This window comes from Caretta caretta, chromosome 6 (genome assembly GCF_965140235.1).
Source record: "Caretta caretta isolate rCarCar2 chromosome 6, rCarCar1.hap1, whole genome shotgun sequence".
NCBI lineage: Eukaryota > Metazoa > Chordata > Testudines > Cheloniidae > Caretta > Caretta caretta.
In genome coordinates, this window is record NC_134211.1 from 12,981,048 (window position 1) to 13,045,650 (window position 64,603).

Genomic DNA, 64,603 nt, shown 5'->3' on the forward strand with positions numbered 1-64,603 from the left:
GCCGCGCTGGGGAACGCCCCTCTGGCTGGCCAGTCGCTGGGGGTCGGTGCCAAGAGGGCCGCGCCGGGGAACGCCCCTCTGGCTGGCCAGTCCCTGGGGTCAGTGCCGAGAGGGCCGCGCCGGGGAACGCCCCTCTGGCTGGCCAGTCCCTGGGGTCGGTGCCGAGAGGGCCGCGCCGGGGAACGCCCCTCTGGCTGGCCAGTCCCTGGGGGTCGCCGAGACGGCCGCGCTGGGGAACGCCCCTCTGGCTGGCCAGTCCCTGGGGTCGGTGCCGAGAGGGCCGCGCCGGGGAACGCCCCTCTGGCTGGCCAGTCGCTGGGGTCGGTGCCGAGATGGCCGCGCTGGGGAACGCCCCTCTGGCTGGCCAGTCCCTGGGGTCGGTGCCGAGACGACCGCTCCGGGGAACGCCCCTCTGGCTGGCCAGTCGCTGGGGTCGGTGCCGAGATGGCCGCGCTGGGGAACGCCCCTCTGGCTGGCCAGTCGCTGGGGGTCGGTGCCGAGACGGCCGCGCTGGGGAGCGCCCCTCTGGCTGGCCAGTCGCTGGGGGTCGGTGCCGAGATGGCCGCGCCCCTCTGGCTGGCCAGTCACTGGGGGTCGGTGCGGAGATGGCCGCGCTGGGGAACGCCCCTCTGGCTGGCCAGTCGCTGGGGGTCGGTGCCGAGATGGCCGCGCTGGGGAACGCCCCTCTGGCTGGCCAGTCGCTGGGGGTCGGTGCCGAGATGGCCGCGCTGGGGAGAGCCCCTCTGGCTGGCCAGTCGCTGGGGGTCGGTGCCGAGACGGCCGCGCTGGGGAACGCCCCTCTAGCTGGCCAGTCCCTGGGGGTCGGTGCCGAGACGGCCGCGCTGGGGAGCGCCCCTCTCGCTGGCCAGTCGCTGGGGGTCGGTGCCGAGATGGCCGCGCTGGGGAATGCCCCTCTGGCTGGCCAGTTGCTCGGAGGAGCCTTTCCAGGGGGAGTCTCCTGGTGGCTTATTTTTCCCCGTTTCTCCCTCTCTCTTCTGTTCTTCACCACTTGACCCCTTTTGAAGTGTAAGCTCGGGGATGATCGGGGTCAACACCCACCGGAGGCCCCTGCAGACTGAAGTGTTTTCTCAATAGGGAGGAATTTTTACTTCAGCTCCCAGCTCCTGTGAGGCTGCAGTTTTAGGTGTGGCAGGTACAGCACTTTTGTGAGGGTCTCCCAGGCACAGTGAGTGTCTGGCCATTACAGGAACTGACTCCTGGCAGGAGAGGCACCGCCTGGAGCAGAGAGAGCCAGGCAAGCCCCTGGGCAGGGGGTGTCATCCTCTAGCAGAGAGGAATATGCAGAAGAACATTGTCTTTACTATTTTTTTTCAAACTGAAAAAGAAAATAATTATGAGTCTTTTAGATGCCTGCGGCGGGGGGATGCCCCCAGACAAGAAAGGAAAGTGAAGTTCTTTTCCTTTCTCTCTTTTCTTTTTAAACCAAAGGAATAAAATAAAACTAAACACTAGCCTGAGTACTTTTAGGGAGAAGAAAGGTAACAAAACAAACACTACTTATGCTAATGACACAGGCCAAAGGCAGTAGAGAAGGAAGTGAGGGGGGTTCCCTGTGCAGTGCTAAAGACCCTCCAGGCAGACCACAAGGGAGGGAGAGCACATGCCCGGGCTCAAGGGGATACTGCTACCAAAAATCTCTGATTAGAGGTGCAGGGGCACACAGACGCCTAAAGTGGAGCACCCATAGGGACACTACTCGAAGAAGAACAGTTTTTCAACCAGGTTTTCAAATGAAATTTTCCAAAAAAAGGTTCTGCTTGTTCCCAGTGTCAGGCTTTGTGTCAAAATACTGAGGGCCTGAAAACCAAAGTGTCCTGGGTGCATAACCTAGTCTACAGGGTGGTGTCTGCAGCAAGTAAGGTCAGGGTCAAATATCTAGGGCTTCCTTTTGAAAAGTAACCAATAGCACCTGTCCTCTCTGCCTCCCCCCTCCCCCACCCGCAACTTTCTGGGATCACTAAATATCTTCCCTGGGGGGACTTTAAGACCAAACACTTCCTCACTCACAAGCGCTGAGTGTGTATGAAACAAGAAGAGCTTTTCTGGAGGGGATGGGGAAACCAGCACCCAACTGGGGAGAGCACAGCAATTACAACTCACCTATCTGTAGTTATGAATCGTAAGTAAACACCCAGTCCTGTCCCTTTGTGTCTCCAGCTGTGTTCTCTGATTCAGTTCCCCACCTACAACCACTGAACAGATGCCCCTTCAGCAGTGGTTTCCTCCTCTGCTACGCTCCACTCACTGTTTGGTGTCAGCTGTTGGCCTCGTCCTAGAGCCTGGTATCAGGCAGGCCTGTGCCCTATCCTTTGAGAAATGCCAGCTGGGCCAGCCCCCAGGCTCCACCACTTCACTCAGCTCTGGTGATTTCAGCCTCGTTTGCTGAAGGGAGTAAGGGAGGGATGCCCAGGGCTCCCTCAGCCCTGCTGCCACCCTCTGCCACTTTGGCAAAGGGCCACCTCGGTGCTGCCTCCCAATGAAGAGTTTTCTGACTTTGCAAAGTCTTTAGCAGAGTCACTCCGCGCTGCGGCAAACAGGCCCGACCCAGAGCACATCTCTGCTGAAAAAGACGAATTCCCTCTTCTATCTTCCATGCTCCACTACCCACTGGCTGCGGCTTTGCTTAGGGTGACCCCTCGTCCAGGGCACAATCAGTACAGTTCCCGTGCCCGCTGCCACACAATAAGCCTTGCAACGTTTCACTGCTCCAACAGCCAAAATGGGCATGAGCTTTAACCACAACAAGCCAACGTTGATGCTGAGATGGTGAGGCGCCCTGCGGCTTCCCTGCCCCCATCCAGAGCCCAGAGATCAGGTCAGTGTCTGCCCACACTACACAGCCCCTGTAGGGTGGGGGAAGGAGCCCCAGGGCAGCCTGAGGATCACTCAAGATATGGCCAGCTGTCTCTGTCCTTCACCCCATGCAAGGGCCCACGCACAGGGGTCTTTATGGCACCAGCAGAATCCCAGCGGGATTAGCACTTAGCCCTGCCTTCCTCAGGAAGAATAATCATGGGGTAGAGAGAATCATGGGGTGCAAGATCCCTGCTTCAGCACCTGCACAGAAGCCCCTCATCCTCAGCCAGGAAAAAGTGATTCAAATGGATTCAGTGCCACCAAAGGGGCACCACCCACAGCCCCTGGTGGACCGGGCACTCCTGCCGTCAGCCATGGGAGGCCTTGGGCAGGGAGTGGCCATATTCTCCCCATCCCTGCATCACGTCTCACCTGGCCCAGGATGGAGAGGAACCTTCCCTGTCTAGAGCCCAGGCAGAGCTAATGGGGACGTGGAGACTGGGCAGATGTGGGGGTAAGAACTTTAGCAGTGGGAGCCCAAATCACCTTAATACATTTTGGAGTTTTGGGAACCCTAGAAGTCTCACCCACACTTGTGGGGGCTGGGCAGCGGGGGATTCGACACTCCTCAGACAGACCAGAACACACAGTGTCATCTGCTTTGTAAAGAATTTCAAGATTTTGGGGCCTGACAGCCAACTGCTGACCACAGGGGCAGGGCCCTACTGCCTGAGGCTGGACCCAGCCAGGAGGCTCTTGTCCCTGGACATGCTGAACGAGATGTGGGCCGAGAGGCATAACGAGCAGAGTTAGTGGTTCCTCTCTGGCCTGATGCACCACTTTCTCTACTCCTTCCTCCTGGATGGCGCCGGCCCATCAGCTAGAACCTCATAGACCTATTCCTGTCCCAGGACAGGGGCCGAGGGAGAGGGTTCGGATAGTCCTGGGGTCAGCGTTGGGCCCAGCGGGATGCATAATATTTTCCAGTTCAATCTCCATGGGGCCCGCCCTGCCCCTAGCCCCATAACCGGCCTTATAGGGTCTGTCCTACTCTCCCAAAGAGTTCTGGGTGTGTAATCCCTTCTGCCAGGTGTTGTCTGCAGCAATGAGGGCAGGTTCAAATATCTAGCGCTTCCTTTAGAAAACTAGTGAATACCACAGGCTCGAGCCCCAATCCAAAATTTCTGGAGTCCCTAATTATCTTCCCTGGGAGCCCTTAAGAGGCAAATATTTCCCCACTCCCAAGCCCTGAATCTGTGTAGGGCTTCCATGGTGGGAAAGGGAACCCAGCATCATCTTGGGAAAGCATGCAACAATATGTATCCAAAGGGTTACCATATTTGAACATTCAAAAAAGAGGACACTCCACAAGGGGGAGGTATTTGCTCGCTCCCCCCCCACATCCCTGCCCCCATCCCAACTCCACCCCTTCCCCAAAGTCCCTGCCCCAACTCCGCCCCCTCCCTGCCCCATTGGACAGCTTCCCCAAATCCCCGCCCCGGCCCTGCCTCCTGCCCTGAGCCTGCCGCATTCCCCTCCCTCCCAGCCATGCGAAACAGCTGTTTCACGGCGCAAGCGCTGGGTGCTAGGGAGAAAAAGCAGGCACTCTCTCGAGGGATCAACATTCACTCTCCTTCTTGAATGATCAACTCTTCTTTGGGGATAAATAATAATGGCAAAATACCGGACATTTTAAAATATTTAAAAATTCCTCCTGGATGGCGATTTAGGAAACAAAAAGCCAGACATGTCCGGGAAAATACAGATGTATGGTAACCCTTGTATCCATGTTGTGAATAATAAGTAAGCACTGGCTCCTACCCCATGGTATCTTCAGCCGTGTCCTCCAACTCATTCCTCCCCCACTGTTGTGAATGACCAAATACAAGTGTCCCTTCAAAAGTTCCTTCCTCCCTCCCTCCTTGGCTATGCCCCACTCACATTTGGGGCAGCTGGTAGTGTTATCCCAGAGTCTTTGAGTGCACTCCATAGGTTCCACCTCCGAACCCATCTACGGTGATTCTCGCTGTTAGCGCTGGTATTAGGGCATCATTAGACTTCACTCCACCCTGGTTTTACTTCCCACAGCTCCAGCAGATGTTCACCACCTTGTCACTGCTTCACAGCAAGAAACTACCCCACTTCTTTGCAAAATCTTCCAGGAAAAAAGATCCACAGTACTTCACACCCTTGAGCGAAGTCCTTACCACTAAGCATGTGGCTATAACCCCCCCCCCCACACACACACACAAAAAGCACCGTTTTTTCTTTCTTTAGATTAAATGCCCTTGCCATACCCCCAACTCCAAAACCAGTAATGAATATTCGTGGTTGTGGTTAGGGTGACCCCCTCCCCCATGGTATACTCAATACAGCTCTGTTACCCAGCTATAACACAATAAGTAAAATAACAGTTTATTGAGCCAAAACCTAAAACTTAAAAGAATTTTAAACAAAATGACCCAAACGTTCATGCTGGGACAATGGGTAATAAAATGCAAATAAGCTTAGGCTCACTCTGTGTCTTCCCTCAGACACCAAAAGATGGCAGCAGAGAGCCCCATAGAGCTTCTGACCCTCTGGTGTTCTCAAGCAGCTCTGGGCTGCTCTTCCCCATGCTCACCAACAGGTGGCAGAGGTGAGCTCCCCCCAGCACAATCGGGCCACAGGCCAAACAGGTTGATTGGTCAAACACTGAAATAGATTGATTGAAAATGGCACCACAATGCATCATGGAAGTTGTAGTTGGGTTGCCTTATGCTCCCATTCTCTTCTATGGGCTCTCTGGCTAGACTACATTTTCCATGAAGCACCATGGCCAGGGATATTTATTATTGGTCGTTCACACCAGTGGGTGGCAAACTGAGTCAGAGCTGCCTATAGCATGAGATGGGGCAGTGGGTGTTTACTTAGCATGTGTATGGCTATATACAGTTGAGTTGTTATTGTCCTGCTTTCCTATGCTGATACCAGAATCCCCTTCCCTCTACAAAGCTCTTCTTGCTTCATACACAGACTCGGTGCTCATGAGGGGAGAAAGTATTTGCCTATTCAGTACGCCCAGGGGAGATGTTTAGTGATCCCAGAAAGTCTGGGTAGGGGGCTCGAGCCAGGAGTATATGTTACTTTTCAGAAGGAGTCTCTAGATATTTGAATTTCCACTAATTGCTGCAGCCAACACCCAGCAGCTGGGGTTATAAACTCTGGTTTTTCAGGGCTCCCATATTCTGATCAAATATCGACACAGACCCTTTGTGTGGCAAAATTTCATATGTAACCCCAATTTTCTTGCCAAAACTAGGGCATTTTTGAGCAGCTCTGATTGGATGGCTGCCATTCCCCTCGCCCATGTGGTCCCAGCCATGCCAGGAAGCGACGCCACAAAGGAAGAAAACTGGAAGGTGTCTTCAACAATCAGTTTAATCACAGATGGGATCACAAACCCCAAATGCTTCCAGCAATCAGCTGATGATGGTGGGCACCGTTAAGGGGATTTGGGTGCTTTAGCAACAAGTCTGGGTTGCTTTTGATTGTAACCTCAGCTTGGGATTCCCTGTGGCTCCCCCGGTGAAGAAAACTGAGTGAAAAGAGCTAATGAAGGCAGGCTGCAGTGAGGAAAGAAGTGCAAGTCCCAGGGCAGCAGCATGTATATGGGGGTGCTATCCTATCGGGGGAGCTGGGAACATGGCAATTGTGAAGGACTTGGACACAATACACTGAGTGGGCTATTCCAGAGGAAAGGGGCGGAGGAGGAGCAGAACAGAAGCAAGGGGCAGGTGTGCGTAGCTTTACTGGGTGGAAGATCATTGAACTGTTGCTGGGGTGACTGGAAGCCAGGGGCAGCGGAGGGGAGTTGGGATGGTGAATGTGCTACAAAACCAAGGGGTAGGGTCATAGAATCATAGAATATTAGGGTTGGAAGAGACCTCAGGAGGTCATCTAGTCCAATCCCCCACTCAAAGCAGGACCAGCACCAACTAAATCATCCCAGCCAAAGCTTTGTCAAGCCAGGCCTTAAAAACCTCTAAGGATGGAGATTCCACCACCTCCATAGGGAACCCATTTCAGTGCTTCACCACCTTCCTAGTGAAACAGTGTTTCCTAATATCCAACCTAGACATCCCCCACTGCAACTTGAGACCATTGCTCCTCGTTCTGTCATCTGCCACCTCTGAGAACAGCCGAGCTCCATCCTCTTTGAAACCTCCCTTCAGGTAGTTGAAGGCTGCTATCAAATCCCCCCTCACTCTTCTCTTCTGCAGACTAAATAACCCCAGGTGCCTCAGCCTCTCCTCGTAAGTCATACCCCAGCCCCTTAATCATTTTCGTTGCCCTCTGCTGGACTCTCTCCAATTTGTCTACATCCCTTCTGTAGTGGGGGGACCAAAACTGGACGCAATACTTCAGGTGCGGCCTCACCAGTGCCCAATAGAGGGGAATAATCACTTTCCTCTATCTGCTGGCAATGCTCCTACTAATACAGCCCAATATGCCATTGGCCTTCTTGGCAACTAGGGCACACTGCTGAGTCATATCCAGCTTCTACTCCACTTTAATCCCCAGATCCTTTTCTGCTTAGCCAGTTGGTCCCCAGCCTGTACTGATGCATGGGATTTTTCCGTCCTAAGTGCAGAAGTCTGCACTTGTCCTTGTTGAATCTCATCAGATTTCTTTTGGCACAATCCTCTGATTTGTCTAGGTCACTCTGGACCGTATTCATACCTTTCACCGTAACTACCTCTCCCCCCAGTTTAGTGTCATCTGCAAACTTGCTGAGGGTGCAATCCATCCCATCATCCAGATCATTAATAAAGATGTTGAACAGAACTGGCCCGAGGACCGACCCCTGGGGCACTCCACTTGATACAGGCTGCCAACTAGACATGGAGCCATTGATCACTGCCTGTTGAGCCCAACAATCTGGCCAACTTTCTATCCACCTTATAATCCATTCATCTAATCCATACTTTTTAAATTTGCTGGCAAGAATACTGTGGGAGACCGTATCAAAAGCTTTGCTAAAGTCAAGATATATCACATCCAGAGCTTTCCCCATATCCACAAAACCAGTTATCTCATCATAGAAGGCAATCAGGTTGGTCAGGCATGACTTGCCCTTGGTGAATCCATGTTGATTGATCCTGATCACATTCCTCTCCTCAAAAGTGCTTCAAAATGGATTCCTTGGGGACCTGCTCCATGATTTTGCTGGGGACAGAAGTGAGACTGACCGGCCTGTAGTACCCCGGGGTTCTCTTTTTTCCCTTTTTTAAATATGGGCACTATATTTGCCTTTTTCCAATTGTCCGGGACCTCCCCCGATCGCCACGAATTTTCCAAGATAATGGCCAATGGCTCTGCAATCACATCAACCAACTCCCTCAGCACCCGTGGATGCATTAGATCTGGACCCATGGACTTGTGTATGTCCAGCTTTTCTAAATAGTCCTTAACCTGTTCTTTCACCACTGAGGGCTGCTCACCTACTCCCCATGCTGTGTTGCTCAGTGCAGTCGTCTGGGAGCTGACCTTATCTGTGAAGACCCTTGGCAAAAAAAGCATTGAGTACTTTAGCTTTTTCCACATCATAGAATATCAGGATTGGAAGGGACCTCAGGAGGTCATCTAGTCCAACCCCCTGCTCAAAGCAGGACCAATCCCCAATTTTTGCCCCATCGTGTACACAGTGGTGATGATGGCAGGGCCCCTCTGCCCCACAGGGACTAGATGACATGCCCAGCTCTGAGGAGGACGGGGGATAGCAGCACTTGCACAAAACATTGGGGAATGGAAGAAGGGGTGTCCTGTATCCAAAAGATGATAAGCCCCCCTCTCCCCACAGCACAACACCCCGCACTGAGTCCCTGCCCTGCTTCCTGCAACACAGCGCCCCCTACTGAGCCCCCTGCCCCTCTCCCCACAGCAGTGTCCCCCACTGAGCCTTTCCAACCCACCCCCTGCAGAGTGTAGTGTGTGTGAGGTGGACGGTTTTCATCACCTCTTTACAGTGCCCCCTACTGACCTGGTGCTGCTTCTGCTTCTGCCCCAGAGGGCGCTCCTTGCATCCCACCCCTGCAGTGGGGCAGGGGCTCAGCTACGTACCCGAGACTGTAAAGTCAGGGCTGGAATGAAGGAGCAGCACAGGCCCCAATGCCCCTGGGCAGATGAGTGGGGGGAAGGGTCAGAGCAGGTGCTACTGGGTCGGGAGCACGTGGCAGGGCCTAGGGACAGCCCGGGAGTGTGCTGGGGAATCCCCTTCTCAGAGAGAATGGGGCACCGGCAGAGCTGTGGGTGGGGGGAGCCCAGGGCTGGGCTAGTGGGGGACAGAGGAAGAGGCTGCAGGGCAGGATTGGGGGTACTGGCAGAGCTGTAGGTGGGGGGAGCCCAGGGACTGGGCTAGTGGGGGACGGAGGAAGAGGCTGCAGGGCAGGATTGGGGGCACCGGCAGAGCTGTGGGTGGGGGGAGCCCAGGGCTGGGCTAGTGGGGGACGGAGGAAGAGGCTGCAGGGCAGGATTGGGGGCACTGGCAGAGCTGTGGGTGGGGGGAGCCCAGGGGCTGGGCTAGTGGAGGACAGAGGAAGAGGCTGCAGGGCAGGAAGAAGGTGCATCAGTAGAGCTTGGGGGGAGCCCAGGGCTGGGTTAGCGGGAGGCTGCAGGTCGGGGACACAGAGCTGGGGGTTTCCTGGGGCTATCTGTGCTGGCGAGGCGCGTTATCCCATCTGGCCACTGGGTGTCACTGTTACTTCCAGGATTCGTAGCTCTCTGGCTGGGAGGAAGCAGAGGGCTCAGAGTTAACCCCCTCTCCGCCGAGGGCCTTGGTGCCTCCTCCATACTGGGCCCGCCAGAGGTGAGGGCGGGGCGGGGCGCCAGTGGCTGATTAGCTGGGCTGGGTTCTGGGGCGCTGCTTTCTCTGGCTCCTTGTCTGCATGTCTCTCCAAGGCCTGCTGCAAATACATTTCCATACAAGAGTCCCTCACCCCCACAGCATAGAGGAAACTGAGGCACGGGGCTGGCAGTGATACCCCAGGACCACTGCCAGCCCATCTCAAACCCGGTCACCAATCATAGGTTTCTCCCTCTGGCCAATGTAGCCTTTCTCCCTCCCCCATATCGTCAGTGTTATCCTGGCTCCATACCCTACTCTTTCACAGCTCTAGACTTTGCTGCGTTGTTAACTCTGAAGCCTAGTGATTCCAGATTAAATGCCTGCATTGTTAACACTTTCATGGCTGATCATTTACAAATCTAGCTGATGTGCTCCACATCCTCCCCTCCAATGCAAAACTGCCCTCCGCCATGTTGGGTGCTGAGAGCCCCAACTGCCCCACACCCAAATCTCTGCAAAGTCATGTGCTCATTATAAAGCTCTTTTACATGGACAGTTTAGGGATTTCAATAGAAAGAAGATGACCTATTAGGGCAGTCCCCAGTCAGGATCAGGGCCCAGCACTGCACAAACACACACAGAGAGGCCCTGCCCTGAAGAACCAGATTTCACTGTTTGAAACCATCCCAGTTCTAATCTCTCTGCTGCTTCCCACCCAGTGGTGAGATGCAGGTCCCAGTGGGGAGAGGTGCAAGAACTGTTTATACAGGGATCTTTTGCCCACCACTAAGATGCAGCCATCTGTGGGATGTGTCACAGAGGCTGTTTATACAGTGATCCCTCACCCAGTGCTGAGATGCAGCTACCTCTGGGGAGGAGCCCAGCATCTGTTCTACACCTGCAAATTATTTTAGGACCCAAAGCGATGGTGAATGAGCACAGCCAACAGTAGGAGGCAGAATGGATGCACCAGAAGGGGTGGGAGAATGGGACCCAGGTTCTGATACCACAGAAACTCAGTGGGCTCCCTTCCTAGGGTTAACCAACCCCAAGCCTGCTTAGCTTCAGGGCTGTGCAGAGCTCATGGTCTGGGGATCAGAGAGTGACTCACTTGGGATCTTGGCCTTCCCCCCACCCCCATCCCTGACCCAGGGCAGCCTCGGCTTTGTCCCCTGCCAGGAACGGGGAGGGAATTGGGGCTGAGTCAGTCGGATTCCGGGAGCCCTGGCTCCAGGGAGACAAAGGGAGGAAGCAGGGGGCACCGACCCCAGCCCCAGCCTGCCTCTGTTGGGCGTGAGGCATCCAACATGGCACTGAGTCACCACCATCCCCCTGGTCCTTTCCCTCCCACCCCCCTCCAGCTCTGCTGGTGTCCCTCAATCCCAACCTGCAGCCCCCTGCCCCACATCCCACATGGGGCAGGGAGGGGCTGGGACCGAGAGACAGAAACTCCCGGGGGAGCCGTGTGAGGGTCACCCAGCTCAGCCAGGACTCCCTGCTCTCCCCAGCCTTAACAGCGGTCTGAGATCCCAGTGCCTCTCCCCCTTCTCCCCTTCCAGGGGCATGCCCAGGGTGCCAGGCTGGAGGTCCCACTCTGAGCCCATCACTGACCAAGAGAAGTATGTTAGCCACAGCCGAGAGGGCAGTGGCCATGAACAGCCCACATACACACACACCCTGCGCTACTGGCCCCTCAACCCTGACCTGCAGCCCCTGCTAGCCCAGCCCTGGGCTCCGTGCACCAGGTGTGGATTCTGCCAGGCTGCAGTGTGTGTATATGCTGCATTCTCCACCCCCCCTCTGACTCCCCAGCTATATTTAGGGGCTCCTCCCCATTGCTTAGCTGCAGTTGCTGGGTGCATTTATGAGGCAGGGAAGGTCATGAAGGCGGTTCTGGGGCTCCACATGCAGAGCAAACCCAGCCAGTGAGAAGAGGAGAGGCTGGGGACCTGCCCCAGACACTAACTAAAGTGAAAATGAGCAAGAGCCACGATTTTGTACTCATGGAAAGTGTCAGGGGGCGGGGGTGTGGATGGATGGGTGTATTGGGGGATGGGTGGATGGAGAGATGTATTGGGGGATGGATGGAGAGGTGTATATGGGGATGGTGGAGGAGTGTATAGGGGGATGGAGGGGTGGAGGAGTGTGTATGGGGATGGATGGCGGGGTGTATTGGAGGATGGATGGAGGGGTGTGCGTGGGGACAGATGGAGGGATGTGTACATGGGTGGGTGGATGCCTAGATGGATGGGTGTGTAGGGGCTGGCTAGATTAGGTCCAGAAGCAGGGAGTTAGGGGGCTAGCCAGTGTTTTGACCCCATAATGCCTGCCATATTGAACTCTTTGGTGAGCTCTGCACTGGTAGGAGATGCCAGATGGGCCTGAACCTCCCATTTATCCTTAGAGCAGGTGCAGCAGGGTCAGCTCCCCCAACCATGACATTTTAATTATGAAGCGGAGGAGTGGGGTCTAGTGGGTAGAACCGCAGAGGAAGGGTATGGTGGGGTGAGGTGAGGTGAGGTGGGGTGGGTTAATAGCTAGCACACCTGGGTTCTATTCTCGGCTTTGCTTTTAATTGGCTGTGACAGAGCCCTATGTCCTCCCTGTTCCTCGGTTTCCCCCTTGTACATAAGAAGCCTGCTGTCAGACACAGAGGTGGGGAGGGCTCATTCCCTGTCAGACATGTCATGTCGCACAAGTAGGAGCTGCCAGGATGGGCAAAGGGGCCTGGGACTCGCCTTCCCATCCAGCCTCACCCCCACATCCACCTCAGGGCCACTCCCCCGATTACTGTTCCATGCTAAAAAGCAGTCTCCCCACCCCCACCCTGTCATGTTCTCTTTCCCCAGCCCTAGTGCCCCAGCCATGTTGTTGCTCTTCCCCCTCCCCCCTCCTTCATGCTCTCCTTCCCTGCCCAGTTCTCCTTGACCCTTCAGGTAACACCCCTCTGCTACCTATTTCTTTCCCTTCCTGCCAGGAAACCCCCCTCTCTACCCCAAAGCCTCATGATGGCCAACCTTCCAGGAGAATGTGTGTGACATAGCACATGGCACCGGGGTGAGGGCAGATCAGGATCTGGATCGGGGCAGGGACCTGGGGGACAGATAGGGGTGGGGGTGGATTGGGATTGTATTTACTTGGGTTAGGGATCTAGGGTGGCAGACAGTTAGTGGTAGAATCTGGGGCAGCTGATTGGGGTGCAGTGAATTCTAGCAGCCCAGTGATCTCTCAGCCAGTCCCAACCCAAGATGCCAGTGAGCCAAGCTCTTGGAGGAAGCCTTTTATTTGTTAATACAAGAATAAAAATTCTGCAATAAATACCATCTAATAAATAATATTTCCAAATAAATAAATATTAATATAGACATACCAAGAAAAACACAACCCGGTGGGGGAATGTGGGGGGTGGAGAAGGGCAGGGTCACAGGCCCTTAACCCTGATCCCACATCTGGAGCATGGGCAGGGAGGTGGGCAGCAGGGCCTATGCCAGATAAAGAGCCCCCACAACTGCCCAAATGCTACGTCTGCGACAATGTAAACTTTAAGGAAATGCTGCATGTGTCATGGCATGAGATGGCAAAGGGATATTGCCCCACCCCTTCCTGGTTTAGCTCCCCTGCTTTCCTGGTCCTCATGGGTGTTTTGTCAGGAGGTGGGGCCAAAAGATGCATCAGCATTGCACTTGGAGAAGCGCTGGAGGTCTGCTTTCAAATCCTACCCCTATTTTGGACCCCAACCTTTCCTCTTCCAAATCTCGCCCCTTCCTGGTTTGGACCCCAACCTTTCCTCTTCCAAATCTCGCCCCTTCCTGGTTTGGACCCCAACCTTTCCTGGTTCAACATCTGCCCCTTCCTGTTTTGGACCTCAATTTTTTCTGTTTCATTCCCCCTCCCCCTTCCTGTTTTGGATCCCCAGACTTTCCTGTTTCACACCCCGATCCTTCCTATTTCTCGTCCCTCTTGGCCCACGATGCTGCAGTGTCATGGGGTGAGATTGCCCCATTTGCAGGTGTGACCGGAGGGCTGGTGCTGGTGGCATTGCCTATCTCAGCCCCTGCCCCCAGCCATGAGGGAAGTGATGCATGGAGAGCAGAGCTGGAAGCACCCAAAGAAACATGGAGGCCAGGCTGCAGGCCAGTGTCAGGGGCTCTGAACCTGAGGAAAGGCTGGATGAGTCCAGGTCTCCGTGCATGAGAGCAGGGGAGGGGGACGCAGAGGAAGAATTGGATCAAACCAGAGGTACAGAGTATGACGCAGCAAGAGACAAAGCCAGACAAGGCTTAGGGCTGCCCACGGTAAACAGACAGTGCTGACTGCTGCCCAGAGCACATGGGGGTAGGGTTTATTGTTGCTCTGGGTGAAAGGGGAAGGGGTTATTGCTGTCCAGATCTGGGGGTGGGGCTTATTGCTGCTCTGGGCTGTACTGGGGGAAGGAGGGTTATTTCCCTGTTTTGGAAAGCAAATAGGTCCCTTGCTAGAGAATAAGAAAAAGGCGGGGGGAGGGAAGGAGAAGGATGGGGACGTGCTGCATGGCATAACAGATGGGAAGGAGGCTGGGAACCATGGAAGGGAGGGAGAGGGGTAAGGGGTGGGAGGCACAGTGGGGCCTGGGTTTGGAGGTTCGGAAGATCTGAGGGGAGGGGAAAGTCAGCAGCCCCTTATCTTGAGGCACAGCATGATGAGTGGAGTGGGCAGATGTCCTGTACCTCGAGGCACAGCGTGGTGATGGGGTGTGGGGGGGCAGGGGTCAGAAACCCCTAGCCTCGAGGCGCAGCATGAGGGCGGCAGGCGGCACCTTCTTCTTAAGGCGGTTGAAGTCCTTGGCGGAGCGCCACAGCCAAGTCTGCAGCTCCTTGAGCAGCCAGAAGTCATCCATCTTCTTGAGGAAGTCGTTGTGGGAGCTAGTGGCACCCGGCCCCTGGGCCCAGGTGGGGTCGGTGCTGCCCAGTGGGCTGGGCAGCGGGTAGCCCAGCGAGGACATGACGCTGGCAATGCTCACCACCAGGCCCTGCAGGCTGGTGCAGAAGTGGCCCAGGTTCTGGCGCAGCTCGGCCTTGGCCACCTGCCCATCCATGCCACGCAGGTAGCACAGCAGGTGCGTGTAGGCCCGGTAATTGGCTGCCAGCCGGGCATTGTCATTCAGGCTGCGCCACAACTCAAAGTCCACAGTGGCACTGGGCACCATCTCGGCCCTTGTCATCCGGGGAGGGTTGAAGTCTGGCTCATTGAAGGGGGGGCCAAGGTAATTCAGCTGCAGTGGGTGAGAGAGGGGAGAGAGGTCATTAGATTCACACAAACAGAACCCAATGCGACCCTCGGACACTCCTGCTGGGGTCAGGCCTGACCCAAGGACGGCCAGAGACTCTGAGGGGATCAGCATGGGGACACCCCAGCTGCCACTTGGCCCTCCTAAGTGGCCCCAAGGAGATGTCCAGCAGAGGAGACACGGGAACAAATCCCTCTTGGGAGAGGATGGGGGTAAAGGGGAGGCACCGGAAGGGGCCAGTGATACTCAAGAGCCCTACAGCTCAGCCCTGTCCATTGCTGGAAGGAGATCCTCAGTCATGGGGCATAGTGCAGCTGGGTGAGGCTGGGAGCGACCGGGGGCATTTGTGGCCTTTAGCCCTGGCCCTGCAGCTTCGGGATGGAGTGCTGCCTGCGGGAGTACATGGTGAGTAGGTCTGAATCGACCTCTCTCCCAAGTCCACGGGCTCCCTAAACCCCTCAGCTGGTGGCTTCTAGCCCAGGAGGGCATGGCTTCTTCTCCCGGCATAACTGGCTGCCAAGTGGGTGCCCCTGGTGAAGACAGACACGGAGGGCCTGTCCCTGGCCAGGTGCAGGGGACAGGAGGCTGTGGCTCTGGAGTGAATGCCATGAGGATAACAGGCTTTGGCCCATGCACCAAAGGGCTCAGTGCCAGGCCCTGCAGAAAGAGGATGTGGGGGGGGGAGGGATAAAAGTCTGTGGGACCGGAGCCCCTCAGCCCCACAGCCAGAGGGTATTGCCAACCAAGGCAGGGGCATGGAGTCGGGGAACCCCTGTGGGGGGCAGAGGAGGAGATAATGGGGGCTGGAGTGGGAACACTGGCACCAAAATGCCATGAGGTGGGGGAAGCACTGCTGGGCCTTGGGGGTAGTAAGTCTCGGGGACTGTGGCTCCCGGAAAGGGCTGCCTCTGCCCCGTCATGAGCTGTGGAATTTCCTCTGCCCCCTGGCACGGGCGAGGACACTTCAGAGCACGGCGGCCGGCTCTCAGGAATTCCTCCAGGGATGATGGAGGGAAGGGGGGGCCCTGTCTCACAGGTGAGGCCCTAATGACGGGGCTGGGAAGCGGCAGGAGGAACCGGCTGGTGGCCCCAGGGATGAGGTAATTTACGTGCGGCTGAGTGGGGAAGAGGAGGTGAACCAAGGCCATCGGAGTGCTCTGGAGAGGGGGGTCCTTTTCCCCCCCAGACAGTGAAAGGGGGGGCAAGGGGCGTGTTCACCGCCTGGGCCTATGCACAGGATGGAGAACAATGCCGGGCTGGGGAAACTATTCAGCCCCAGCACCCTCCCTCTCACATGCTGACCCCTCTCATCTCATGCAGGCACATGCTGACCCCCCTCGCCCTACGCAGACACATGCTGACCCTCTTCGCCCCACATGCTGACCCCCCCCACCCCACGCAGACACATGCTGACCTCCACATACTCATTCTCACACGTACATTTCACATGAGTGCACATTCTCACTCTCAGGTACTTCCACACTCCATACACACAAGCAGTGACACACACTCCAACATGCATGCCCACTGTCTCACACACATACATCCCACACATACCCATCCTGCATACCTGCATATTCTCACCCCCACATCTGCACAGTGACACACACCATGCCCCCACTCACCCCCATACACACTGACACACCAACACATACTGACATGCACAACCACACACACATACTGTCACACATGCAGCCCCAGACACGGGCACACCCACACACCATTTTCACCCTCAACACATGTGCTCACTCTCTCACACATGCTTGCTAACATGCCTCCACACATGCAAATTCCCATAGCTATCCTCCAAACTGCTACCCCCCTGCCTCCCCACATCCAGGGATTCCCCGTCCCCCAGGATGGCATGGGGAGCAGCCCCCGCAGCAGCAGGGGAGCCCTAGCAGGGATTCAGGGAGAATCAGGGAGTGGAAGGGAGGTGTGTCACCGCTGCAGGTGGGGCGGCATGGGCACCTGAACAATCTGACAAGCTCAGGAGATGAATTAATTTCCTCAGTGTTGCCCGGAGGCAAATGGAGACATCTCTCCCCGTCCGTTGCGCAAGCCTAAGCGGAAGCTGGTGGGGGTGCAGAGACAAGGTGAGCACCCTAGGATGGGGGAGGGAACGGGAGCAAAGGGGGAAGAGGGGGAGACATACACAGAGGTGTGTTGAGGAGGCAGACACAGAGTGAGCTGGAGTGAAAGCAGAGAGACTGAAGAGCACTAACATGCACTGACATGTGAACATGGGAGCATGCCTCACACATGTGACCAGAAGGAGAGAGCTGAAACAGACACACAAGCTGGGTTTCCCCCTGCTGAGTGCCCTCCAACCCTACCCCATGACCCTAGAAGAAAGGGGAGCTCTAGCAAAGGCCAAGGACACCTCCAGGTGCAGACAGCTGACAAGGGATGTCATGGGATCAGGTCCTACACTGGGGCTGCTGAGTTGGATTAACCACTGGAGAACTCAGACAGCCCTAGACTTTAAGGCCAGAAGGGGCCACTGAGATCATCTAGTCGGATTTCCTGCATAACCCAGGCCAGAGAGCCATCCTTGGGATTTCCTGTCTCCAGCCCAGAACTGCTGCACTAGAGCAGATCCTTTAGAAAGAGCCCCACTGTGACAAGAAAGAATCCAGGGAGAGGAACCTGCTCGCTATGCCCTGTGGGAAACTGCCCCAAAGGATGGCACATTGCTTAGAGTCTGGCGACCTACTGAACAATTGTATCAAGTGTCCAAAAATGGTCTTTCATCTCAGATATGGATATTTTCACCCTCTAATGTTCATTTTTTCAAAATTTTCCATTTTTCATCGTCCCCGCCCCCACCCATGAACATTTGAGGTTGGGTTTTTAAAGGTTTTCCTCTCTCACCTGCATTTTCTGTGTCAAAATGGAAACACAATGAAAGGAGGAGGGGGAAATTGAACATTTTCCAACCCAAACATTTTTGATAAAAATGTGTGAAGAATTTGGAATAAAAAATGAAAGTGCTGCCGAGTGACACTTACTGTGAACTTGCCAGTAGTATTCACAGAGCCTCTGAAAGGGTTGCGCCTCGTTCCCAGCCTGAGCGTTGCTGACTTCTGCCTTTGCTAGTTTAAAGAGCCCTCCCACATCAGTATCATCTTCCCATCTAGGTACTTACTGATGAGGGTCAATCACCCCTTAACCTTCTCTTCAACAACCCCAGTAGATAAATACCATCCCACAGACTTTCCCAGAGTTCGCCTCATTCTTGTCGCTCTTTCCTGAACCCCGTCCAGTTTTTCTGATATGGTCACCAGAACCAGACACACTGTTCCTGTAATGGCCTCACTAATGCCATACACAGAGGTAACACCACTTCCCTGCTCCCACTGGACATTCCTCTGCTTGTGCAGCCAAGGATCATGTGAGCTATAGCATTGCACTGGGAACTCATGTTTGTTTGGTTATCTACCATGACCCCCTAGTCCTTTTCATTCAAAGACACAGTCCCTCCTCCAGTATGCATGACCGACATCTAGGAACAAAGAATGTATGTTCCTGCATTTGGCTCGGTTAAAACATACCTTGTTCACACGGGCCCAGTTTACCAAGCAATCCAAATCAATCTGTCTAACTAACTTGTCACCATCAGAATTTACCACTGCCGATTTTGGTGTTATGTGCTAACTTTATCACCAGTGATTTTGTATATTCTTCCAGATCAATGATAAAAATATCGAATGGCTTTGGGCCAAGAGGGGATCCCTGCAGGGCCCCAACAGAAACACCCCTATTGGATGAGGATTCCCCAGTTATAATTAATTTTTCAGCTCTATCAGTTAGCCAGTTTCTAATCCATTTAATATGGGCTAGGCTGATTCTGCACAGTACTGTTTAATCAGATTATCCTGCGGGAATAAGCCAAATGCCTTACAGATACCAATGTATGTTACGGCAGCACAGTTATCTTCATCCATCAAATTTGTGATTGCAACAAAAAACAGGATATCAGGTTTGTCTGACAAGCTCTATTTTCCAAAACATGGCTCCCTGGCATTCATCATGGTACCACCCTTTAATTCTTTGTTATATCCCATTTAAGCCTTTCCATGATTTTGCCCGGGATCAGTGCCAGGGTAACTGGCCTATAGTTACCCAGGGTTTCTTATAACCCATTGGCACAAAACTCTAAAGAGGGAAGGGAAATCTACAGGTCAGGGTGGACAATATCCATGGGAAGTTTTGCCATTGGACATTGCCAGGGAGATGTGGCTAGAAGGGCCCATTAGTCTGATCCAGTGTGGTAGGAATACAAGGCTTGATGGGCCCAAGGGTCTGATTTGGCCCAGCATGGAGGAAGGACATACAGATTGGATGGGCTTGTGGGTCTGGTCTGCCAGAGCCGGGTGGAGAGGGATACCAGGCTGGATAGGCCCATGGGTCTGATGCGGGCGGTGTCCCCCGTTGCCATGGTTGGGTGCCTGTTCTGTGCGTGGTGGAGCGTGGCCCAGCCGGGGCGTCTCCCAGGCGAGTTCTGACACACGGGCCTCACCTCACCCCATGGAGAGACAGCACAACAGAGTGTAAACAGTGGGAGACTCCCCCGGTGCCCCAGGACAGGGAGGGGGCATGATGCAGGGCATCCTGCCAGGGCTAGAGCCACACAGCGGGGAGGGTGTGAGCTCGGAGATATGCATGACAGAGCGGGGGCAGGTGGGTGCAGACAGGGAGAGTGGGAGCCCCAGCTCCCCAGAAGGGGATGTCGGTGGGGGTCTGTGTGTGTGGAGAACTGGGCCAAGAATAGAGAGGGGGCTGGGGATGGGAGACAGAGACCCCCAATCAGGGAGAGGCAGAGGATTTGCAGCTCCTTCCTCTACTCCAAGAGCTGTCTTCCGACTCAGCCCCCAGACCACATCAGTATGATGCAGAGCCGGATCCTATAACAGAACATGCCTCAGCCATTTGTCATCCTTGCTCCCTCGTGTGCTGCAGGGTGGGGGGAGATTGAGTTACAACCCCCCCAGCTCCCCTGGGGTGGGAGAATCACTTTTGGGAGCCTGTCATTTACCAAGACCCCCCAAGGAGGACAGAAAGGAATCAACCCTCCCTCACCCCTCCGGGGAGACATCTAAGTTGGGGGTGGGAGGAGAACAGAGAGTGCACAGGAGGCATGGGAGTGAGAAAGGGGCAGGAGAGATGAGCGGGAGAGCTGAGGACAGGCAGGGTTGGGTGAGGAAAGGGGAGATGGGATCACAGGGCTATGCCCTGCTCCATAGCCCTCCCTGTACTCACATAGGTGCCGGCGAGTGTGCGCAGCTGGTGTTCCAGATACCTGGTGAGGTCGTATGTCTTCTGGATGGACTGACCAGCGCCCACCTCGTCTGTGCTGTTCAGGGCGGGGACCGCGGGCAGGTTCCACAGTGCTGCGCACAGGAAGGCAAAGATCCCCCAAGAATCTCCTGCAGGGAACACAATGACCAGCTCAGGGGGCTCTTTGACGCAGGCAAGGGCAGAGCCTATCTCTGTTGAGCCCCGCCCACCCCAGCAGGGGCGCTGGGACATTGGGGAAGAGGAGGAGCCTGTGACTGCCCAGACCTGCCCTCATCAGCAGAGGGCACTGTGATGCCAGAGAGAGGGTGGTGTTTCCTCTGCCCAGCTCCATCCTTCCCAGCAGGGGGTGCTGTGACATTGGGGAGGAGGAGGAACCTATGGCTGCCTACTCCCACCCTCTCCAGCGGGAGGTGCTGTGACATGAATGTGTCTCTGGAGCTGTCACCCCATTGTTCTGCCCCAGGGCTGTGTTCAGGTTGGGTCTGAATGTGCTCTGGCTGGCGGTAGAGGAGAGGCAGATGGGGTGCACTCTCTGGGGCCATCTAGGCCAGTTCCCCAGCCCAGCACCCCGGGGAGGCAGGAGGTATGTCTCTCACACCTTGTCTCATGTTCTCCTCCCCACCACCCTGAATGGCCTCCAGCCCCAGCTGCTCAGACAGGTATTTTTATGGGTGTCTCACACACCTGTTTCAAATGAGCCATAAAGCCTGTAGAGCACTCAGGGAAGAGCTGGGAGCAAGAGGCAGATGCTGTGGGTGTCAGGGAGTCAAGGCCCAGCTGGTCTAAAAGGCCTTTTCAGGTGTGCCTGGCTGTCTCCAATCCCCGCCACCTGCCCAGTCCAGGTTTGAATATCTCTGCTGGGTCCCAAGCCCCAAGGGAAGGGGGGGAACAGAGGGTTCAGAACTGGAGGTGGGTGCTGCAGGGCCCATCGGGAGCTCAGCAGCTGTCAGGGATTCAGGGTGGTTAGAGCTCTTGGGGCTTTAAGGCGTAGGGAGCTGTCAAGGTTTGTAGGCTTAGAGGTTCGAGAGCATGGTGATTTCAGTCTCCAGAACCATGCAGCGTTCCACTGTCTCACTGCAGCTCCGCTGGGCTTGGCAGGAAGGAGCTGTAAAGGGAGACACGCCTGCGTAGGCTGCTGGCTCTTGGCCATGGAGGGGACATGCCCATTACTCGTGCTGGTGCGTGAATCCTGCTCAGGAAGGTGATTCTCACCTGCGATGAATCACCCATGAGACACAAAGCCCAGGCCCTGGCCACTTGCACGCTTCATTAAAGAGCATCCTGCAGCACTTTGCCTTACTCAGGTATTCACACCGTGCCCTGGACCAATCCCAACCTGGGCAATTCCATTCTGCCTCACTACACCTCTTGCACTTCTTATGGAGATGGCCTCTCCTAGACAGCATCACAGTTGATAAACTGCGGATAAACAGCTCCAAGCCCCACTCTAGAAGAGGCTGCATCTCAGCACTGCATGAGTAATCCCTGTTTATACAGCTGCTGGGCCCCAACCCAGAGGTGGCTACATCTTGGCACCAGACAAGGGATCCCTGTATAAACAGCTGCTGCATCCTCCCAGAGGCAGCTGCATCTCAGTTATTTTAACTAAGCCAGGACCAGCCACACTCCATGGACAATATGGCTACTCTCAACATCACAGCATCAGTGGGTATAGCACTTGGATCCTCCTACTGATGAAGCCCAAGTGTGGGACACTGAGCTAATGGAGAATCCCCATTTGCTATGAGAAGTACAGTGCCTATGACACACAGCTGAACAGTTCCAATTCAGCCCAGCAGATGGCAACAGTCTCATACACCCCCGGCTCATGACAGTGCTGACATGCAATTTGCCCCTGTACTTTTAAACAGGGAGTGATGGGAATAGAGTCAAATGAATCGGAAACGACATCAGGCAGTGACTTCATAGCATGAGATCTCTCCTTGCCCCAATGCCCCTGCAAAGCAATCAATAGGCTAGCAGCTTGCTAATGAGTTATGGTAAGCTCCATACTGACTGGCTGAGGCCTCTCTGATGTCACAGCCTCCCCACACATTAACAACAGAAACATGCTGGACATGTTGTAAAACAGTGACTGGAATTTAACTAATCGGAGGGAGTGAAGGGTAAGGGGAGGGAGGGCTGGGGGGGGGGCAGGCAGCAAGCAGGCCCCTTCCGTCCTGCCCCGCTGCCTTACCTCCCTTTCATCCCCTCTGCACCCTGCCAGCAGCTTGGGGGCCGGAATGCACTCCTGCCAACTCTTAATTGAAAAAGTGTGTCATGCTTGCAGAGCTATTTTCCAGAGCTGGGGTTGGCAGAGCCCACAGATTTCTAACCCAGTGTGGGGAGGGGCTAGACAGCAAGGGCCAGGCCAAGAGCCAAGTCAAGGAGTCACCTGCCAGAGGGTTCTGTTTCCACAGCCTCCCTTCTTCTCTGGCCCACCTCTCCCCTCACCCTCTGCTCCCTGAACCATTCCTCTCCCGCCTCCTTCCCTGGTTTCCTCTCCCACTTGGCCCCTCCCCTGTTCCCCATCACCCTCCTCCCCCCATCCTTCCCTCCCCTCCCCTTCTTCCCCCCCCCCCCCGGCCCCCTGCAGTGAACCTTCTGGCAGCCCCTCCCTGCCTGTTTGGCAGGGCAGAGCGAGTGCTGGAACATGGGCCTAGAGTGGAGTTGGCCCCAGTTCAGGGGAGGAAACAGGCAGCCCATTAAAGCGAGGTGTCACATGTTCCTTCACCTGGGTCACTTGGCCTGTGCAGTCACTGCACTTTCCCTTTAAGAGCCCAGTCTGCTTAGCTGCCTGGGAGGCACAGACCCAAATGCTGCAGCCAGCACCTTCCCTAGTGTTGTGCATGTGTGTAGGGGTGGGGAGGACATGCGCTCCTACCTTGGTGCTGACCAGCCAGGGAACCACCAGGAGAGGCCAAAGGGCCCAGCTAGCCTGACGTTGCCCCACCCCTGATACACTGTGAGAGACCAATGGGCACATCTACTCTGCTGTCCCTCAACGCGCTGCTGCACCAGATCACACCAGGGCTTGTCTAGCCCCCATCCCTCACTGTGCCATGCTGGATCAGAGCAATAAGCCCCCTAGATCAGTACCCCATACCCATTCCCTCTTACATTGAATCAGACAATGGGCTTATAGCTCAGTATCCCCTTTCCTACCAAGCCCAGATCAGACCAACCAGCCCACCCAGCATGATATTCCCTCTCTCCCTCCAGCCCAGCTACTACCTGTCAGACCAAAGGGCCCATCTAAGCTGGTATCTCTCCCCACAGACACCAGGTTGGATCAGACCAGTGGGCCCCTCTAGCCCAGTACCATTTCCCATCCTGCTGTGCTGGATCAGACCAATGGTCCCCAGACTGATATTCTGCCTCCATCTGTTTCATACAGATGTTGCAAACCACCCAATGCACCTTACTACACCATCCTGTGCCATGGTGCCTAATTCTTTCCTGTTCCCCAGCTGGGGATCAGCTCAGGCCCAGAAGCCTGAGAGTGCAGAGCTCACCTAGCTCCCCTCCCTGCAATCTCTCCCTATTCCCATGAGCCTATACCCCCTCTTGTGGGAGTGCAGTGAGCTCTCTGCCTCAGGACCAACCTGCAGCAGTGAGTCCCACAGGCGGAGGCTCAATTAGGAACAGTTGACTGAGTGCCCCTTGATCATGGGTGAGAGCTCCATCCCAGGCCCTTGCGCACATCTCCACACACAAGCCTGAGTCTCTCTCCTCTCCTGGCACATCCTCATGCTGGGGAGCAGGCCCTGTCTCTTCCTCATTCTGGTCTTTCCCTCCCAATCGCAGCCAGACACTTTTGTGCCTCCCCACAGACCCCATTGCTCATGGGGGATCATGGTGCCTGGCTCTTTTCCCAGCTGACTCAGGGCCTGTCAGTGCCTACAGGTAACTTCTTTGCAGCATGGAGTTCGGGCTGCCAGAGTGCCTCCCCTGCACCTGCCCTGCAGCAGTTGAATTCGAGGGAAGGTCTGGAGGGAATATGCCTCAGATTGTCCCCATGTCCTAATTAAAATAATCACTGGCTGGTGTTAACACATGTTCCCCAAACCTCAGAAGACTGGGTGCCCCCTTCAGGCAAATGCAACTAATAGCATCTGCCTTGTGATTAAAGGCCTACCCGTATAATCTTACAGCTGAAAAATATGCTCCCCCTAACTTTCTGATGTGCTCTGACCAGCAGTGAAAGAGTTAACAATGTTGACACTTAAAGTGGCATCTTGGGCATGTGAGTGAGTGCCCAGTGAAACCAGTAGGGCGGTTCACACCTCAGAACCTTTGTCTCGGGCTCTCTGCAAACTCAGGCTGCATCAATTAGACTTGGTTCATATTTACAAGGTTTTCTTCCCAGCCAGAACAGCTGGAGTCTTACTCTTTTAAAATGAAAGCTGCCCCCCCACCCCGGGAACAATTGGGATGCCTGTTTATCTGCCCATAGCCCCCTGTTATCCCAGTCCTTGGCTTTCTCCCCACCCCCAGATCTGCTGATGCCCCTCAAGCTGGACCTGCAGCCCCCTGTTATTGCAGTTCTGGGCTTCCTCCACAGTTGTGCCAGTGCCCATCAATCCAGACCTACAGCCCCTCTGTTATCCCAGTCCTAGGCTCCCCTCTCCACAGCTCAGCTGATGCCCCTTGATTCCAAACTAGTTTTTCAACCCCCACACTCAATACGTTGGGAAACACTGTGTTAAGACCTGGCCAAACCTCAGCATTTAATGCACTCTCCTCCTCCTTTCTATGTTGCTTCTATCTGTAATACTATGATGATAGCAGCACTGAAAGGCACCAACCAAGATCAGGCCCCCATTGTGCTGGGCGCTGCGCGGACACATAGCGAGTGACAGTCGCTGCCCCGAAGAACTGAGTCTTAAAAGACCAGATACACAAAAGAAGGACCATTGTCTTCACTTTACTGGTTACTGAGAGGTGAAGAGCCTTGCCCATGCTCCCACAGGAAGTCTGTGGTAGAGTGAGGAACTGAACCCACCACCTCTCATGGGTTTCAGCCTATGGGTGCAATCACGAGCCCAGCCTTCCTCCTTAAATCACAGAACCAAATCCAACTCTCTCAGGCAGTCTACTCTTCACAGCCGGTGGTAAACCCTTCCTTCCTATTCCCTGATCCTCTTAGCAACTTTTGAACAGAGGGAACAGCTTTTCATACCACGCACACTTAGCCTGTGGCACTCCCTGCCGTGAGGTGTTACTGGAACTAAGAGCTCAGCAGGATTCATAAAAAGGTCGTGCATTTCTAGGGAGAATGAGAACACCCAATTAGAACAGCAATGATTCAAAATAGCCAAGAACTTTGGGAGGGACCAAACCCCACCTGCCGCAGGGCGAAGCCCACCCCCAGCTGATGGGAGCTAGAGACTACACTGGTGGGCATGTTATCCCATAACTCCCCACCCCAGGGTTTCCTGAAGCTCTCTTAGAAGCAGGTGATATGGAGCACTGTCAAAGATGCAATACCAGGCTAGATGTGCCCATGCTCTAATAACTGCTCTGTCTTTACACATCTCAGAGGCACCCCAGGATTCCACACAACATCCAGAGAGGGAGCTTTATTGTTAAGCCTTTCCAAGGACTCAGTGAGGCTAGAAAGAGCTCCATTATCCTGCCTACTCCCAACAGCCAGGCTGCTGTGTCCCACTCCTACTCCTAAGCAGGGGTCTCTTCTCTTTCCCATGGTAGTGCTAACAGGATTCCCGGCTCTGTCAATCCTGGAGTCTGGGGTGATGCACACCCTCCTCACTGACATTGTTTTGTGAGTGATGCAGCCTTGTCACTCTTGGTGAGGTCATCAGCTCCTAGGGATTTATTGCCCTCAACAGCTCCAGCTGTTCTACTGCCTGCTGTCTCCGGAGCAGGGCCCCTCCCTTGCTCCCCGGACTCCACATTTAACAACACTTTGCCTTTCAACAGCACCGTCCAGACCGCAAGAGCCCCAGGGGCAGGGATGGAGGATGTGAGAGGCCTCTTTAGAAAGGAGTGTAGCTTTAGAAATCCCATGAGTCAGCCAGTCAGGATCATTTATGCCCCCCTCTTACAAACAGGGGAACATAGGCACACAAAACGGAAGGGACTTGCCCCAGGTCACACAATGGCAGAGCTTGAAGAGAATCCAGGAGTCCTGCTGCCTAGTTTGGTGCCCTACCCTTTCTCTCTTTCTGCCTAGGTAGTAACATGCTAAGGTAGGTAGATTGCCTTCAACTGCCCTCTATCCTGAGTGGGACCTCATGGTCTTGACTCTGCCTTTTATGTCTCTTTACCTTCCTGTTTTAGAAGACTGGGGACCCACATTGAACACTGAGGGTCCATCTACACTGCATTTAAAAACGCAGGGCAGCAAGTCTTAGAGCCCAGGTCTGCAGACTTGGGCTTGCACTACAGCGCTAAAAAGTGCTGTGTAGACATTGTGGCTCGGGCTGGAGCTTGGGTTCTGAAGCACAGGGAGAGGGGTGGGCCTCAGCACCTGAGCTCTGTAAGGAAGGCCCGTCAGCTTTGTTAGGAGAAGACCATAAAGGTGGGGGCTCCCCATGGGGGGAAAATGCATTTACCATGCCCTTAAGGAACATAGAGACTGTTCGGGGAGAGAAGATGGTTTGTTTTTAACAAAAAAATGATGAGTAGATACTGGGCCATAGGGAGGTGAAGTCCTGGGAATTAGGGGGTAGAAGATGCTCTAGGACTGCAAGGACCCCAGTTCGTGATGGAGTGAGCCCTTTACCTGCAGCCAGATGGCAATAGTTTTCATTTGAGGACGGAGCCCTTTCCTGGATTGTAAGAGAACGGCTTGAGCCCTCCGAGAGTCGAAACAGTCCACACTGGTCAACAGGTCATCTACCCTTCACATTGCTAGGGGAGTGTCTGTGGGTTGGGATGCAGACTCCTCCCTTGCAGTTGACTCAGGAGACCTGAGGACAGAGGCAAGCAGACAAGGTTACTTCTTGGTCAGCTGCAATGCGATCTGGACAACAGTGCTGATGAGGCCAGAAAAAGGCTCTTAATATAACATTGGCTCTGTCCAATCTGCTCTCCCTTATGACTCTGGGGATCAGAGGAGGAGGAGCCAAGATGTGGAGAAGATGGAGGCTCCAGGCCAGCAGAAACTGTGAGAGAGATGTTGTTCCTGTGTGCTCTTGAGCAATACACTTGGCATTTTGTGTATTGCTGGAATGTGAAGAGGTCTATTACCAGGTGATCCCATCTGTGAAATAATGCTCTGGCCACTGCTGGTTTCAAGGACTGCTCGCATTGATCCCGAGAGCTCCTGCTGAGCAGGTCCTCCTCCATGTTCCCCTTGCCAGAGAGGAGAAGAGCCGCATACCAATCCCTGAGGGGTAATGGTAGGATGATGTCCCTTGCTGTGAAAATCCTGAACTTGAATGTCCTTATGTACCTCTTGAGGTTTCTGAGGACTAGGTTGGGTCTCAGATCGTTGCTCTCCTTGGAGATCAGAATATCCCTTGATGATCTGCTGGACGTCTATGGCTCACTTCCTGAGAAGGGAATCCAGCTCTTCCAACAGGACTCTCTGGTGAGACAGGTGCCTGAAGAGGGAGGGAAGAGGGGGAGGTGGCCTGGTGCAGAACTGGGTGGAATATCAGTTGTAGATGATGTCTAGTACCCAGACAGTGGAAGTAATCATGCACCAGGTACGGTGGAAGGAGGAGAAACAAAGTCAGAAAAGAGGGAATGAGGAGGGACAAAGGACTGGAGATGTGATGTATGCAGCTCTTGACTGCACCATCAGAGCTGCTGCTTAGGGGCTGATTCTGGGGGCTGAGGATGCATGGTGAGGAATCCTGCTTCAGTGCTGCTGAGGCTGTTGGCCAGAGCACGTTTTGGAGGCAGGTGATACCACCTGTGGGACCATGTCCCTTGGTGTTGTGAGGGAGCCTGTCTTTGGAAGAGACCAGGGCCTCGTCAGTTCTGTCACTCAAGAGGTCCATGCCTTCAAAGGCAGGTCTTTGATTTTCCCTGGGGATGCAGGTGTTAGGCCATTGTACCTCAGCAAGGAGTATCTCCTGAGAACCATTCCTGTGGTTGTTCTTGCTTTGGTGTCTGAGATATCATGACCCCTCCAAGTGACAAAGGAGCAACTATGTGACCCTTGGGGTGAGTTTGCTGTTAGTTTGTGTCAGGTGATAGGACGGGGTCGAGAACAAGGGTAATGGTGCCCAGTGCAGAGTAGGTGTTGAGGCTGGCGCCTTCTGCATTAATGCCAAGGCTACTGAGGCCTTAGTAGGCAATGCCAAGTTTGTCACTTTAGAGTGAACTGCCCCCAGTGACACTGAGTGCGGGATCCGCATCACACAGCGGGCTGAGGAGATTCCCATCTTGAGCCTATGATTCAAGGCAGTGCTGAAGCTGAAGTGGCAGTGTGTGTATTGGGTTCCCGTGTCAGAAGAGTGCAGCACAGAGGCTGGTCTCAATACTCCAAGGGGTCCATCAAAGGTATCAGGCTGCAGGCACTGAAAAGCCAGAGGAGCCTCCAATATCTCTGCTGTCTGTCATGGGGAGTGAAGGCATGACAGACTGTATATGAAGTTACCCAGTGGGTTTCACCATGGCATAGGAGGCACGAGATGTGGGTGTTTGTCTCCGGTATAACTGGTGGACAAGAGGCACGTCTCTTGAAGTTGTTGTGGGGCCCGACGTAGCCCCAGTGAGGGACAAGGGAAGGGCTATCACCACTGGAATCACCTATACTACACTAAAAGCTAGTTGTTTACGAGGAAAGATCAAGCTAGGGTTAGAGAGCCTCTAGCCCGAATTCCCTTAGCTCATTGCCTCAGTCCTTCGCTGCCACCACAGAGAAGGGTACATGCCTTTACACAGAGTAGATGACATCACTCTCACACGAGATATCGCATGCACCGTCCTGTAGACATAGCTTTTCTGGGCGGTTCCAAAGCTGGACACCAAGGGCACTCGGCCCCACAAATGGGAAGCACAGAGGCCCTCAAAGAACCTGCCCAAGGAGAAATTTAGGTTTGATTATGTCTAGATTTATAAAGGAAGTGGAGCAGAGTTAGCTGGAGGTAGCTCACTAGTCCTGACCTAACCATGACCCTTTTCCCCTGATCTAGACAAATCCTTAGTGGTTTGCAGGTGGGCTTAGGCCCCTTAAACACATTCACCCCGCCTAACACAGCAGCAGAAGCTCTTATGACCCCAGAGATATCCGATCCTTTGGTCTGAGCTCTCGGCCTCGCTGACATCCAGTTCCATAGGCTAACTGCATTGTTTAATAGAGTCATCACTCTGTAGTGATGCAAGGGAAGGAAATGGCCTCTGGAAATGACCCCTCAGGCCCCACTGCCCTCCCCTGGATCTCCTGATCCCTAAGGATGTGGGTTGGGCCTTGCTGTGTTCTCATACCTGCCCACTGGCTGCTGCTGTGGTTGCTCGTGCTTCTCCTTCTGGGCAGTGACTCTAGCAGTGGAGCCCTCAGCAGCCTCCGTGCTGCTTCCAAGGATTCGTTTCCTCCTGCTCCCCTTCGGACTGCTTCTTGCAAACATCGGCAGTTTGTTCTGTTCCCCTCCTGGCCACTTGCTTTCACCGGGCCATTGCAGGCAACACTATTCCTGCCAGCACATCAGACTCAATTACACAGCAGTGCAGTCGCTGTGAACCAGCGACTCCCTGACCTGACCCAGCTGGGTTACTCAGAACTCAGTCCAGAGCAGCCTCTCCTCCCAGCTGCTCCAGAACGAGAGACACAGAAACAATCCTTTATATGGTCTTGAGAAAGCATTTCTCCAAGGCCAGTTCCGACGGGGCACCTGGGCTGGTTATATTTGGGTACTCTGAGTCACCTACTATTAACGCTACGGCAGACTTTCTTACTTTCTCGTCTGCGGTGAGGAAGGCTCCAGGTTCTTTCATTAGCACCTTGCAAGGCTCTGCAGACGTGTCAGTCCTAGCACACCACCTCCAACTACCCCAGCCCTGGGTTCCCCCCACCCCTAGCTCTGCCAGTGCATCTCAACCCTGACATGCAGCCCCCTGCTGTCCTAGTCCTGGGCTCCCCACTCCCAGCTCTGCTGGCTCTCCTCAACCCTGACACAGCCCTCTCTTTTCCTATAAACAATTTTAACTTTCATTAAAAGACAAAAGGCCCTGTGCAGGATGTTCTTGGGGTCAAGGTGGGGGAAAACAGCCTTGTTTATGGAGCTGCTGTCTTAGGCCACAGTCAGACAAAGGAAACAAGATCTGAGCAGAGGGAGGCACCAACCTCTGCTCCCTGTGACCAGCCAGTGTAGGTGGTGTCCTCAAGTCCTGTTCTAAAGTAGGGGGGTGGGGCTGAGAGCTGTACAGAGGGGAATCTCTGGGGGGGATGCACACTGGGGCTGGGGGATTCCCACACTACAGGGAGTCACTGGTGGGTAAGGAGGATGACACTGGCCAGCTCCAGAAAGGGGAGGCCCTGGGGAATACTGGCTGGAGATTCAGAGGCAGAGCCCCCTTTGGCACCTGCTCTCTGCATGTCACTTCAGGGTAGGGCTGGGTGTGCAGGATGTGGATGGTAGAGGTCATGATGGACAGGAGAGATCAGTGCCAGGCTGGGCCCGAGGATGGATTGATCCAGACAAGTATTTACAGAGGTACAGAGAGAGCAGCCCAGCTCGAGGTGATTAGGGAGCCACAGACTAAACAGACCTCACTAATGTGACGGGGGGAATGGGGGAGAATCTACTGTAATGCCCTTGAACCTGATCCTATAGTGTGCAGGGAGGGAGGGTCTCTCTGGGGCATAGTGGGGAGGCTCATGGGGGGAGCAGTGTGGGGAAAGGGGATCTCTCTGGGTCAGGGTCCCACAGGGGGAATAATGTATGGGGAGGTGGGGGCTCTGGGGCAGGGTGGGGGTTCCCATGAGGGGAGCAGTGTGTGGGGAGGTGGCATCTCTCGGAGGCAGGTTGTGGGGATGGCGGAGGGCCTTGGCAGGGCAGACAGGTGTCAATAGGCTCAGGCGAATTCTATGCATCCCAGCCCTGGCCTCAGCCCCCTGCTACTCCCTTCATGGAGAGGCATCCAGGCCAGGTTGAGATGAGTCCCAGCAGAGCGTGATGGGCTGGGATGACACATGGAATGCCCACGGGAGTCTGAGATGGGCAGGAAGCAGGGAAAAGTCCCCTGGTAAGGAATGTGGACACCATGTCAGGACCTGTCAGCTAGAATAGCAATGCTAGCAGGGGTAAGAAGTGGTACTGGATAGCCAGGGGCCAGAAGTCATACTGACCCCAGCCAGAAGTCATACTGACCCCAGCTCAGAGAGGGGTCTGAGTCATATTGGGAATAATGTGGGAGCCCAACTTGGGAGGGAGGAGTCATGCTGAGGCACAAGGAGAGACCCTGACTTGGGGGGAAGGGCTGTGAGTTGTATTGGGAGGTAAGAGGGAACCCCAACATGGAGAGAACCCAGGAGAACACTGAGAAGTAAGTGGGGAGATTCCAACTTGAGGCAGGTCTGGGCGCTATACCAGACTGCTAGGGGGGATCCCTTATTTGGGGATGGCCAGAGAGCCCTGCCAAGGAATGAGGGGGAATCCTAACTTGGGGAGGGCTTGGGAGGTTTACCAGGGTGTGAGGGGGGGACCCCAAATCAGCGACGGGCTGAGAGCTATCCCAGGGATGAGAGGCGACCCCGACTTGGGGAGGGACTAGGAGATGTCCTGAAGTCAAGGGGGGCACTGAGACTCAGGAAGGTGAGGGGGGACCCAGAGGTGAGGGGGGACTCCTACTTGGAAGGGAGTTGTGTGCTGTCCCCAGGGGTTGAGAGGGGAGACCCCAACTTGGGAAGGAGCTGGGAGCTGTTCTGGGCAAAGGGGGGAGACCCTAATATAGGGAGGGCCCGGGAGTGGCCCGCAATGACCTTTGCAGAGGCCTGCAGGAAACCGCAGCCTGGGATCCTGTCATCTCCCCTGACGTCAGGGGCAGGTTATGAAAGACAAACCAATTAGCCTGTTATTTTATAAAGGTCACGTCTCGTTTCCAAGACGTTTCCCGTCCAACTGGCACCTCGCTCAGCAGCCGAGGGAGCTGCCTTCCCCAGACTCCACTTCCCATCACAGCTCCAGGAATCTCCCCGTCATATCTCCCGTGGTGGGGGCGACAATGCTGATGCCCCTCAACCCTGACTCACAGCCTGCCTTTGCTCCCCTCCCCCACAGCTCTGCTGATGCCCCTTAATTATGACTCACAGCCACCCAACTATTCCAGGCCCGGATTCTCCCCCCACCCCCTGCTCCACTAATGCCTCTAAATCCTGCTTCACAGCCCCTCAGCTATCCCGGACCTAGACTATTCCCCACCCCCACCCCAACAGCTCTGCCAATGCCCCTCAATCCTGACCCACAGGCCAACAGCCATACCAGCTCTAGGCTCCCCCCCACATAGCTCAAAGATGCTCCATAATCCTGACTTGCAGCCCCCCTGCTACTGCAATTCTTCTGTACCCCAACAGCTGGGAGTATTTGGCTGCCCTGCTGGTGGAAGTACCGGGATGGTTATTACAGATGGAAGCTATATGATGCCCTTTCATGTCAGATTTCACAGTCAAAGATGCAAAGAGATTAAGAAACAAACTACTAGTCAAGCTCCAATGATGTGGGCATCTGGGACTCCCCCTGCTAGCACCAGTCCATCTGGCTGTGCCTGCTCTGTTATGGGACACCTTCACACTGCTCCCGCCCTGTGGGACCCTGCCCCAAAGAGACCCCTCACTCTGCCCCTTACACTGCTCCCCCTGTGGGACCCTGCTCCCCAATGTGGGAGGCAGGATCTTGCACTGGAAGCTGCAAGGAAAGTAAAGCTCCCTCTACACTAAGCACATTGGGCCGGGAGTGAGCAAATCCACATTGGTTGGCTGGGGTCTTCTCTCGTGCTGGCAGATTAAGGAGCTTTATGCAAGGACTGCTCCCCCTAGGTGAGGGGGAGAGCTCCTCTGGGTGTGTGTAGGCCTGGGAGCGCACCAGCGGGTTGTGTATGTGTGTACCCCTGCCTGTGCAAGTGTGTGGGGGGGGAGCTGTTCACTGGTGTGGGGCGGGGTTGCTGGGAGGGAAGTGCTATTGTGTAACTCCCCCTCCCTCCTGTGTTTGCTTTGGCCCAGTCCACGGTGGCGTGAGCCCCAGCACAGAACTTTATGGCCCATTTTGACACATTTTCCTGCTCGCTGCATGAAGGAGGGCTGCACAGACAGGGCTGGGACAAGACCCTGCGCCCACTGCAGGGTCAGGTTTCTAGAGCTTGCCTTGCACGGTGAGTGCTGCTGCCTTCCAACCCAAATACAAACACAGTGAGATGGAAGGAGACAGAGCTGGTGAGGGGAATGGAGAGAGAGGGAATGGGAGAGAAAGAGCCAAGGCAGTAAAACAGAAGAGTGAGAAAGAGCGGATGGGGAGAAGCTCCTGCACTGGGGGTCACAGCTCCCACCCAGATCACTTCTAGGGTATGTCTACAGTGCAATTAGACACCTGCAGTTGGCCCATGCTGACTTTGGATCAGGCTAAGGGACTGTTTATTTGCAGTGCAGATGTTCTGGTTCAGGCTGCAGCACGAGCTCTGGGACCCTCCCATCTTGCAGGGTTCTAGATGCCGGGCTCCATCCCAAGCCTGAAAGTCTACACCTTAAACAGCCCCTTAGCCTGAGCCCTGCAAGCCCAAGTCAGCTGGCACGGCACAAGCACAGGTTTCAATTGCAGTGTAGATGTACCCCTCCAGATGTCCTGGGGCCAAGCTGCAGGTCTATGCCAAAGGGGAAAGGGGTAGGCCTAGGGCTAGTGGGAGGGATGGCATTATGCTTGGGGCTGGTGCTGGCATTAAGAAAAGGTTTGGGGTTAGAAGTGGGATTGAGGGGGAATGAGAGTGAATGTGGTTAGGGATGGGGTCAGAGGAGAGTTGGGTTGAGAGCAGGGAGGAAAACTGAATAGGATGGGACAATCATTGGGGATAGGGTGGAAGTGACATTGTGCTTAGGGTTGGATTATAAGTGAATGTTAGGGTGCAGCTGAAGCTCTTGTTTGGGTTTAGGGAAGCATTATGGGAGGGCCTGGGTGTAGGTGAGTGTTAGGGTGCAGATGAAGCTGTTGGTTGGCTTTAGGGTATAGGGAAGCACTGGGGAAGGATCAGGGTGATTAGGGTTGGGTTTCAGTGAAAGTGTTGGTTAGATTTCTGATCTAGTTAAGGGTTAGGATGTCGGCTGGGGCAAGGGTTAATGTGTTGGTGGTGGGAGGGAGTTGGAGGTGGGCTTAAGGGAATGTGAGGGTTAGATGATGTGTGGGATTGGCTGCAGGTTAGGGTATTGGCTGGGGTGGGATTGAGGTCAGAGTTAGGGTAAGATTAGGACTGTGTTCGCATTTGGGGTGAGGGTTAGGACACTGGTTGCAGTTAGGATGTGGGCTGGAAGGAATCAGGGTGAGGCTTAGGGTTAGGCTTCAGGTGAGGGTTAGAATGAGATCAAGGCACGAGCTTGGCTGAGGAATAGGTTAGCGTTAGGCTGTGGGTTGGGGTTGGCTGAGAGTTAAGTGTGAGCTGGGGTGACGGCTAGAGTTGGGGTATTATGGTTACAGATTTAGGTATTGGTAAGCATCAGGGGACATTAGGGCAGCGGCTGGGGTCAGGATGTTGTGGGGGGAGGGAGTTAAGTTAGGATGTAGGCAGGGGCTGGAGTGTCAGTTGGGTTTAGGATGAAGGTCCATGATCAGGTGGGGTTCGAGTTAGGGGGTTGCCTGGGGTTAGGTTTACACATCATGATTGTCTCTGCATCTGCTTGTTACCTCTGATCATGTTTCAGGCTGAGAGAGCAGGAAAGGCTGGAAGTGACCATGTGTGTGTGTGGGGCCCCTAGAGTCTCTTGCTCTTCGAAATGGGAGGCTCATTTGTATAAATAATAAAGGCTTCACGGATGTGCAGAAAACGGCTTGTGAAATTAACCAGACAATGGCTGTGCTTTCCAGGGATTTTTCAGTTCTGAGGTAAGCTGTGTCGCGGCAGGCGAGAGGAAGAGGGATGGGAGAGGGATGTAGGGTTAGACATAGAGGGACGGGGAACAGAGAGAGGAATGAGATAGAAGAGGAATGGACATACAGAGGGGAGAAAGAATGAGAGCTTGGCCTTGTCTAAACAGGAAAGTCACACCAGAGTAACTTTCCATAGATCAGGGAGAGTGAGACTCAATATACAACTGGAAGACAAAACCATGATCACAAAAAAATAAGAATGGCCATACTGGCCATCTAGCCCAGTATAATGTCTGCGGACAATGGCCAGTGCCAGATGCTTCAGAGGGAAAGAACAAAACAGGGCAATTATCAAGTGAGAGATCCCCTGTTGTCCAGTGCCAGCTTCAGGCAGTCAGACGTTTAGCGACACCCAGAGCATGGGGCTGCATCCCTGACCAGCTTGGCTAATAGTCATTGATCTACCTGTCTTCCATTAGCTTATCTAATTCTTTTTTGAATCCTGTTATACTTTTGGCCTTCACAACACCCCATGACAGCAAGTTCCACACATTGACTGAGAGTTGTATGAACAAATGTTTCCTTATGTTTGTTTTAAACCTACTGCCAATTAATTTCATTGGGTGACCCTTGATTCTTGTGTTATATGAAGAGGATGGTAACACTTCCTTATTCACTTTCTCCACACCAGTCATGATTTTATAGATCTCTATCATATCCCTCCTTAGTAATCTCTTTTCTAAATTGAACAGTCCCAATCTTTTTAATCTCTCTTTGTATGGAAGCTGTTCCACCCTCCTAATAATTTTTTTTTTGCCCTTCTCTGTACCTTTTCCATTTCTAATATATCTTTTTTCAGGCGGGACAACCTGACCTGCACACTGTATTCAAGGTTGGGGGTACCATGGATTTATATAGTGGCATTATAATATTTTCTGCCTTATTATCTATCCCTTTCCTAATGGTTCCTAATATTATGGTGGGTTTTTTGGCTGTTGCACATTGAGCAGATGTTTTCACAGAACTATCCACGATGACTTCAAGATATCTTTCTTGAGTGGTAACAGCTAATTTAGACCCCATCACTTTGTACGTATATAGTTGGGATTATGTTTTCCAATGTGCATTACTTTGCATTTATCAACATTTAATTTCTTCCGCCATTTTGTTGCCCAGTCAGCCCGTTTTGTGAGATCCCTTTGTAACTCTTCACAGTTTGCTTTGGACTTCACTATCTTGAGCAATGTTGTATTGTCTGCACACTTTGTCACCTCACTGTTTACCCTTTTTCCTAGATCATTTGTGAATATGTTGAACAGCTCTGGTCCCAGTACAGATCCATGGGAGTCCCTGCTATTTACCTCTCTCCACTGTGAAAACTGGCAATTTATTCCTACCCTTTGGTTCTTATATTTTAACCAGTTACTGATCCATTAGAGGACCTTTCCTCTTATTGCATGACTGCTTAGTTTGCTTAAGAGCCTTTGGTGAGGGAACTTGTCAAAGGCTTTCTGAAAGTCCAAGTACACTATATCCATTGGATCACCCTTGTCCGCTGTTCCTACCTACATGCCTCCAGCTTTCACCCTGACCACACCACACGATTCGTCGTCTATAGCCAAGCTCTGCGATACAACCGCATTTGCTCCAACCCCTCAGACAGAGACAAAAACCTACAAGATCTCTATCAAGCATTCTTACAACTACAATACCCACCTGCGGAAGTGAAGAAACAGATTGACAGAGCCAGAAGAGTTCCCAGAAGTCACCTACTACAGGACAGGCCTAACAAAGAAAATAACAGAACGCCACTAGCCGTCACCTTCAGCCCCCAACTAAAACCCCTCCAACGCATTATTAAGGATCTACAACCTATCCTGAAGGATGACCCAACACTCTCACAAATCTTGGGAGACAGGCCAGTCCTTGCCTACAGACAGCCCCCCAACCTGAAGCAAATACTCACCAGCAACCACATACCACACAACAGAACCACTAACCCAGGAACCTATCCTTGCAACAAAGCCCGTTGCCAACTGTGCCCACATATCTATTCAGGGGACACCATCACAGGGCCTAATAACATCAGCCACACTATCAGAGGCTCGTTCACCTGCACATCCACCAATGTGATATATGCCATCATGTGCCAGCAATGCCCCTCTGCCATGTACACTGGTCAAACTGGACAGTCTCTACGTAAAAGAATAAATGGACACAAATCAGATATCAAGAATTATAACATTCATAAACCAGTCGGAGAACACTTCAATCTCTCTAGTCATGCGATTAAAGACACGAAAGTTGCAATATTACAACAAAAAAACTTCAAATCCAGACTCCAGCGAGAAACTGTTGAATTGGAATTCATTTGCAAATTGGATACAATTAACTTAGGCTTGAATAGAGACTGGGAGTGGCTAAGTCATTATGCAAGGTAACCTATTTCCCCTTGTTTTTTCCTACCCCCCCCCCCTCGGACGTTCTTGTTAAACCCTGGATTTGTGCTGGAAATGGCCCACCTTGATTATCACGCACATTGTAAGGAGAGTGGTCACTTTAGATAAGCTATTACCAGCAGGAGAGTGGGTTTGTGTGTGTGTATGTGTGTGGGGGGGGTGGGGGTGAGAAAACCTGGATTTGTGCTGGAAATGGCCCAACTTGATTATCATACATATTGTAAGGAGAGTGATCACTTTAGATAAGCTATTACCAGCAGGAGAGTGGGGTGGGGGGAGGTATTTTTTCATGCTTTGTGTGTATAAAAAGATCTTCTACACTTTCCACAGTATGCATCCGATGAAGTGAGCTGTAGCTCATGAAAGCTTATGTTCAAATAAATTGGTTAGTCTCTAAGGTGCCACAAGTACTCCTTTTCTTCTTGTCCACATGCTTGTTACACCCTGAAAGAATTCTAATAGATTGGTGAGGCATGATTTCCCTTTACAAAAAACATGTTGACTCTTGAACATATAGTGTTCACCTGTGTGTCTGATAATTCTGTTCTTTATTATAGTTTCAACCTAATTTCCTGGTAGAGAAGTTAGGCTTGCCAGCCTGTAATTTCCAGGATTGCCTCTGGAGCCCTTTTTTAAAATTGCCATTACATTAGCTATCCTCCAGTCATCCAGCACAGAGGCTGATTTAAGTGATAGCTTACATACCACAGTTAGTAGTTGTGCAATTTCATATTTGAGTTCCTTCAGAATTCTTGGGCAAATACCATCTGGCCCTGGTGACTTATTACTGTTTAATTTATCGGTTTGACTATTTGATGATATAGTAACAAGAGTTTTTGTTGAGTCTCTTAATATATTTACAAAGCAAGGTTATACGGCAGATTGCCCTGCAACATTAGAAATAAAGGAACAAATAAATTTCAAAATTGACCCTGGAGCGGAGCCAAGATAATCACAGATCACATATGAAAAATGATTAGTGATTGCCCAATGTTAATACAGAAAATACAACTTGATTAATAAAGCAGGCTCAAAATGAACCCATGTGGCAAAGCCCCACTGGCATTGTTAAGAACAGATACCACTCAGAAATAATGGGACAGGAAGCCTCATGCGTGCTTAGGTTAAGGAGACGGCTGCAAATACAGATGATCAAACAGGTGTATAACTTGTCTACAGAACAGGATGCAAAAGATATTAAAGAGTTTCATGAGCTGTTTAATGGACTGGGATGCATTTAAGGATATTATACGTCATGCTGATATAGATCCCAGTCTGCCACCAAAAATACATGCACCAAGTTAAGTCCCATTAGCACTGAGAGATAACATAAAAACTGAACTTGGCCAGATGGTTAAGTTAGGTACTATTGGGCTAACAGTGTGGTCGCCATGTTACATTCTACATTTAAACACATTCAGGATTTCTACAGATCCAAAAGTTTTGGATAAGGCCACCAAACATGAATGCTTCCCCATGAGGACAATTGAGGAGTTCATGTCTAGACTTCAAAATGTAATAATAATTCACTTTTGGAAGCAAGCCAAGCATTTTGGCAGGTCCAACTCAGCAGTGAAAATGCAAAACTCTGAACATCCAACTTCCATTTTGGTAGACATATGTTCAAACAATGTCCTTTCAGCATTGCCTTGTTTCTTGGATCTTAGGGGAGCTGGACAGAGTGGAAGTATTAATCAATGATCTGCAAAGTTGGGTTGAAAATGATCAACCAAATGACAGGATGGGACACATTCTGCAGTGGGCCACAGCATTGGAGAGGAGAAATGCTGAATGAGTTGTAAAAAGAAAAGGAGTACTTGTGGCACCTTAGAGACTAACCAATTTATTTGAGCATGAGCTTTCGTGAGCTACAGCTCACATAGGACACATACTCAGTGACAAAGGAATTCAGCTGGACCCAGGAAAGATGGAAGTGACTTGACAAATAGAATGAGACAAGGAGATCTTACATAGATTGATGGTTGGATTAGCATAGATAAGCAAACTGATCCTTCACTTGTTGCAGTTAGGGGCTCTACTCAGAATGCTTGTGGAGGGCAGTTCAGAATGGCACTGGGATGTAACTGGCAAGAGAAAAACTTTTGGGAATTAAAATTTTTTGTCACAGAAGCACTGGTACTGAAATATTTTGAAATTAATAAAAAGCCTAAGATCTCAGCTGCCACCACCTCTCCTGGGACAGGAGCTGCCCTTCTGCCAGATGATCACCCAGTAGCAGATGCAGCCAAAGCATGGGCTAAAACCCAACAAAATTATGCTCAATTGAAGTGGAAATGTTGTAATTGTACATGATTGTGAGCAGTTTCATGAGTATGTTTATGGACAGAAACCTATTGAGGTTGAGAAAGACCATAAGCCATTAAAAGCGACTTTACCAAAACCATTGTGCCTAGGCTTCAGACAGTGATTGTGAAATTGCAAAAGAATTCATTGAGTGTGAAATGTAGACCCAGCAAGGAGCTTTTTATATTAGGCACAATTTTAAACTCCTATCAACATGAAAACAAGGAGCTACAGGAAAATAAGTTTGAAGTAATATGACCCATTCATTTCCAAAACAAAAGTTGACAAGTTCCAATGAGAAACACCAAACGACCCAACCTCATGAGAACAGAAGAGAAGAATTCTATACAGATAGTCAATGGAAAAAGCCCAACCACCTCCAAGTATAAAAACTTACTGCAACCAGAGATGGAATTGCTGCATCTGATGGCATTCTGTCCAAATGACATCATGTCATAAGCATGAGATCACAAATGCAAAGCATCTTCCACAGTACTTATCTGGCTATCGAACCATGTAAGAATAGAGACCAAGATGCCCTATTGTAGCCAAGCATGAATGCTGCCATTAAAGAGAACATATCTGAGCTTGAAGGCTGCAATCAATACAGGAAACAGAATGCAAAAGAACTGAAACCATATGAGATTCCTGAACTCCCTTGTCCAAAGTTGGTGCAGTTCTAGTTGAACTTAACAGGGAAAGATTACCTCTTATTAATCAACTCCTACTTAATTATTTTTTAAATTGAACTGTTGCACAACATATCAAGTAACTATGTCATCCATCATTGTAAATTGCCCTTTGCACACCATAGGTTTCCAGATGAGTTAACAACAGAGGATGGTCCACAATTCACGAGTGACTTCTTTCTGCAATTGTCTTGGATTCTCAGTTCAAGTCCTTACCTTAATCAAAGGGGTTAGCTGAAAAGTCACTTCAGTATCAAAGGATGTGATTTAAGAAATCTCCTGATAGATCTAAGGGATCATAGAATCATAGAATATCAGGGTTGGAAGGGACCTCAGGAGGTCATCTAGTCCAACACCCTGCTCAAAGCAGGACCAATCCCCAACTAAATCATCCCAGCCAGGGCTTTGTCAAGCCTGACCTTAAAAATATCTAAGGAAGGAGATTCCACCACCTCCCTAGGTAATGCATTCCAGTGTTTCACCACCCTCCGAGTGAAAAAGTTTTTCCTAATATCCAACCTAAACCTCTCTCACTGCAACTTGAGACCATTACTCCTTGTTCTGTCATCAGCTACCACTGAGAACAGTCTAGATCCATCCTCTTTGGAACCCCCTTTCAGGTAGTTGAAAGCAGCTATCAAATCCCCCCTCATTCTTCTCTTCCGCAGACTAAACAATCCCAGTTCCCTCAGCCTCTCCTCATAAGTCATGTGTTCCAGTCCCCTAATCATTTTTGTTGCCCTCCGATGGTCTCTTTCCAATTTTTCCACATCCTTCTTGTAGTGTGGGGCCCAAAACTGGACACAGTACTCCAGATGAGGCCTCACCAGTGTCTAATAGAGGGGAACGATCATGTCCCTCGATCTGCTGGGGTCTGTACTTAGCACTTAGGATACGCCAACGCACCTCTCAAAGCTTTATTAGAATTACCAAGTCAGAGACTCAAGGGCAGAAGGACAGATGCCTTAGTGGCAGCACCTAAGGAGCTTTGTGAGCCAAAGACAGAAAATACTATGACAGGCTTCCCAAAAGTGACCCCTATTGCAAGTGGGAGTGAACATTAGACTCCAAACAGAAAGTAGCTAGTAATATACCGAAGCAACAGTTGCACCATCCACCCCAATGTCATAACCACCCTAAGGGCCAATCTGACAGGAGGCATTTAAACAATACCAAGGTGACACTGGCTCGCTGTTGATGTCCTCCCTTTAACACATCCAGAATGCTGTCAGCTCTTGAGTGCTGACAGAAGTAATGCATGCCCACTCAGTCACTGACAGTGAAAAACACCAGGAGTAGCAAAAACAGCTTCCCAGGGCAGATCTCCAGCAGGCTGACTAAAGAGGCCACCACGGAACAAGCTGTTCTGAGAACAAGAACACATAAAAAAATCAAAGGAAAAACTAATCCCCAATGATCCCTCCTCTATCACATTCTCCTTCCTCTTTCCCACTCTCAGCCCCAGAGACCTCGTTCCATCCAGTCTCCTGACCCCCCCTCGGACCTACTCTCATGCTTGCTCTCAATCTCTCACTCTCTCCAGCTCCTTCTCCTCACAATACAAACATGCATTGATCTCCCCTACTATAAAAGCCCCAGCCTTGACCCCACCTCTCCCTTCTCCCCTTCATCTCCAGATACATTGGGCATGCAGATTACACCCACAGTTTTAAGCTCTTTTCCTTCCTCTCCATTCTAGACCCCCTCCTACACACCACTGAAATAGCTCTCATCAAGAGCCCTAACAACCTCTTTATGGCCAAATTTCAGGGTCTCCACTCCAGCTTCCTCTTCCTAGATCTATCAGATGCCTTTGACATTGTCAGCTATTCTCTTCTTCTCCTTATCTTATCATCCCTGGGCTTTTCTGACTCTGTCCTATCCTGATTCTCCTTCAATAATCAGATCGCCCTGCCAGTGGCTCCTCCCCCTCCTCTCTCCCTTGCAGTGACTCCTGGTTTTGTCCTTGATTCCCTCCTCTTCTCCCTTACCCCCTATCTCTGGATGAGCTTAGCTACAAACAAGGCTTTTACAACCATCTTGATGATGATGACCCACACATCTCTCTCTAACCCAGACCTGTCTCCATCCATCCTATCTTTCTGACATCTCCTTGTGGATGACCAGCCAGCAATTCAAACTTAACATGGCCTAAACAGGGCTCCTGATCGCCTTTCCTCTCCCCTCCTTCTTTTTCTATTATGATGGACAACACAACCATCCTCTCTGTCATTCATATTCATAACTCCAAATTCTTCCAGGACTCAGATTTCACCCTAGACCCACTCATCCAGGCCATGTCTCAATCTTGCCACTTCTTCCCCTGCAACATCTTAAAGGTCCAGCCTTTTCTCTCTGTACAGGCTACCAAAGTTCTTGTTCAGACTTTTGTCCTCTTATACCTTGATTACTGTAATATCCTCTCAGTCTCAATGCCTCCTGCCTTGCTCACTGTCACATTAATCCAGAATGTTGCCAGTAGGCTCATCTTCCTGGCCAGTCGTTCTGATCCTCTTGCCCACTTCTGTGTCCATCTCTGGCTCCCCTTTCTTCAAACACTAGGTTCTTGTCCTTACTGTTGTCCATCAATCAGCCCCACTCCACCTCTCCTGTAGAATTTCTTATCAAGGTTTATTCCTGCCTTTGCTCTGCCAGTGATACCAGTCTTGATTGTCTGAACATCTCTTTTTCCAACACTTTCTCACAGGCTGTCCTCTAGGCATGCGAAGGGCTCCCCATCAAAATTACTAAAGCCATCACCTTGTCCTTTGCAGGATCCCTCCTTAGAACCTACTTTGCCATGATGCCTACAAATCACTATCTTCCAGCATCAGCTAGGCTAATGGCCACCTATGACCACTGACGCTTCTGCGATTGATAATTTAAATCAACAGGAGTTGCCATGTTTGATCAGTGGCCTATCTAGCCCAGTATCCTGTCTCCAACAGTAGCCAGTAGCTGCTTCAGAGGAAGGATGTTTTCAGTGGGGAGTTATAGGATAACAAATCCCCAGGGAACGTCTCCTCTTAAGCCTCAATAGTTAGGCCTGATCTACACACAGAGTTGCAGTGATGTAACTCAAGGTGTAATTTTACAGCAATTTACTTAAACTGTCAAGCATTTAGGGATTAGGTCATGCCACCGAGTTGAAGGGTTTATATCTCTTACAAAATTCATGAGAATTTTTTAAAATATCTACTACTATAAATTCTAGATATTCTTATCTGTCTAAATGCCTGATCAGTTTTGAGTCCTGCTCAAGGGGATCTTGTAGCAGTGAGTTCCACAGGTTAAGTGTGAACTGTATGTAAAAGTAGTTCCTTTGATCAGTTTTCAATTTGCACCTTTCAGTTTCATGAACAGTCCCCTGTTCTTGTAGGAAAATGCCCCAGTCTCTATTGAAAGCCCTGTCTCTGAGATTACTTGGTCCCCCACAACTGTTTATTTATGCACTGCATATTGTCTGTATCTTAATTTGTGAGTGCTAGTGCAAAGACAGCCTAGAGGTTTGGAGCTTGGAGGTATAATTCACACCCTATGTAGACATGCACATGCTATCCCTACTTGTGCTAACATGCTAAAAATAGCAGTGTGGCCACAGTGGCACAGGTGGCAGCTTGCGCTAGCCATCCAACTCAAGTACATACCTAGGACCTGGGATGGGGCTGTACTTGGGCAGCTATGTGGACATACCCTTTGTCTGTACAGCACCTAGCACAATGAGGCCCTGAAAGCTGACTGGGGTCCTGATTGATGATACTGCAACAGAAATAATAAAGAGATGGCCATGTAAGAACATAAGAATGGCCCTACTTGGTCAGACCAAAGGTCCATCTATCCCAATATTCTGTCTTCCGACAGTGGCCAGTACCAGGTGCCGCAGAGGGAATGAACAGAACAGATAATCATCAAGTGATCCATCCCCTGTTGCCCATTCCCAGTTTCTGGCAAACAAAGGCTAGGGACACCATTCCTGCCTATCCTGGCTAATAGCCATTGATGGATCTATCCTCCATGAATTTATCTAGTTCTTTTTTGAACCCTGTTATGGTCTTGGCCTTCACAACATCCTCTGGCAAGGAATTCCACAGGTTGACTGTGTGTTGTGTGAAGAAATACTTCCTTTTATTTGTTTTAAACCTGCTGCCTATTAATTTCATTTGGTGAGCCCTAGTTCTTGTGTTATGAGAAGTAGTAAACAACACTTCCCTATCTCCTTTCTCTACACCAGTCATGATTTTATAGACCACAATCATACCTCCCCTTAGCCGTCTCTTTTCCAAGCTCAAAAGTCCCAGTCTTATTAATCTCTCCTCATAAGGAAGCCATTTCATACCCCTAATAAGTTTTGTTGCCCTTTTCTGAACCTTTTCCAATTCCAGTATATCTTTTTTGAGATGGGGTCACCACATCTGCACACAGTATTCAAGATGTTAGTGTACCATGGATTTATATAGAGGCAACATGATATTTTCTGTCCTATTATCTAACCCTTTCTTAATTATTCCCAGCATTCTGTTCGCTTTTTTGCCTGCCACTGCACATTGAGTGGATGTTTTCAGAGAACTATCTGCAATGATTCTGAGATCTTTTTCTTGAGTGGTAACAGCTAATTTAGACCCCATCATTTTGTATGTACAGTTGGGATTATGCTTCCCAATGTGCACTACTTTGCATTTATCAACATTAAATTTCATCTGCCATTTTGTTGCCCAGTCACTCAGTTTTGAGAGATCCTTTTGTAGCTCTTTGCAGTCTGCCTGGGTCTTAACTATCTTTAGTAATTTTGTATCTGCAAATTTTGCCACCTCACTGTTTACCCTTTTTCCCAGATCATTTATGAATATGTTGAATAGGTCCCAGAACAGACCCCTGGAGGACACCACTATTTACCTCTCTCCATTCTGAAAACTGACCATTTATACCTACCCTTTGTTTCCTGTCTCTTAACCAGTTACCAATCCATGAGAGCACCTTCCCTCTTATCCCATGGCAGCTTACTTTGCGTAAGAGCCTTCGGTGAGGGACCTTGTCAAAGGCTTTCTGAAAATCTAAGTACACTATATCCACTGGCTCCCCTTGGTCCACATGCTTTTTGACCCTTCAAAGAATTCTAGTAGATTGGTGAGGCATGATTTCCCTTTACTAAAATCATGTTGACTCTTCCTCAACAAATTATGTACATCTATACGTCTGACAATATTGTTCTTTATTATAGTTTCAACCAGTTTGCCTGGTACTGAAGTCAGGCTTACAGGCTTGTAATTGGAAGCCAGGTAGGCTCAGAGATGGCATTTACTGACAGGAGGCTGAATAGTCCTCTCATCTGTCTGGGGTTCAGCTGTCTCCCCTGACCTCCAGGCTAGGTGTTTCTATGTGGAATATTATAAATGGGATAAATGTCTCTGTGTTTGTTATTTTTGGCTGATATTTTATTTAATTTTCAACAAACAAAACATGGACTCACAGCCAGATGTAACAGCCACCACTGCAGTAACTGGCTACTGACCCTGTCATGTGACAGGGGAATTAACTCTTTGGAATCTTTACAGGGTTCACACCACTCTGCTGTCCACGAACACCACACACACAGGGAATCCCCATGGATATCCCTCTGCCTCCTGTAGCTATGACACTATTTGTAGGGAATCCCCTGGCTACCCCCATGGCCATGCGGCCTCCCTGGGGGAATCCCTGCAGATATCACAATAGCTCTTAAATTCCTGGCTGTATGCTGGGATTGAGGAGTATTGGCAGAGCTGTGTGTGTGGAGAGCCCAAGACTAGATTAGCTGGGGGCTATGGGTTGGAACTGATGGGCACCAACACAGCTGGGGCTATATGTTGGAGGAGGGGTGGTTGAACTCCAGGGATAGGATAGCATAGCAGGGAACCTGGTAGTTGGAATACATAGGCATCAGCAGAATTGTGTGTATAGGGAGCCCAGGGCTGGGATAACAGAGGGATCAGGACTGAGGGCAGTAGCAAAGTTTTGTAGGGGAAGTCCCCAACATGTTCTGTTTGCAATTGCCCAGTATTGCATGATCATGAAGGGAGTGATTCTGGTACAATCTGTGTGTCCGCAGGGGCCACATTCGTCTCTCATATGTCTGGCCTTTGTAGGGTATAGTAAGGGTTGGATGTTTTTTTTTTTGGTTTGGTTTGGGGTTTTTTGCATTTTTTAGTTCCTATCATCATATACAGTACATTCCTCTGTGCATGTGTGAGTGAGTGTGTGAGACTAAGTGAATGAATGTGTGGGTGTGAATTAGTGTCCGAGTGTGAGGTTACTCCATGCCCCTCCTTTCCCTCTTCCCCCGTGCCTCATGTCCCCCCCCCCCAAGCACACACGCCCGTCGATACATTCAGAGCCTGCTCGCACTGATTGTTTACATCCTGTCTCCTCTATATGTTTATAAATATATCAGAGCACGGGAGACTCCAGCGAGGCCTGTAATTAGCTGGGCCTGGATTTCCCATCACCGGCTCCAGCCAGGAGCATGATGGAAACAAACTTGTTTAACATGGGTGCGCAGGCCCCTAATTCCATCCAGACCCGTGAGCCTGGGGAAAGGCACTTCCCAGCTCTCGCTCTCTCACTCCCCCCTGCCCCCACTGAGACATACAGACACAAATACACACAAACTGTGGTTGAGACACATACAAGTGGCAGAGAGAGACACACACAAACTGATTGAGACACACACCCACACACTGAGTCACACATTCATGCGTCTTGCCTACACCAGAATAATAACCCATTGCTGGCAATATTTCTCTTCCTCTGCAGCCTGCGCCCCAACATTCAATGACTTTGCCCTCATTCCCTTGCTCAGCATGGCCCATGCTCAATCCAAGCTGCTCATGTTTAACCTGTTCCTTGGGCAGATCCCAGGCCAGTGCCTGCAGCATCCCTTGATGGCCCTGAAACATATGGGCCAGGCCTGAACCCAGATAGCACTGCAGTAGATTCCCCTGCAGAGATCAGAGTGGAGGGGAAAAGACAGTGACGATGCCAAGTGAAAGGGAGCCGAGCAACCAGGCCAGCCCAGATCATGCCCCCATGCCATGAATCAATGGGATCCTCCTGAAAAAGGCTACCAGACTTCCCCAGCTAACACTCACCAGCTCTCTACCCATACCTAGCACCTGAGGAACTCAAATTGCTCACACACAGTGGCCAAAGCATCCCAGCTGCCCTGTGCCAAGTTCACTATCTTCACAGGGAGACACTGAGGCCCAGAGAGGGGAGGAGACCTGCTTTAGGGCACAGTGAATAAACAGAACACAACCCAGCTGTCCTGACTCAAACATTAGGGCATATTCCCTGCCTCACATGCCAGCCTGAGGATGAGAGAGGAGGGGAGAAAACCATGCAGAGGAATTTAGCAAACCACAGAAACCGTTGTGTCTCCCCTACCTCTTCTGCCAGCAGTAAAACTAACCTGGCTATGTCTTCACTGCAGAATTAACTACAGTTATCTACTCTGGAGTGAACTCCTCTTGAGTTAGGCTAGTTCAAGTGAGAGCAGTTAAGTTGTGAAATAACATTCCAGTTGCACAGAGCTGTCATGTTAGCTGCTGACAAGCTGGGCTAACTCGAGTGTAACCTATACTCCCTGACTGGTCAGCCAGCTTGAGCTGAAAGCACCACCACACTCAGTGAAGTGGTTTTGTGTGTGGACAGGACTCGAGTTAACTCTGCAGTGAAGACAGTTTCCTCCTATATGTGAGGAGAAGTTCACAATACACCACAAAACCAATTCCTAAAGTGGCTCGAGTTAATGAGGCTCAAAGAACCCTTTGATATGCCCCGGAAACCATAGTGCCAAACATGTGTAACTGCCATGCCAATGTGGACATGGCTACTGGGAATGAGGCGTGTGCAGCTCTGCAGTGTGGACAAACGCAAGTGGGCTTGGCAAACCCAGACCAGGTACAATCTGCAGTGTAGACATATCCCTAGTATCCCCCAATCTCCATGCTGCTAGCGGCAAAGCTAAGCCAAGTGTTTGAGAGTAAGTACAGGAAATGTGTACCTCTGTGTATGTGTGCATAAGCATGTAAGTGTATGTGAATGTGTGTTTGTGTGAGTATGCAAGTATGCACATGTGAAGACATACATGCATGAGTAGGGGAGTGTGTCTGGCATTCAGGTATGTGCGCGTGCTTATGTGTGCTTGCATGCAAGCATCTGCACTCACATGAGTACATGTGCACATGCATGAGCATGCAAATGTGAGCGTGTGTGCTCATGTTAGGGAGTGCACATGCAAGAGTGCGTGAGTGCGGAGACATCAGCCTGTGTGGTCATGTGAGCGTCAGCCTGTGTGGTCATGTGTACATACATGAGTGTATGAGTGGGAACATGCCAGCATGTGTGCATGGATAAGAATGCAAGTGGGAGCATCTCAGCATGTATGCACATGTGAGCATGTATGCACATGCATGACTGTATGAGTGGGAGTATGTCAGCATGTGAGCATGAATGAGCCTGCAAATGTCAGCATGTCAGCATGTGAGCACAAGCATGAGCATTGTGAGTTGGACCATGTGCGTACTGCAAGCAAATATATGTGAGCATGAGCATGTGAGTGTGAGCGTGTCAGCATGTGTGCTTATGCGAGTGTGTGCGCAGGCCTGAACTTGCAAGTGGCAGCATGTCAGTGTGTATGCTCATGTAAGCGTGTGTGTACATGAATGAGCATGCGAGTGAGAGCATGTCAGCATGTGTGCTCAGGCAAGCATGTTGTGCAGGCATATAAGATGTGCCTGTCTGGATTAGCCCACCCGCCTGTGCGGCTGGAACCCAGACTCTAACAGTGGTCACGACCTGTGCTCTCTAAGCCATTTCTCAAGCATCCTCCCGAGTCAGACCCTTCACACAATGTCCTTTGTCTCTCTGATGGTTCATCGGGCTGGCCCTGGCCCTGCCATGTGCCTCTACTCACTCACCCATGGCCAGTTTGCAGACCAGTCTTGCTGTTGATTTCAGTGGAGTCAGGTCAGGGCTGGGATGGGATGGGTAGGTCCCCCCTTGAGCAAACTTAGTGTCTGGTTGTCAACCTCAGCGCAGCTACCCTGGGGATAGCAAGGGAGGAAGCACTAGAGTGGTCAGGGCTCCAGCTTCTCCAGGTCAGTGTCCTGAAGCCATGCCCTGAGTAGGGCACATGCATGCGTGCGCACAGCATGCATACACACAGACCTTGGTGACACAGTGCTAAAATGGGTGCTGAATAACTTCAGATGCAACCTGTGGTTTCTGTTTGTGCTGTTGCAGATCCCGCCTCGCATGCGGATTGGAGTTGTTGTGTTTCCACCTGTTTGCCTGTGTTTATGTTGGCATAGGTGTATGTGTGAATGAGAGAGTTTGCCAGTGCGTCCACCTCTGTGTGTGCATGTATGTGAAAGAGTTTTCCTGTGTGTGTATATAGAGGATGTGTGCAGGGGAGTTTGCATGTGTGCGTGTGTGTGAGAGTTTGCCTCTGTGTGTGTATGTGTCTGTGTGTGTGTGTGCTGGCGTATGTACATGTGTGCACCAGTGTGTGTGCATGTGTGTATGAGAGAAAAACTGCCTTGTGAGTGTAGGTGCAGGTACAGTGGGGAAGGGTTTTAATTTATGGAAAAATGTGCCACTTAGCAGGGAATAAATCCTCCCCAAAGCCAGTCCCGTAAGGAGAGCCCTTTGCATTTCCCTTTGGAGGCTTTTTTTGGTCTGTGGCTAATGCAGCCCAGATGTGCGCAGGGGCTGTGCCCTCGCAGCGCCTTCCAAATAGGAGCTGGGTACATCGATTCCTGTCAGGATCCAAGTGTTTCTGATGAGTGACAAAGCCGAGGGGCTTTGAAGCTCCAAGCTTCACAGCTCATTCTAGGACTCATTCCCTTCCCTTCTCCCCAAAGACAGAGAAAATCCAACTTCCCCTAGCATCATGTACTTGGGGAGACAGAATGGGATGGGGACAAGGTGGGATTTTGCTAGACGCTTGCCCTTCTCCATCTCCCCTTCCTCTGTACATTATTCTTCTTCCATTTCTCAGTTTGTCTTTCCCTCCTCAATCCGCCCAGAGATTTTCGTTGTTCCGCACTCTTGGCCAAGAAATAGCCCTTGCCAGCTACAGACCAGACAGACAGACAGACAGCATGTTTCTGGGGATTGTGCATGGAGAATTTGGATTTCTAGTCCTCAGAGACCTGAAGGAGCAAATCCTGCCCTAGGGTTTCATTCGGTCTGTCTTGGGTCTTGGTAGATAGATCCATTAAGTCTTTCTGTCCTCACACTTTCTGGCCCTTCTCTCCCACTTTCCCCACTATGCCCTTCCTGACTCACTCCAGCACCTCCAGTCTGGAACAAAAAATTAACAGAAATTTTTTTGTTTTTCAAATAACTGACTCCATCCAAGGAGGAGAATCTCACCTCATCCCGTGCAACAAATCTAACAGCACAATTGTCAAAAGAGCGAGTCCAGGAAAGTCAAGATTTTGACCTTTTAAGGGTTGTTTTTACAATTTTATTTTATTTTAATGGCAACCTCTTTCCCAGAAAGCTTGCAGTATAGTCTGCAAAACACAAAACCCCTACTGCTTATACAATTACACCCTCCACACTCTGGGGCTGTTCCTTTCCTTGAAAACATTTTTTGCTCCCCCACAAAGAGGCACTTTTCTAACTAGGTTTCAAATGTTAAAACTCCAAAGATTAACACAAACACAAACAAAAAGTCCTTCACAACCAAGAAAAGCTCTGGAGAATTTTGAAGGGGGAGTGCATGCCTTCCAAAGAGGGGTATTTCCTCAGTGTCCCTGAAACCTAGCTTCAATGTCCTTTTAAAAATGTAGTCTATTTTAGCAACCAAACCCTTTCTCTTTTTTTTTGGTGTAAGTGCTTAAATCAAGCCATAGGGGAAAAAAAATCTTTCTGTTCTAAATCCTGGTGACTTTCATTTTCCTCTTCTCTCTGTCAGTCCTGGATTTTAATTCTCCGTGCTAAGCGGCATTTCCCCCACAGTAATCACAAACATGCATGGAAAAGAGAGAACGAGAGAAAGCAAAGAAAAAAAAAGGGGGCAAAGTCTTAAATCAATCACAAAGCCAGACAGACGTTTTAATCAAATCAAATTAGAATCAGCAGCGGTTCAGAAAAGAAAAACACGACACGCACAGCGAGACCCCCGCCCCTACACCCCCATCCCCTGCCAAAATAGTAGAGACGCTTCAGTCTTACCTGAAATCTCCCCAGCAACATATAGCATAGTAGACTCAGATTGTGGGGTTGGGGTGGGGGAAGGAAGGCTGCAGAATTTGTTCAAAAGAAATCAAACTTTTTGGTTAGTTATTACTCTAAACCCAAAGCCCCAAGCGAATGGCGAAGCCTCCCTTTCTCCCTGATCGTTCTGCCCTGTTTCTCTCTCTCTCTCTCTCTTTTTCCTCTTCCCTATTTGTTTTGGTTTGTGTTTGCTTGGGTGTTAGGTGGAAAAAGCTGTCTCGGATATTTTTTTTTTGGTGTGTGTGTGTGCGCAAAGTTTTAAACATGCTCTCTCGCTCTCTCCCCCTTTCCACCTCCCTTGATTTGCTCTTTTGATTGGTGTCCAGGAATGCAAGAATAAAAAAATTGCATACACCCTCTCTCCAAGCTGCTTGCTTTTTTTTTTTTTTTTTTAAATTCAAGTGTTAAGCAGAACCAGGTTGCTTTCAAGAATGTATTTGATGCAATTGTACACAAAACCAGGCTCCATTCATTTTTCTCTCTTTCCCCTCCTCCCACCCTTGGCTCTTCAGCTTTGGGCAAAGGTAGGAAGCTATGGAACTAAAGGGTGACGTGCTTTTCTGAAAGCAAGAGGAGGAGGGAAAAAAGAGACATTTTAAAAATATATCTTAGAGGATAGGGGGCAATGCCACCCCTTTCTCACACACCCCAGATCTTTGGATGTTGTAAAGCTTTTGTTAGAGGCATTTTGGAAAGAGATTGCGGAAAATTAAAGAGTGTTTCCCAAAGAGTTGTGGGTGGAGGGCGCGCTGGGTGGGGAGGGGAGATGGGACGCAGCAGGCAAGGAGGAGGGGGAGGGCTGACTTCCCTTTGGAGAAGGGGAGGTTGGGAAAGGTGCAGAGGTCTCCCTACCTGCTCTGAAATCCATTTGGTAAAGCCAAAGCTACACTCAGGACTTGCAGCCCTTCAAGGTAGGTTTGTGATTTAGTGCTTCCTTTCTCCAAGGGGGCTGCACAGAGTCTGCGGTCCTTTATTTTTGGCCAGGATTAATAATCCCATTTGCCAATCCCACTCATTTAGGGTTTGGTTTGGGTTGGTGTGTGGTTTTCTTTCTTTTCTTTTTTTTTTAAATGAGGCTATTCTTTAGCCCTCTTTTTTTTTCCTGACGTGTAAAGCTTTAACCACAAGCTGAAACACCAGTCCCTGAGGGTGGGGGTATAAAGGGGGGGAGAGGAGGAGAGGTAGAGGCAGATTGGTTATTCTCTTTTCTACAAAATAAAGTTTTAGTAGGAGGGGGTGAAGTAAGTATGCGGTGCCACCCTGTGTCAGAAACGTTGGAGTGTCAGAGAGATGGAGGGGGTGGTGAGTGAGAGAAGGGTACAGTCAGAGAAAGATGGAGAGAGAGAGAGAAAGAAGGAAAGATACAGACAGATGGAAAGAAATAAAAAGGAAAGAGAGACATATACAAATATACATAGACAACAGAAGGGAAAAAAAGGAAAGATAGATAGACAGACAGACAGAAGCTGTCTCAGTCTCTCTTCTACTTTCTATAATGTTCAGCCCACCTCTCCTCTTTTTCTCTCTTCCTCACATTCCAGAATTTTTTTAAAAAAAGTTTTGCCCATAAGAAAAAAACCTACAAGCCAAAAGGCAGCCCTCTGCCCTTGCCCCAGCCCAAATGCCAGACACTGGACTTGGAAAAGTGATGCTGGTTCATTCATTTTTTTTCTCCCCTTTCTGCTGACCTTTCATAGAAAACAAAATACAGTTGATTTTTGGGTTGTTGTTTTTTTTTTGTAAATTGTTTTCTCTAAACAAGAGAGAAAGGAAGCCGCGTGCAGTGGTTTAGTCATCCGCAGGTGACTAACCCTGCTAAGCATTTCACCAGGCGACAGACACCAGAATGGGATGGATGGGGGTGAGTGCAAATATTTTGATGAAAGGAGAGTTGTGGGCTTTCTGGGGGGTGGAATTCTGAGTTCCCACCCTCCCTCCTCACTAAAGTTCACACGTTTTCTATTTTTCATTCATTCATTCTTTCTTTCTCCCTTTGTGTGTTTGTGTGCGTGGGGGGTGTTAGATTTGTGATTCATTAATCAGCAAAAGGCATCATAGCCCCATTTCAACAGAAGACCTTTCAACTGCATATTGTGACTCAGCACTGGGCTCCAACTTTGTAAAAAGTTAGATGCAGAGGCAGCTTTCCCATCTGCTTGGTGGTATTTTTCAAAATAAATGTCTCTGCATTCAAAATTTGAAATATTTAAAAATTAAAAGTATTTTGCTAAATCTAAATGCAGCAGAATAAATATTTCCACCCTAAAACAGGTGACCAGTGTCCAAAAAGACGTCATCCCTTCCTCCAGGAATATTTTATGTACAATAAATACTTATGTAACACACACATACATGTTATATACAAATACACACACACACAATGTAAATTTAAATGCATTTAAAAGTCTAATAGGTTCAGCAGACATTTATACAGTCATCATTCTGTTTCTCCCTTGTTTTGCATTTACACATACATTTGTGTATGCACAAGAACTACATAATGATATGGGCCCTATCCTGCAGTCCTTCCTCTGGCAAAATTCCCATTCACCAGTTTGCAAAATACATACAAAACTCATTGCAGTATTGTGTAGCACTGGTGTCCAAGTTCAGTGAGTTTTTCCTCTCTGAACAACTGCTCTGGTGAATGACATAAAAAGCTTCAAGATCTCTGTAAAAACTCAGTTTTGTTTGGTTTTAGCAGTCTGGTTTAATATAGATGCGTGACTTTTTTTCTTAAAAGATTTTCAAACAAGAATATTTATTTTTTGCATAGTGCAACAACTAAAAAAGGTTTATTTTCAATTAGCCTCATTTATGGGACAAGCTTTGCTCTTGGTGTCTCTGTAAACTAGATGAGAGCTTTGGAAATAAATTTTACATTTAAAATAAACTATCAAATGTTATTAAACTTGGTATGTTGCGGATACGGGAAAAGCAAAAAAATCCAAAATAAAAACCAGACAAAAAAATCCAAAACCGTGTTTATTCACATTAGTAAATATTTACATTTTTTTCAAACAAGAAAAGAAGGGAGAGCTTTTTGTTCTGTAGAACAAAATACAATCAATGGATCCAAAATTATTTTCATTTGTGAACCATACTTGTTGCTGTTATTGTTAAAACGTTATTAGGATTTATACTTTGTGGAAAAGGAAAAAACTATTACAATCCTTTTAACTTGGGGTGAGGGGATGCATTCATTTTTGCAAGTTTTCTCTTAATGCTTTGTGTAAAACAAAGGCACTTATGGTCACAACTTGTGTTAGATTTTTAAAAGTGCCTGCAGCTCCCAAAAGATAAAACTCAAAATTAGTTTAAAATACAATCAGGGTTTTTAAACCTCCCAATATTGCAACATTTTTGTTTGAAAATTCTTCAACTAGTTTTTCTCTTTGGTGGTACTCACCATAAGAGTGTGAATAACTCAAGTTTTCTGCCATTTCTTAAACAGGAATCCTGCTATCATTTACAACTTGTTTATGTATAATCATTTATATACACATGTGTATATTGATTTATGTAACAAATACACACAAACAGATTTAAGTGAGTCTAAATTGCAAAACAGACAATGATATTAATATTTACAACACAAATACTGACATATTTATGTACATTTCTGTATTTCTTTTTAGATAAACACAATTCTAAGTGTGTAATATGTACACATACACCCCCAATATCCTTATTCCCCCCATGTTTTTATTAGATACACAGTATCTGACTGTAGGGAAATGTAGGTTACAGGCTGGTTAAAATGGGGGACTGTTTCCTTTGCAACATTAACAGGCAAAATGTGAGCCCAAAATGCACGTCTCAAATTGTGTTTGTTTCATTCTCAATCCAAGGGAATGCCTTTTTAAAAAAAACTGCTCAGAGCTGGTAGGCAGGAATGGGGCAGTGCGTTATGCCACCAGGAAAGCTTTGGAGACCCACTGATATTGCTGAGCAATTACAGACAAGGAAATTCTTTTCTTGGCTTCAGAAAACTGGGGGTTTACCCTTCCGCAGAGGGAAATTGAACAACACTAGCTTTCAGCATACATGTCTGCCAGCCACAGGTAACAAGAGACAGAGGGAGGGGAGTGGGAAAAGAAAAGAAAAGTGTAGGTGCCTCTTTGTAAGGTTCCCCAATTCCACTCTTTTCTTCAGGACTAAATCACACCCTATACCCCTGTAATACCCAGGGAGGTGGGGGTGGAATCCCCAGTAACCTAGAACAAGCTCTCTGAATGGGGGACAGATGTGGGGGAGAAATCCCATTATTTGTCATTTCTCTATTTGGCTTTTGCTTTGTTTTCTGGCTTTCAGATGAAGGGGCAGAGGGATAGACAGAGCAAGGGCTGAAGAACAAACTTTGAAAGCTAGGAGCAATTCCTTCCTCAGGCACAGACTGACTGAATTGGGGTCTTTTTGCTTTTACCAAAAGGAGCTGCTTCCCAGTTCCGGTCAAACAGACACTGCCGCGATTGCAGCCCTGAGACAGAGCAAGAGAAGCTCACTGGATTAGTTTAATAAATTATCTTCTCATCCCAATAAAGTTACTGAAACTGACAGTCACTTTGTCCTTCCTGAAGCCTCTGCCCCTCCTTCACCCAACATAGAGAAAAGTCCCTCCCTGGGAGATGTGGTATCGCAGTACCAGAGCTTTGGAAGTAGGATCACCCTCAGCCCCTCTCATAGATTCATAGATACTAAGGTCAGAAGCGACCATTATGATCATCTAGTCCGACCTCCTGCACAACGCAGGCCACAGGATCTCACCCACCCACTCCTGCGAAAAACCTCTCACCTATGGCTGAGCTATTGAAGTCCTCAAATCGTAGTTTAAAGACTTCACTTTGCTCTGGCTGGTATAATCTGCTGTAAGGATGCCCCAGTTTATATCCAAGCGATGGGGGTGGGGGGTAAGAGGCTCAGTCCCAAGGCTCTAGGTGAGGGACAGCACTGTGGGGGAAGCTCTCTCAACCCCCACCCCTGCCTGGCTATTTCCTTTATACCCCAACCTTCACTGCATCAGGGACTCCATCCCACCCCAGACATTCCCCCAACCTTGGGGACCATCTCCCATGGATGCTCCCCTCTCCACTATTTAAGCACCATGGATGCTCAACCAGTCCTGTGTAGTTCCTTGTGCGTGTCAATATGGGACAGTCCCACCAACGGTGTATTTCTGCCTGGCCTTCTTAGTGGTGCTGCAGGGTATTTGGCCTCCCCTTCCAGCAGGCTGGTAGGGAAACCCCCTATAGCTAATAGCTGGAGAAAGAAGCACTTAAGTCTCCTGTGTCCAGAGGTCACCATGATGCAGCCATAATCTTTGGGAGCTGAAACACCTGAGCCAAAGGTCATGTAGCTGTCTGCAGTCTTGCTGTCTTGGGTGCAAGAGCTAGGCTGGAGACTAAGGGTATAGATACTCTGCAAATGGGAGCATGCTTGCCAGTGTGGGCAGATAGATGTTCTAGCTCTGCTCGAGCTAGTCCGCTGAAAATACTAGTGTGGCCATGGCAGCACTGGTGGCAACTCAGGCTAGCCTCCTGAGAATGTACCCAGGGGGTTGGGCGGGTCTGTACTCAGGTGGCTAGCCCGAGCTACTCCTTGACTCCTTGGCCACACTATTATATTTAGTGTAATAGCTCGAGCAGAGCTAGTGCGTGACACTCCCAGTTACAGTGTAGATATACCATAAAAGGGGTCCTTCCCAGCCTTCCTTGGCACCACATGGGGCTGATGCTGCTGTGTTTTGCAGGGAAAGGGCTCTGGGCTGGAGAAATTGGGGCTCACAATAAACTGCCTCCCCGTGGCTGGGTGGGAAGTGGTAGCTGATGGGGCAACCATGTGGGGGCTTGGTTCCCTGAGCCCAATCAAGTGCCATTCTGACCCTTGTCTATGGGGCTGCCTGGAGCAGTGGTGGGGCTGTTAGAGTGGAGGAGAGAGGAAAGCCCTTCCTCACACAGGGAGAGAGCTTCCTACTCCTCCCCAAGCAGTCCCAGGCGCTGTCTGGATCCTCCCCATTTTGGGGGTGTTAACAAGGAAAGCTGGGTCTGGGCAGGTTCCAGCCTGGACATGGCTATTGGCACTGAGGCTTTGTTTGGCAGGGTCTGGGATGAGCAACAGGTTTGAGATGGGGGCCAGCTGGCCCCATCCGTCATGCTAGGCCTCTCAGCAGCCTTGGAGCTGGTGGGCTGGAGCTGCCCTGCAGACAAGAGCTGATGGGAGGGTCACCCCTCCAAAGCCCCGCCCACCTTCTGGGCTCTTTGTATATCCCAGAGGGCTCTTCGGCAGATTATGTCTAAGAATAGGGTAGAGCATCTCTGGTATGTGGCTCACGTGGGTGATACTTGGATGCCCCATGGCCCTGGCTGCTTCAGACTCTGTCTGGATGAAACTGTTGGTAGCACTGCTGGTGGCAGGTTTCAAGGCTGCTCCCTCCCCTTCCACCAGATTAGAAGCAGGAAGCTGGGCTTAGAACCTTGGTGTTGCTTCTCACTGGGATTTCTCCACAGAGAGCCCTTGGAGCTGGTCGGCTAACTTGGAGTCTGTAAAGCTCATTCCCTGTTGTTCCCTCCCAGCTGGCAGACAGCACTCTTCTCATACCTGTGCAGTAGCAGATTCCCCCCGCTGCCCTTGGCTCCTTACAATTCTCCCTCAGGAGGCATTGCAATGGAACTCTCCATTTCTACTCAGGCCATTTCAGTCCTTCCCCTTTGAGGCCATTACAGAGCTCACGAAGTGTAACCCAGGGCTGCTGTTCCAGCTCTGCCCATTGGGATGCCAACCAATAGACATGGCTGCCAGCCCAGGGTCAGAGCTGCCATCCCATCCCATCCATTGGGGCATCAGCCCGGAGTCATGGCCACTGTTTCAGTCCAGCCCGATTGGGGCACCAGCCCAGGATTTTGGCCACCATTCCAGTCCTGCCCATCGGGCACTAGCTTGGGTAACAGCCACTGTTCCAAGCCCACCTCTTGGGGTGCTTGTGGAAGAGGCCATTGTTTACAGAAGGCTTCCCTGTCCTGTCTGCTCTATTACAATGGGCTGAGTCATTTCCTGTGGGCTGCTCTCCTCTTTCCTATCCAGTGCTCAGCCCTTGGAGCAACTCACAACATCTAGTGAAGGGTATTTTTAGGAAAGGAGGTAGATATACCCCATGCCAACAAGGGCAACTGAACCTGCAAGGCTGTTTCCCTAAGGCACTGAGACCCAGCAATGTCCCAAGAGCCTCCTGATCCAGCAGGCCCAGGGATGGCAGCAGACACTGAGTGATGATTACAGACCATCCCTGTGAGGGGGTGACTCCAAGTGTCCTGATCTAGCCCTGTCACCAGACTTTTTATACTGTCTCCAGACTCCATTCTGCATGCAATTCAACCCCATTTTTAAAGCTTCCCACGGGCTCACTCCAAGCAACCATCCACTCATCTGGCACCAGACTCCTCTTGGTCTCTTGGCCTCTTGGACAAGTCTTCTCCTGGGTACCTCCTACCTAAAATCCCATGTTCCTTATGCAGAAGCCTCCCTTGATCCCTCTTCCTGACTCTCTCCTCACTTGGGAACATCACAGGTAGATTCTTTAATTGTGAAGCACTTTGGGAGACAATTTGTACCAAAAACACTACACAAAACACAGGGAAGTTCAATGGGTCAGGGACAGCCTCAGGCCCTGCCCATGAGCTGCAGGCCAGCCATGAAGATGGAGCTTATGTGCCATGCTGATGGTTGTTTTAGAGAGAGATAGCACAAGAACCAGGAGTGCTATGGCTATATCAGGCCCTGCCTGTGGGTTCTAGGCCCGCCATGAGCTGCTCTTAAATGCAGATGGAATGTCCAGAGGCCCTCCATGGAGTGGCTCAGTCCAGCCATGGTGATGGGGCTCTCAGAATCAGGGATGAGACAGCCATGTGATAGCAGGCAGTCCCCAGAGGATGTGTGTCTGAGCAGCCTGCTCCCAGTCTAGCCTGTCTCTTCTGCTTGGCGGCTGCATTGTTTAGGACATTGGTCGTCTCCATGGCACTGGACTGGGACATCCTCTGCGTGGGAGGGGATACTCACAGAGCAAAGGGCTCCACCTGGCCAGCTTGGCTCAGTGGGTAACACACGCCCTGGCAGGCTGCCAAGCTCTCCTATCCCCTTGGCAGGCAAGCTGAGCTCCTCTTGCCCGTCCCCCCAGGCGCCCCGCTCCTGGGCAACGTCACAGGAAGCATCGTGGGCGGCTGACCTCACCTTCTGCAGAACATGAGTTGCACATTCGCCCTCCAGCGGCGCCATCAGCCAGCCAAGCCTCCCACTTGCTGACCTTTCCATTGGCCTCGCTCCCATCCCTGCTCACTGCACCTTCCCTCCCCTTCCCACTGACCCTGCCCCCGCCACTCTCCTGTCTAGACTGTGCCCATCTCTCCTTCCTTCTCATCCACTCCCCCCCCCTGCCCCGCACCTACCCATCTTTTCTGCCTTCCCATCAGCCTCTCTCTTCTCTCTGCTTTGGGCGACAGTTGAATACCCCAGAGCTCCCTCCATGGCATTATCCCACCCCTGCAGGAGTGGAAGTTGAGTCCATAGGTCCCCTTGGAGATGGGAATCAGAGAAAGAAGAGCGGCCTCACAGTGAGACATGTAGGGACATGTGGGACAGCAGTCTACAGATACCCTACCTCTGAGACCAGGCAGCCAGACGCTGGAACCTCTGCAGAGGGGAGATTTGGAACTCTGGTGACCCTTCAGTTTCCTACTTTAAATCCTCCCCAAGCCTCTAAAATGCCCCCTCCCCCAAGTGAGAACCTGGGGCTGGGATCTCAGGGGCCCAGCCCGCAGCTCTGTCCCCTCCCACTTCCAAGGGGATTCCGGGTGGCTCTGCTGGGAGCCAGCCAGGGGATTTCTCCACACACAGAGCAGGCACTTCGCTTCCTCATTTCTCAGGGCAGTGATAAGCACCTGTCACCCCCTGCTGGGAAAAACATGAAATGCAACAGTTTGCCAGAACACAAAGACCAGCTGTGTCTGTCTGTCTCTCAAAACAAAGCCCACAGAAAATAAATAAAGATCTATATGGACTGGCTGCTGCCTTGGTCAGGACAGTCTCTGCAGGGAGCCGGTGGTTCTGGAATGTATGTGACTTGACCCTGAATGAGTATGTGCGTGGGGAGCATGATGGGCAGTGATGGCTGAGCCTGAGAGGGTGGGGTGAGAGGGTGGGGTGTGGGAGCAGTACTGGAGAGTGAAGGGTGACCTTGTTTGAGTGTGGAGATGCAGTACTGGGGAGCAGTGGTACAGGGGCTGTCCTGTGAGAGTATGGTTGATGGTGCTTGGGGGAGCTGAATGTGGGGGAGATCAGTGCTGTGGAGCAGCAGGAGCTGACCCTGTGTGAGAGTGGGGAAGCAGTGCTGGGGAGCAGGGGGTGCTGACCCTGCGTGAATGTGGCATAGAGAAACAGTTCTGGGGAGCAGGTGATGCTGACCCTGTGTGATTGCAGTCGGGGGGGGGGGGGGGGGAGCTGTGCTTGGGAATAGGCAGGACTGACTCTGTGTGAACGAGGAGTGGGGAAGCAGTTGATGGTGGTGCTTGGGAGAGCTGACCCTGTGTGAGTGGGTTGGTTGGTTTGTTGAGAGGGCCGCTCTACGGTGAGACTGACCTTGTGTGGGTGTGGGAGTCTCCCCCAGAGGGGGTTATAGACTCTCCCTGACCTAACTTAAGGGCTCCACAGACTCAAGCCCCACCACTCATCGCCTAGTGTTAGCCTCCCCTGTGTCTAGTCAGTGCAGGATCTGGGAGGTCAGGATAGAGGAGGGGAGGGGTGCACATGGCTTTGGACACTGCAGAGGTGTGTGCATCACGATCCCAGCCAGCTGTGTCCTATCCACAGCTCCATAAAACTCTGAGCCCTGAGGCCAGAGATCCTCATGGGGATGCTCGCTCCATAGGAGCCCAGTTGCTGTTCAAGAGCTGGAACAGACACGCTAAACACCAAATCTGGTTCTTCTCCTCCTCTTGGGAGGAAGAGGGGCTGTGCCAAGAGCCTCTTCCAGGGGCCACTGATGTCCAGTTCCAGTTCTTTTCCTCCTTCTGAAGGCTAAACCCAGAGCCCATTGTAGGGGCACAGGAATGCAGTTCTGGTTCTTCACCTCTCTGCAGGACTGCACCCAGAGCCCATTCTATGGTGGGCACAGAAATCCCATAGGTAACACATTTGGTGGGTCTGAGCCCAGTCCCCAACATCCACAATCCTAATGGGCACCTCCTAATGGGCTCCCAGCAGAGAAGCCAAGGAGTTACTGTACCAGAGAGTTATTGAGCTAATTCAGGGACGGTGGGGACTTGGCCCTCCACCAGCTTCCCTGGCTGTACCTGTTCTAGGGGATTCAGAGAGGGCTCTGGACTCCAGGGTTCTCACCTCAACCTATCATCCCCTCCATTTCCCCCCTCCTCCAAAACTAAGCAACACACCCTAAACATATTAATCAAAGAGAGATGGGGAAAAGAAAGGAAAGGAAAGGCGGTGGGAAAGAAAGGAGGAGCTGTGGGATTTATTGCAAGCGAAGAGTGGTAGCATGAAGCATAAGGCCACTAACTTGTCTTAAATAAAGATAATTTCAGCATCCCTCCTCTGGTTCTGGAGGGGGTTAACCCTGTGGTTCTACTGCTTAAATCAGGATCAGAGCTCCATTTCATGAGAATACACAGACATCACAAACACAGAATAAAGGATGGTCCCTACTCCCAAGAGCTCCAATCATTATTAAAAGCCAGCACAACAAGTGAACATGATGGATGCTAGGAGGTAGTAATGAGGGATTCTTGCAGTTACCAAGTCTGACAACAGGCAGGTCCCACATGAGGTATTTTTTTGTTAGAATTTCCTATCAAACCAGATCCCTTGGACTCCCTCAAGGCTCCACCCCAGGAACACGTGATCCTGGGCTTGCTGCCCATTATTTTTAGAGCATTTTATTTATTTTCCCTTTCTGTACAGACTCTCCACACCATGGCCCTTTACCCAACATCATTGTTCCCATCTCAGACCGTGGGCCAGTCCCTCAAGGAGTGTAATCCCCATCTCTTTGCTGCTACACAGGGGGCCAGGATGGGTTCCGAAAGCATAGGGAATCCACTGATCAGTTACGTAATGCCTGCTTTGATGTCCCCACCTGTAAGGATACCAATGGGGCCTGCCCGCTACCTAACTCCCTACTTAGGAGGCCTGTCACTGGGGACTTCCTTATTGCTATTGATCTTTTGTGTGGAAGGTGCTCAGATATGATAGTGATGGACAGCAGGCCAAAACTAGATATCTCACCCATCCAGGAGTCAATCTCCCAACACTACAAAAACACTCCCAGAGTCTGGAAATGCTGAAACCCGAGGGGCTGCTCAGCTAAAAGGAACCTTCATGTAGAGCTGCTGAGAGGGGACAGGGGGCTACCAAGGCCCTAGAAGCCTGACATCACAGAAAGGAGGGGACAGAGGTCGGCTCCATTACCAGTTGCAGTTTGCAGCAAGAAGTACCTCTGGCATAACAGTCCCTTTGTGCTGCACAGAACACCCCTTGGAGATAACAGTCAGAGCTCCCGTTTCTCAAGGAAACAAAACTTCCTGTTAGCCCCATAGACTCAGCCCAGTGACAGGAGAGGGAACCAGAGGCTAGTCTGGCTCACACATCACCAGTAGAACGGTTAGATGAGCCAAGTGCTCTTGGTTACACTTGGGCAATCTAATGAAGGCAATGGGGTTAGGACTGTGTGGCTCACCTGGGACCAGGACCCAACGGTGATGAGGGGGAGGGGAATGTGGCTGCACGTGGCTCACCTGAGGGTGTGACCTGAAGGTCACAGGACAGTTTGGGTGATGACTGCACAGAGGTCAGGATATGGCCTGCCGAATCATTCTTGCTGGTGATGCTACAAGGCGGGGAACACCTTAGCATAGCTCCCAGCTCCTGGGGAGTTTGAGGCATTTGTGTCACTGAGATGATGTGTACAGGGCCCCAAGAGGTGGGTTTGACAGTCACTCACCAGAACAGAGCTCACCAGAATCGTTTGCCTGTGCTGTGATGGGGAGGCCGCGAGGTCCTGCTCAGCTAGGGCACAGGGAGGGAGCTTCAGCCCCTGACAAAGGATCCTGAGCTGGGAAGGGGCTAGGAAAGCCCTTGCAAAGGCTCCTCCTGGTCCCTTTGCTTCTTGTCCTCATCCTCTGCACGAGCAGCTTGTGCCCAGATGAGGTGCCAGTGCCGGGGCATGGCTGAGCGGCCACCTAGATCATGTGCCACAAAGAGATAGACTGTGGTTGCCCATGGAGACCACAGCTTCCAACAAACCTGGGGTAGCAAGTGTGGGACCTGGGGAGGGAACCTGAGCCTAAAGTCTCCAAGAGGAGAATGAGGTGAGCCCAGAGGGCGGGAAAGAGTCTGGGCCCAGGGGAGGAGACTCGGGGGGGGGGTGTTTGAGTGGGGGCCAGAGGGGCAGCCTGGGCCCCAGGGGTGGGGTATCTCTGAGAGGGGGCAGGGAAAGGAGCCTGAGTCTAGTAGGGTGTGTCTCCGAGCTTGGGAGTGGGTCTCTGAGAGTGGGGGAGGGAGCCCGAGCAGGAGCTGTCTCGGGGGGTGGGGGCAATCTGGGCCCCAGGGAAGGTCTCTGAGGGCAGGCGGGGCAGGACCTGAGCCAGGGGGTAGCAGGGGGGGGGAGCCTAGGCCGGGGTGAGGCTCTTGGT

General features: G+C 51.0%; 1 protein-coding gene across 1 annotated transcript; it reads right to left on the minus strand.

The window, feature by feature from the left end:
- Positions 1-12,959: 12,959 nt before the first annotated feature.
- CLCF1 (cardiotrophin like cytokine factor 1) lies at positions 12,960-52,568 on the minus strand. The gene is made up of 3 exons (XM_048852938.2): positions 51,867-52,568; positions 20,172-20,338; positions 12,960-14,894 (listed from the first exon to the last, which is right to left on the minus strand). Exons 1-3 carry the CDS (start codon positions 51,892-51,894, stop codon positions 14,391-14,393), a joined length of 699 nt encoding a protein of 232 aa, XP_048708895.2. The 5' UTR covers positions 51,895-52,568; the 3' UTR covers positions 12,960-14,390.
- Between the last annotated feature and the right edge of the window lie 12,035 nt (positions 52,569-64,603).

Bases quoted from the DNA above. Each gene is read 5' to 3' on its own strand.
- CLCF1 (XM_048852938.2), bottom strand. From the start codon at position 51,894: ATGCTATATGTTGCTGGGGAGATTTCAG. The intron at 20,339-51,866 runs GTAAGACTGAAG...TGTTCCCTGCAG, and splicing joins TGTTGCTGGGGAGATTTCAG to GAGATTCTTGGGGGATCTTT. The intron at 14,895-20,171 runs GTGAGTACAGGG...CACCCACTGCAG, and splicing joins GCACACTCGCCGGCACCTAT to CTGAATTACCTTGGCCCCCC.